Genomic DNA, 72089 nt, shown 5'->3' with positions numbered 1-72089 from the left:
TTTTTTTTTTTTTTTTTTTTTATACCAGTAATCAGGTTCAGGGTGTGGAAACTCATGGTAGCTCCAGATTTTCCTGTACAACTGCTCTGTCATAATTAGGCTCGTGATATCTGGTTTGGACTCTCTACTTCTTATCTTACCTACTAGATCAGATATGATGCAAATTTTTTAGTGATTCATACTGCAGTTAAACCTGTAAAATACATTTCTGAAATAACTAGATCAGTTAAGAGAAGGGTATGTCCAGGAAGAAAAAAAATGCCTCTTTCATTGCTGGCATGCACCCACTCAAAAGTGTACATTATTGACAGAAAAAAAAAAAATATATATATATGTAAATTGAAAAAGGGAAAAAAGTCACCAGGCTGAGAGAATAGGGATTTGCGTGAGACAGATTAAAGCAGTGTGGGTAGTGTGGGACCAGCCTTTAGTGAACTGAACCCAGGACCTCTGGGGTACATGTGCTGTGAAGCACACAACGAGCAGAGCTTTGCCTTGAGACTCCATGGGCAGTCATTGCAGACATTCAGATGGGAGGTGCTTACTATAGTTTAATTTTGACTTCAGAAATTAAAATTTAGCTTTTTCATGTTAGTAATTTTCATGAAGACTGTGACTACAATACATATGGCCTGGCTTTCAAGTTAGTCTGTGGACTCTGTTTTATCAGTCTACGTGTCTGTCTGTATAATCTAAACACGGAGACTATTTAGTAATTTGCCTTCTGACATTCTTTGTGGCTTTGGGAACTTCACTTGGCTTTATCTTCCTCATAAAGAAGCTTATTCATCTGTAAAATGAGGATAATAATATTTCCCTACCTAAAGAGTGCTGGGAGGCTTATTTTGCTAATGTTTGCGAAGTGTTTTGAGGTTCTTATATTGAAAGCACTATAAAAATGCAAAGTATAACTTAATCCCCTGGGCCCGCTATTATTTAAATATGTCAGTTACTGTTTTGCACTATTTATCTTTTTCTATTATGTTATTTTTAATAGATTACTATTATTGCTGCTTTACTACTTATGTGAATGTGACATAGAAATTAATCTTTCTTTACTGAGTCTTATTTACACTTAGCAACATGAGGGTGGTGAATAGGATTTACCTGGCAACTGAATGGTAACATCATTGACATCATTGCAATCAATCTCAAGGCAATAGAATCTGATAATGTAATATTAACAAATCTTATCACTGCATATCTTATGTCCAAATTGGTTATATTGCTTACAGCCTTTAACGCAATGGAAAATTATTAGGAAATATACAAATGTTCTGCACATATAAATGTGATTTGCTAAAAGCCTCAACCAAAGCAGAATAAAAGTTCTTCCTTTTAAACTCTAATTGGAAGTTAACCTTTAGCTCACAAATCCCAGTAAAGGAAATGGCTTTTCTAATCTTATTTGCTCTTTATGGTTTTACAACATTATGTTGTTATTTCTGAATTATTATTATTATTATTTTTTTTTATAGTTGACATTAAGAATACCAACATGACACAGAAGATGAGTGATAATTTAAACATTTAGGAATTGTCCTAAAAGGCAGACCAATGGTCTGCTTAGTCCAATATCCTGTTACTAACAATAGCCACCATAAGATCCTTTCAAAGGTTTGTATCACTAATATTTTCCATATTTTTTAATGTCAGAAAGGATCATTATAACCATTGCATAACTTGTATTGTATGAATACCTTTTGGAAATCTGCAAATATGTGATAATAACAACGTCTTGGAAAAAGGCTAAACTTTGCTACTAGATGTTGTGATTTTTAAAAAGGGAAAAAAAAAAAAAAAAAAAAAAAAGGATTTACTTATTTACTTTTAATATTCTGAGTTTTTAACCATTGTAAGTGGTTTTTAATCATTGTAATTGAATATCACTGTATTAATGACAGAAAGGAGAACCTATTAGACAGTGCTGTCTTTTCCACTTTTTTGAACATTTTTCTATGTTAACTCTTACATTTCAATGCTGATAACTTGCTACTCTTTATTCTATCTGCTTGTTCCAATATTTTTGTTGACACCACAATCTTTGAGAGTGCCTCATTATTACTATCTGGAAGAGTAAGTAGGCCTTTTACATGCACACATCCTTTGGAGTAAAAGGAGAGCAGTGCCAAGAATTCACTTAGGTTCTTTCTTATATATATTTTCATCCTTAATTGCTCCTTAGCTCTCTCACAGTTTCATGGTTTATTCTTTAAATATATATATATTTAGGTTACCTCTTCTGATTTGTTCTTTAAGTCCTTTTGCTCTTTAAATTGTGTCATAAATTTTATGCCATGCTTTGGTTGCTCTTGTTTAGATGTCTCTCTTGGAGTATCGCTGGGACTGCTTTTCTATTTTCCAAAGGTTATTTGGTTATTTCTTGGATTCATATATCTTCTTGCTCTCTTTATATAAATATATATACATACACATATTTTCTCATTTGTCAGTTTCAGGATTACCATGTTTTGTTCTGCTTTCAATCCAATTGTGTTGTTCATTATGTTGATGGGTTTCCTCTGTACTTAAGTATTTGAATTCCACAATTATTTAGGAGTGCATAAAGACTTAAATCAGAAAAAAAAAAAAAAAAAAAAAAACCACTAAAATTTATATTTAAATCTAATTGACTTAATGCATGTTAGTGATTTGCTGAATTAGTCCTAAGTGCAAGCAGTAGGAGAGTACTAAATGGGAACAATAACATTTCTGTTACAACACTTTCTCAGAGATGGAGGAATTGACTTTTGTGGGATATTGCTTAGTTATCTTAGTGATCTTCTTTTCCTCTCTTACATTTTTATATACTCTGCCTTTAAGTTGTGATTAATACACCTCTGAAACAGTGTCAGATCAGATACTAGGCTATGAGCCACTGATTTCATCCATGATGGTAAGTTTGACATTCCCATATCTCTAATGAAAGAAAAGAATAACATGTACGTGTAAAAACAAACAAACAAACAAACAAAAAACACATGCAAGTTTATCTAAACTAGTATAGATGCTGCTTTCCAGTAACACATTTGCTTCTCAAATCTTTTAATTCTTTACAATTCATTATAATTCAGATGTTTTCAACTAATTTCTCAAACAATTCCATATATAGTTCTTTGCTTGCTTCTTACAATAATACCACTGACAGAAGTGGGATAGTAAGACTATCTTGCTATTCATAGCTTGCTTAAGATTGTGCATGAAGCAATCTGTGAAGCAGAGCAAGGTCTTGATGTCTTTGTGAAGGGAGCCATGGCACTTGTCACTCAATGACAATCTGTCAGTCATTTTTCAGTTTCTGATTTTGCCACAGGTTAGTTGAACAAATTATTTTATCTTCCTGGCCCTTTTCTTCCTTGATCTCCTCTCTTTATCATTTGCACTGTACTTCTGTGGATTAGTTCCTATGACTCTCACTCCATAATAGAACTTTACCCAGCTTAATTTGGTGTAAACAAAGGTCAGCATTTAAGTAAGCAGGTTAATCCAGCTACACATAACATGGAGCTGATGATATTCTTCTGAAGATGAAAAGAATTAGTCTTGTTATGTGGATATTTTCTTCATAAAGTTTACTCAGGGAAATTAGGGCAGTTTATAAAAACAGAAGATTTGACCCTCTAAGTGCTATTTTTACCATCTACATGAAGGCAAGGAGACAATATGAAGGTCTAATCATGAAGATTCTCAGCAATGCTATTATGGAACACTGATAGACCCATTAATTATTAAGATAATCATAATATAATTACACACAGAAGAACCCATGTACATTAAGTCAGTACCATGTATTATCATTATTGCTTTTTAATAAAACCAAGACCTGAGGACACTTAACAACACCAAAAGCACACACCTGCTAAAATATATATATTACATGAATAATGACAAATAAAACAATACTGTTTGATGGGGGAAAAAAGTGAATTTGAAGTGCTAGCACTGTGTTGTTAGTATTGTGAGAAATATCATCTATCCTTTCCAGTATAAAGTGAGATAAAACATCATCTTCTTCCTCCATAACCCTTTTGTATTTTCTTCTAAGGACCCACAGTCGTGTTATTGAAAATGTACTAATTTATTGATTTCTGGGAGGGATGACTCTGGGAACAAGCATTGTAGAAGAACTAGGTTTAAAGAACAGGAAAGATAACATGTCATTTACAATGAAAGATAATAATTTGAGATATATTAGCCTGATAAGTGACTCCCATCTTTATTTTGCTTCCTGATTTTGCTACTTTCTATTTGATTCCAGGTAAATCTGTTCATTTCCCTCTAGTTTCTGCATTCATAACATAGGAGATAGAATATTATATCAAAGCTGGCAGACTTCCCTTACTAGACAAGCTGATAAAAATCTACATCTTGTCAAGAAATGTAAGATGTATCTGAAAGTAAAGGCATGGGCAACAAATTTCAAGAAGGCAGTGGTGAGAGTTTACTGGAGGTTTTGCAGTTCACAATTTGAACTGATGAACAAGAAAAGTCCCAGAGGAACCCTGAAACTTCAACGACAGCACCACATGCAACCTTGTCCTTTCCTCAGCCTTCTACTGCACTTCTACTGCTAATCAAATGACACAGTCCTTACTTAGGAAACTACTTGAGGATCATGCATTACCATTTGGCTACTCCTCTGATATAAGACTATCCTTGGCATTCATTCATTAGTATTGTAAGTTCTGTGAGATGTTCAACTACTATTTCTACAAGGAAACTCAATGTTAATCTAATTTCGACTTTTTTTTTTTTTTTCTAAAATAAACAAAAAAAAAAAGTTATCCAGTAGCCCAGTAGCACCCACATTTTTTTCTTTCTTTCTTTTTTTTTTTCTTGATTTGGAAGATCAAATTGTCTGAAGGTTTACACAACTATTGTCTATAAGCATTTGCACTCAGGGAGACAAAATTTGAGATGATGGCTACAGCTTGACATCAGAATCAACTGCAGTGCAATATTCAATAAATATAGATTCTTTTTTCATCGGCTATGTCAAATAAAACATCATGAAAGGAAAATCAAAGATCACCATCACATGACTGTATGATGGTAATACACCTTGAGAAAGGTCAAATGAAGCATATTTTTTAAACTGTTATTTCACTTTAGATCTTTCTATTCTCTTTTCTACTGAAACATTGTGACATAGAAAGCACACTTGTATTTGCACAGGAACTGCTTCTGTACTGAATCTCGTTTGTATACCTTTAATTTATTTTCTTATTATGTTTCTTCCATTGGCTATATGGTTTTTATTTTTTTATTTTATTTTATTTTATTTTATTTTATTTTATTTTATTTTATTTTATTTTATTTTATTTTATTTATTTTATTATTTTATTTTATTTTATTTTTTATTTTGTTTTGTTTGGAAATCACAAGCACAAATAATAGAATTAAGGAAGCTAATGCTTATGCTTGCATAACCATCCACTCTTCTATAATATTCACAGGCCAGACCTAGAGACACTAACCAAGAATTTCCACACAGCAAGACTGATTTGCAAATGTCATAGATCAGAATCCATTGGAAACAATAGGTTTAGTAAAGATTTCATAGGAAGTGACTATTGACTTAATTTGAAATCCTTTTCTTTTAAAAGATATCAGGAATGGTATAATTGGAAAAGCAGCTTTCAGCAGAGTGGAACACAAATGAGGCTCCTCATTCCTTCCTGTCCACTCACACTGATCCGACTGCTGTGACAGAGTGGTGTGTCTCTATATTGGACTAACTTTTTGCACTGAAGACAAAATCTCTACACAGAGAAACCTCATTGAAGGTCAGCATGAAAAAAAGAAAATCTAAGACAGCATGAAAACATATAGCTTTTGACTGCCTCTCGCTTGCTCGTCCACCTCTGTAGAAAAATATTCTTTCTATACAGATGCTGATGAGGAGTATGGGAAGAACTAGGAAGGATCTGATCGAGACAGAAGTTGCTGTCTGTAGGAGTACAAGTAAGGAAGACAAATTTAAGACTAGGGTGCTGTGCTGCGTAGGGAGACACTGATACATCACAAGAACTTGCTGGAGGATTCACATGGCCTGAAAAGTGAGGGTTTCCTGTTATAACAGTAAGGGTAAAATAAGAAATAAAGAACTTTTGTTTTCAAAAATCTCTAAGTCTTGGGTGTTCTAAGACTGAAGGCAGTCTCTAAGTAATTTGTAAATGTCAATATCTTTTCTACGATTCCTTTCAATTTTTATCTCATGTTGTCACAAACAAACAAACAACAAACAAACAAACAAAAAATGGCAATAACCTTGAGTTCTGAAAGAATGCTTTGGAGCTTGGAAAGTGTTCAGCAACAAATCATGGGTTTTCAGGTATTCCTGTAGAATTGTGTTTTCTGTTTCAGACAAGGAAACAAGAGTGTTCCACAACGAAGCAGACTGTTAGGCTGAATGAGAAGGCTAAGCAGATGTGTTACATCTGTAACAGCCTATAAATATAGATGTGGCCCAAATTTACCAGTCTGAGAAGGAATTGGGGAGTTGGGATTGTTCAGCCTGGAGAAGAGAAGGCTCCAGGGAGAACTTATAGGGGCTTTCTAGTACATAAATGTGTGTGTGTGTGGAGGGGGGGGAGGGGGGAAGGGCAACAAGAAAGCAGGACAGGGACTCTTTAACAGGGAATGTAGTGACAGGACAAGGAATTTTATAGCTTTCAACTATAAAATGTTAGATTTAAAGTATTAGGAAGAAATTCCTTATTATGTGGGTGGTGAGGTGCTGGCACAGGTTGCCCAGAGAAGCTGTGGATTTCCCTGGAAACGTTCAAGGCCAGGTTGAATAGGAAGTGTGAATTAGAAGGTTTTTTTTTTGTTTGTTTTTTTTTTTTTGTTTGTTTGTTTTTTTTTTGTTTGTTTGTTTGTTTTGTTTTGTTTTGTTTTTTTGAATCATAGAATGGTTCAGGTTGGAAGGGACCTTAAAGATCAACAGCTAATTCCAACCCTCCTGCTGCTGGCAGGAATAATATGCCAACATTATGAGCATTATTTGCTCATAAAATACCTTATTCTATTACTGTACCTCATCTTTGTACCTCATCTGATGCAGTAGGTGCAGGAATACCCCAGGTAGGTCTGTACCTCATCTTTCTTATTGGTTCCAAGAAACCAAGCATAATTTCTTTATCTGACCTTTTGAATAAGTTAGAGAAAAAAGTTACAGCTAAACATAACAGCAAAGTGAGAATTCACTGAATTACTCAGAAGAGATAAAACTGAATTATTTTTTGTGATTTTAATTCTCACAGCAACACTCCCATCAGCCTAATCATAGTTCACGATATTAGGAATTGTCTCTCAATCACCCATTCTTTATCTTACTTTGGGTTTTGGATAACATTTGTTATGTGTGTTTAAGTATAATGATGTATAACTATAAATCCCAGACTGAAGTGATATATAATCTCCTAAATCTCCCAGTGCTTTGAAAATATTTTCACATCGACCATTTATCCAGGGTTAACAATATATTCTGTTTGCCTTTGTAGTAAAGGGTATAACTTACATATGTACTCAGATACAAAGTTAAATATATATATATGTATTCCTGGGAAATCTTTCTATTACAGATCATCATTTTCAGATGGAGTTATACTACAGTTTGTATCTAATTGGACTTAATTCCAGTACTTTCAGACTCCTTCACAAAACCCTGTATTTTATATATATATATATATATATATATATATATATATATAAAGAAAAAAAAAAAAAAAAAAAAAAGAGAGAAAAAGTTTGGAGCAAGAGATCCATCTTATTTGATGCATCCAGTGCTTCTCACAATGTACTTTGCAGAAGAATACTTTATCTCTCAAGTTTAACCATCACATATTGAGCCATTTCAACCACAATGTTGCTTAATACAGGAAGACGCTATCCATTTTTGATGCATATTTGAGTACTTCATTATACCCTTCAGTATGTTCTCCCTAGGTGGCCTATCCACATTACACATTACTGATGCAGTAGGTGCAGGAATACCCCAGGTAGGTCTGTGCAAGCATGCACTGGTGTAACTGTGTTTTGGCAGGAGTATACAGGGTGGACTGAGTGTCTCAGCTCTGTGCTAGTTCAGGAATCCCTGCACTCCACAGTCAACACTGTCACAGATCTTCCATGTCTCCATCCTCTCATTGTATATAGCTGTTGTAGTACATGGCTTCAATTACCCATATTTTCTTTCTCTGGGTTATCCCACCTCTCTGTTATCTCTGTTAATTGAGCTCTGACTGCACACTTATTCTGCAAATGGTGAACTGAAAGCCAGAAAGTGGAAACGAATTACCTGAGGGCACACAGGAATTCTATGGCAGAGTCATGGAGACACTGAAGGACATTAATTATTTAACTTATCTGCTATGCAATTGGATATGCATGTACAGAAGCAAGTGGAGTGCAGAGCAGTGGAAATATGTCCCAGTTAATCCATTAACACGGACAGTGCAATGTGTTCTCACCAGCTCATTTTCCAGTTTGGCTGCAGTTTGCTGGCCCTGTGGGGTGCCCAAGCTCATACACCTTTGTTTAATCAGGATTGATTAGCTGGGCCCACAGCCACACGAAGGAGTTAGGCTATGATGGTAGCCCAGTTGCCTCAAGAGCAACCACTTCAAGTGCCTCTCAGCTGCACTTGCCCACAGTTCCAGTTTCAGTGTTCACATGGACAGAGGAGCTTGGCTATCTCTGCATCTACCTTTAGGAAGATGTTCCTTGCATCCTTTCTTTCTTGGCTGTGATTTTTGTATTAATGTGACATTGGGAGGTGCATATAGGGCTCCAATAACCTTATTAACTTCAGTCTCTGTGTGGCTGCTTTCCATCAGGACTATCTCCTGTTAAGTACACATTAGTACAGAAGGGCAAGCACATCGCTTGCTGTATTCTCAAATCTGACTAAGGGAAAATATTTATGGCCATATTTATAATCACAGATGTAGTATAATTACAGTTATACATTAACATTGTATTTTCCAAGCAGCATTAAGAGAAATAAAGATAATAAAAATATTAGCTCTCTTAAAACTGAAGCTATGGGATTATCCTTATGTATCGTTTCTTAGAAATCAGGAGTTATATGCAGTCCCCTGGCTGCATATAACTCTTATGGTCTGGCATTTCTCTGGCAACGGATGACAATTTAACTCCAAACAGCCTGAGACCAATGTCTAGCGGAAAGAAGAACATCTATTTTGTCATAGCAGTGCTTGTAGGGTCATCTGTGGTAGCCATGATTTCAGGGGCCCTTGCAGAGCAAATGCCTTTAAATACGGACCAGACCCTTGTAACCCCTTCTTCAGTCTCAGCTGAGAACAGCTCCACTCAGGTAAGTGAAATCATGGTGACGTAGCCTCTATGTCACAGCTCAAACCTTGACATAGTTGCTTCCTGCTGCCAGACTAGGACAACAAGGGATGGGCTCCAGCAGCAGCATGAGAAGCTACCTGACTGCTGCCCACAGAGAACAGCAAAACCTCATCAGGGAAACCAGAAATGCACAAGCAAATGAAAAGATTTCAAACCTGCTCAGACAACTGCCTTTATTCTTACTACATCCTACAACCTGCACTTGTTAATCATACAAATTAATACAAATACTTTCAAAGAAAGTTTCTTTTGCTGAACCTTTATCTAATGTGCTTTTTCATAAGGGAACTTGTGCCCTCACTTTCCGTAGTTTCATACTATTCAATCATGTCTGTGTTTTGTGATAAAGATAGACAAATAAAGCAATCATTTGGTTTTCTTAGCTCTCCCTTACTAAATAGCTTGCACTCGTGCTTATCTTCACAAACACTTTTTTGGCACTTGCTTTTTGTGGCTGTTGCCTGAGGTGAAGAAGAAACTGGCTGCCTCTCAGAGTACCATCATTTAATCTTTCTTGGAAAGGTTCTGCCACCCCCTAATCTGATGTCTCTACCTAAAGGCTCTTCTAAAATTATCATTGAACAGGAAATAAAAGGAGGTGCATCTGACATAGTTACAGAAATAACCAAATTAAAATCACACCTTAATTTTCTTTTGCCCACACTAAACAACAGCATTGATAAAAGATACCCTTTCCTTGCTTGCAGTGTAATGTGGTATGAGGGGCAGTTCTACAACAAGTTATGTGCTGCAACAACTGAAACAAACAAACAAAAAAATAATAAAGATTTAGAGTGCAGAAAAAGACTCATGGGGAAAAAAGGAGGGAATCAGAGAATTAGCATCCAGGTGAGGATTCAAGTTCCTCGATTTTACAGTGGGCTATGAATTCTGAAAGGTAGTTTAGCTTATATTCAGAGCCAGTTTTACAATCAACAGAAATATTGAAGCCATTAAACGGAGATGATTGGTTTGACACAATAGAGATCTAGACAGGGGTTAATTTGCCTCTGAAGCGTGACAGAATTGTACTATTATTCCCATTTTATGCCACTTTTTAAGAGGTATAGTTTATGATATCCAGGTCACTGGATTTGGCTTGAGCTCATCTCCAGCTTGTAGATGATTGTGAAGGGACCTGTTAAAAAGAGTTATTTGGTTAACCACATCCTCACAAGCTCTTTCTAAAAGCAAATCTTGAACGGCTCTTGCAACCAGCAGTCAGACTATCCTTTCCTACTTCTTGTCAGCTAGCTATAAAACACCAGATGGTGTCCTTCCAAAAATAAATTCATTATAGTTTCATTCTGGGTTTTCTTAAACAATTTAGGGACAGAACTTCAGCTAATGCAAATCAACCCAGTGCTGCTGAAGTCAATGCAGCTATGACATTTTATGACATTTTATACCATCTGAGTATTATGAACTAATATTTTAAACTTTTTGGAAGGAATATCATATACTTTCTCCCCACATTTAGTGAATTTAATTGCACACTTTATGCTAGTCTCCTCACCCAGAATTCATGGCTGGTGCTCCTCAGTGCACAGCAATTCATAGGCCATGTCAGGCTGTGTATTGTATTAGACTAATTCACTCCGTTAAGACTCCTGTAAACATTATCATTTAATGTCTTTGTTTATCACCATCTGAGACTCTAGGACACCCATTAGCTTCCTCTGGTCACATACAGGACTATTCAAGGAAGAATATTTTAAGAACCACTGACATCTGAATAACCCTGTGATAGTTATGGTTCTGTGTGTGTTTAGTTTTACCTGATTTCAACCATCATATGAGAACAGAAGTCTTCAGTTGTACCCATAACCTAGATAGATAAATAATTTTAATAGTAAAACATCTTAAAAGAAGCCTTAAGTATTCTTCAGATAAATCAAGTAAGACTCCTTTCAGAATTGTTATTATGCCTTAGCTATTAGTCATTATTTAGTCAAGCTGTGCATACTTATATCTTTTATATATCACTCCTCCCAGCTTCACAATAATTTTTTTTCTTTTTCTCCAGGCTTTCTTCAGCCTATCTGGGTCTTCCTGACAGCATCATGCCCAGTGAGTATGAGTTTGTTTGCAGATGGAAAGCTCCAAAGTTACAAACAACTACAGAGCTACAAATCACAAAACAGGGAGTCTCTGCCACCCTATTCCAAATGTGTACAATAAAACAGTTTAACACACATTACTGGTAAGCAATGCCAGGTGCACAATATGTAGGTAATAATAGCCCAAGAGGGAAAAGGCAATCATCAAATCTGCCTTTAATATTCTTCATGTGTCTTCACAAGAATGCTTTTATCCAATTTTCATACCACAAAAAAAAAAACTTCACTAACTGTTGTTCCCCTGTATTCCTTGTCTTCCAATGTTGGGGATCATCCATGTGAAAGAGGATGATCACACTCTATTTAGCACTCCCCAAATTAACTAACTTTCTTTCTGCAAACAGATGGGGGTTGACCTGGGATTTGGAATTCAGTTGCTTCTCGAGTAAAAACAGTCCTTTGACAAGTCTCCCAAGAAGAGACATAGGAAGGGGCCAGGTGCTTTCAGGAAAACAGTAGCACTTATTTGTCAAAGCTAGTTCACCAAGGTATGCAAGGAGAAGATCACCAATTTTATTCCACATCTTTTCAAGATGTGTATGGCTCTGTTCTTTGATGACACATACCATGTCAGACACATTCATCCCTGGCCCCTGCATCCCCAACCCCTCCCCAGGAGGTTCATGCTCAGCAGCCATCTCCTGGTAGCTGCCCACAAGCTCAGGCTCAGCAGACAGGAAGTGGAGGTGGTACTGTGAGGGTCAGGGGCTGTGGGTTAGTTGTGTGTGTGATCCACACCATGTAACATGGGGGCTGTGCCAAAATACAGCCTTTCATTCTCTCACCACCATTAACTTACTGCAATCCTGGGTGCTAGTTATTGACTTCTTTTTTTAAGCTTTGCTATGCAATATAAAATTGTGTTCCTCTCCTGGTACTCTCTGATCTCCAACTCCACATTTCTTTTCATTTGAGCACTCCAAACACAGTGTTAAACAACAGCTACCTCAGTTGTCTATGTCTTTAAATCTCTGCTTTCTATGCTGTCTATGATTTCCTGTTTCACACTTAGGACAAAACTTTATTGAAGATGCCTCTATTAAGCAGACTTATTGAGCTTCGGTCACTTGGTGAAGAACCGTCGTTTGCCTCAAATTAGGTGTCCCATCAATTTGTCCAATTTTCATTTATTCTAAAACCTTGTTCTGATATTTGGTGAAAAAAAAGGGCTTCTTGCAGCAAGCAGCAGGATGGGAAGGCCTGAGGAGTTAATAAACATATAACAGTAAAGCACCATCTTTTAAAATGTCATATCATGATTTTTTTGTAAGAAGTGTCACAAAAATGCATCTAATGATCTTGATTCTTTCTGCGTATCTGCATCTCAGCCACTGCTGGATAAAGGATTTTATTAACTATTTTTTTATTGAAAGCATAGTGGGCTTTTTTGTTTTGTTTTGATTTTGACTTTGTTTTTCTCAGAAAGAATAATTCCAAGGAGAGCGTTACAAGCTGTGTAGGCTCCATTGTTTTTTTCATGCACAGAGGCACATTACAGATCAAAAGCAAGTGAAAATGCTGGGTTTGTTTTAGGTTTCATTTTGCAGTCAGGACAGTGAATACATCTGAGTGTGTCACCAGCCTAGAATATATCATTTTATGGTTCTCAGAGGTTATTTATAATTGAATTATAGGATGTTTCATGATTATTTGGAATGATATTTACAGAAGGCAATACTAAGCTCTGCAGTTCACTTGTAACCAGGAACATGAAGGGAACACCCTATAATTCATGTTTAAGTACCCTCTAGAAATCATATAATTATATTGTATGACAGCATTGCAAAAGGAACAAAAATAAAAATTTTAAATTATTTGTATTATGGTCTTTAATCAAGCTTTTATACATATAATCTGGCATACAGTAACAAAGAATAGGCAGGTTACAATGAATAGATTTTTTTTGTTTTAGATTTGATCTTCAGTCAGTGGTGGTTCCATACAGCAGAGAAGTTCTCCAATGTATATTACAGACAGACTTTGAAACAAGAAATGGAAAAGGTTCACTTTCTCCCCCAATATTTCCAGGCAGAAATGAAAAGGCAAAATATCTCGTAAGCTCTTAGATGATTCAAAATGGAGTAGTAGACAAATCAAGGAATACCTCTGCTTTGTCTGAGGGAAACCATTCCTCGAGCTTTGCAATTTATCTAAAACCAACCAAAGCCACAACATCTAAGCTGCTTCAGATGGCCATGCCTCCTGTGGAGACCAAGGACCAAGGTACACATAGGAGGGTGGGTACACTGAAAAACTGTCCTGGGACTGACACCAGGGAGAAAGCTGCTCAGAGACACATTGTCCAGGTTTTAAAATGGTGATATATTTTCAGATTTAAAGGTAATCATAAATTCAACAACAACATTAAACTTCCATTTCTGTTGTTTTCCCTACACACTGTGAAAAGGCTTCAGAATGAGAAAAAAAAAAAAAAAAAAAAAAAAAAAGAGTCAGCAATTTCTTTCACAAACCATTGCACAAAATAAATATGTAACAGAAAATGAGTATAGATGTCTCTCTTACTTTCCTTAATAGGACTAAACACTAAGTTTTATATATTCCGGTCAAGTAACAAAAATGCAATCCTAAATGTTCCTAAACAATATAAATAACTAAAACCACAAATGATGGCATTTTTTTTTCTTTTTTACTTCCTTGTATGTTATTTGTTTTTGCCTTGTCCTTTGTCTATCTGGACAATAAAAAGTCTGGAGCAGGAACAATATATTGTTGTATATTTGTAAAATACACAGCAGAAAAGGGTCCTAATCTTGACTAAATCCTCACAAGTAGAAGATTGGACTAAATAAATAATAACGATAATGAATTAATTAAATGTAGAAGAATTATTTTTTTATTTACTGTAGCTGAAAATTTGATGCATTCAGACAAGTGACTCACATGGTAGTAAAATCAGTGTTTTACAATAGGAAACAAGACCAATGAGATCACAGAGATACACAATAAGGAAATAAAGAATGAAAAAAAAAAAAAAAAATAGAACGTCCTGTGAGTTGTCACACACAGGAGAGGAAATATCACAGTCTTGGGGTTGGAAAAAAAAAAAAGATGTTATTTGTCTTTCAAGTCTGGGGCTATTATCAGAGACAATTTGTAGACTGTGTGCAAATGAATCGAGATTACAGATTACGGAAATATTATTATTATTAATACAATAATAATTGTATTAATACTACATATATATAAATACTACAGCTTTTTTAGTAGAAAAAAGCTGTGAAGGATTAGGTGTCCATTGTGTGATAAATGGTAGAGGTCTGATTTGTCCAGCTTTATTTCAGATAGCTTCACTTTCCCTGTTTATAGGAGTTATTAATACCAAGATTAATTTGTTCTTTTCTAAGAAGTTCTTCATCTTGCATATCTTAGTAAATCCAGTACATGTGGCAATGGTGACAGCTGAACAAATAAGAATTTATGGTTTTAGAAGGACAAAATAAGAATTTATGGCTCCACTTCTACCTGAAGCAAAAGCTGGTGGAGGGGTTCCAGACTGTTCAACGCCTGTTGAAGGGCAGTCTGTTATGTTTTACAGATAAAATTTTTAATACCAGATTTAGCCATTTCTGCCTCATGACATTCAAATTATTTATTTATTTATTTATTTATATGAGAAATTTTCTGCATGCATCAGAAAATATTCCTAGCAGGAGGGAAAACAGGGCAGCTTACTCAGGAAATAAAAGTTTGGTGCTCACTGCTTCAGTGGGCAGTATTTCTTAGGAAGAAAGTGTGGAACTTTAATGAGATACCTTTTGGTATCAGGAGGCACTTGCAATGAACTGACATCTCACAGGTAGCAAAGAAAGTATTTCGTATGCTCAGCCCACCTGGCAGTGGCATGCCACCTGCGTTGTATTCCACTACCTGACACAGGGCATGCACCCGTCATGTAACCTGAAATGTGGGCTTTGGGGAAAAACACTCTAGGTCCCATACCTCACTGTTTAATAACAGGAAGCTTTAATGGTTCATGAGGTGTATTTCTTTCCTTATAAAAAAGATATGTACTTCCTGTATACCAGCGAATACTGATGTAATATAAACCTAACCTAACCTAACAATGCTGGGAAAATATAATTAATACAAGTCAGCTAGCCAAAATCACACTGAATAGCCTTAGAGTTTCTATTTTAACCTTCAAAATTATGTGGAAACTAAATAAAATAAAATAAAATAAAATAAAATAAAATAAAATAAAATAAAATAAAATAAAATAAAATAAAATAAAATAAAATAAAATAAAATAAAAGGTAATGTATTTCTAAATTACCTGGAAATATTGTTTTAATTTTGCAGTGAAACGCTGTCATGCTCTGACTTTCTCCTCTGAAAAAAAATGAAGAAGAAATAGAAGAAAGACAAAGTAGAGGCTTTATTATACTTTCAAAAATATATAATAATAATAATAATAATAATTTTTAAAAAATCACTGTCATTTCTGATTTTCCTGGAAAATTTCAAAAGAAAAAACATAATATTTTAGAAGTGTCAACAAAATATTCACTTTCTTCAACAAAGATGAATGTATTGCTAAAGAAAATAGTGTCCTGCAGAGAGTTTAAAGATGTTGTTTTTTATTGTCTGTGCTGTTGATTCATAGGACGTTGGGTTCTATTCTTTGTGAAATGTAAGGCATACAGGAAGGTTAACCCCACAGCAGAGTATACAAAATGTTTCTGATAATTTTCTTTGCAATTTCTTATCTGTGGTTTGTTCATGGTGCAGATGTGCAACATGGAAGTGTGAAGCTGCCCTGCCACATGACCTGAATCATCCCTTGTCACAAATCTGAGAGCAGCGTTGCACAGGGGAATAAATAATACATGAGCCATCACTTTTGCAATCTTTCATGCCAGGAAAAGTCATATCTGTGCCTGGCAGATGGGGCAGAGGAGCAGAGAGGCTACGTGGGTGACAGAGGGCAGTGTGGGGAGTTAGGGTCAGAGACAGCTGTGTGACTCCCATGCTTAGTACATGAGATGACATGTCTGCCAAGAGTGAATTAGCATCTAGCCAAAAGACACCCAAGAGAAGGTTAAATTGTCCCTTGAAAGACTTAGCTTCAGAGCACACCACTCCAGCAACCCCAAGATGAGCCAATGTCTTCCTCATTAGGAGGCAATTCCATTTCTAGCTTTTATGCAAAACTGTACCCACGACACCTTGAATCCAGGCTGAATTGGAAAGTCTGAGGCTGAGAAAATGAATCAGGAGGAGGGAGTAATTAGAGTTGAGATGTCATACTAAATCACAGGCTCTGGTTAGTCAAGCAGCTTGCTTCTGACAGCACCAGTTGGATGCAGTGAATAGTGGACAGTGGTAGAGTTTAATATTTTAGCACCTGCTTTATTTTGCATGCAAGAGACCAGCTACACATTCACATTTAAATAAGTCTGCTGTTGTAGGCAGCTTTTTCAGGGGGAGGACTGCCTACTGCCTGTTAGCTCGCAAATAGCCACTTAAAACCTCTGTAAAGCCAAAGGGTAGATTGCAAATAGCACTGGCAGAGGAATGAAAAACTGCATAAAACTCATGTGTTTGCAAAAAATTACTGATGTTTCTATATTTGGTTTGGCTTTGAGGCTCTGTAGGGGTAAGGTCACTCTTGATGTACAGATTATGTGCAAATAATTAAAAATGAGGAATTAGAGGGAAACATGCAGTTTAGTTTGAATCAAGCCTGTAACCTGGTGTAAGGTTGTCACCTGAATGCTTTATGCTTTAATGCTTTCTAGCTGGTGGGCATCTCAACACAAAATTTTATGGTAGAATTCCTTTGTGTATATGTGCATATAATTTCAATATCTATGTATTTGATGTGTATGTGTATATGCATGCAGTAACTTAAAAGAACAATGGCATACAAAACGGCAAAGCCTATTCATCATCAAGAAACAGAAACAAATATAGAAAGATTATTTATTTAGTTGTAACATATCTGGAAAAGAAGAAAATGGCCATTTACTTGCAAAATTTTCCTGTGTGCTGGAAAACAATTTGGTTTTCGTAAAACTTAATGGATAAATAAAAAATAATAATAATAAATTAAAAAATATATTTAAAAGAATTTTAAATTTCAACTGTGTTTTCACTGCTCTTCAAACTTCTATCAAACAATTTACAGGAGTGTATATTTTATGATTACATTTAAGTGTCTTTTTTTAAAGCTGTGAAATGGGATGTTGTCTGAGCCTTGATTTAATCTAAGAACATGCAGCTAACTAACTTCATTGGTAATAATGATTGAACATTAAATTATTCATTATTATTGTTATTATCAATATACCTAATTATCTAATAAGTGTTGAACATTGATACTTTCAGTATGGGATATTACCTTACTGAATCAATACTATAGACTATGTTGTGGCAATTGATCCAACTAACTCTTCAATGTTCCTTGCTCCTATTAAATAAATAAATAAATAAATAAAAAATAAAATAAAATAAGAAAATATTTCATTCTGGCACAAGAATGTATAGAGAAAATGTCAAGACTATGATTAAAACCCATAACAGAAATGCAATTTGTGAATCTGCTTTATCCCACAGGGCAGATTTTGATCTCAGTTGTATTGAGATGTTGTCTTCAAAATCAATGTACCAGACCAGCCGGTAGGAGCTAAAGGACATTTCTCATCAGGCTGTGCAAAGAAAATCTATTCAAAGTGGACTGAGTTAAGCCCCCAGGGGCTTTGGGTCAGGAAGACAGTCCTATATCCCATGTGGGCAAAGCATTAGAGATTCCTGTACACAGTAATATCTTTCCTACTCCGAAAGGAACCCTACACTAACCTTGCTTACCATGGACATCATGCTTGCTCTGTGGAGGCCTGCAAGCTGGTGAAGTGGCTCAGCATCAAGCTGCTCCCCTTCCTACCTCCCTGCCTGGTTTAAGAGTTTTTCCCTTCTTATCGCTCTTTATAAGTACATTAAAGGAGGCTGTAGAGAGGTGGGGGTTGGTCTATTCTCCCATGTGCCTGGTGACAGGATGAGGGGGAACAGGCTAAAGTTGCGCCAGGGGTGTTTTAGGTTGGATATTAGGAAGACCTGAATTACTGAGAGGATTGTGAGGCATTGGAATGGGCTGCCCAGGGAAGTGGTGGAGTCACCATCCCTGGAGGTCTTTAAAAGATGTTTAGATGTTGAACTTAGCGATATGGTTTAGTGGAGGACTTGTTAGTGTTAGGTCAGAGGTTGGACTCGATGATCTTGAGGTCTCTTTCAACCTAGACAGTTCTGTGATTCTGTGATTCTGATTTTTTCCCTTCCTTTCAAGTGCAGCCCTTGAGTTTTACTAGTTCAGACAAGAGTACAGATTGTAAGGAGTAAAATGTTAAATGATATTCAGTAGGCCTAAATATAGTTTTTGTTTGTTTGTTTGTTTTTTAATATTTTTAGTTTCTTTTCACTACGCCTGGCATGTATGTACATGTGCAAGAATATCAGTGATGCACTATGATGATAAAATTATTATGAAATCATTGTATTTATCATCTTTTGTCTTCATCACCCAGTGTAGATTGTCCTCACAAAGTACTTAGCAGTTAATTTAGAACCCTGGTGGACCTGGCTGTTGAGTCTGATGGGTTCTATTTACGTGAGTATGATGACTAAAAGCCCTAGCCTTCAGCCAGGATACCTGTGAGCTACAAAAAGGTTTGTGAGCTTTTTCAATATTCTATTTTATTTTTTCCATTTAAAAATAAAAGTAAAAATATACTAATGTACTAATGTAAACCATACCTTCAGGCACCCTGAAAACAGCCTCTTAGTACTCTTTACCATGGACTCCAGAGAACCTCTCTACAAAACTCTAGGCAAACAAAAGCAAATAGAAAAAGTCAAAAATATATAGAAAAGATGCCAGGGTTTCCTGGGAAACAGAAATTCTGTTTCATGCAAAATTTTAATATAAAGAATGGGCATTCTGAGATTGTAATAGGAAGTACATGTATTAACAATCCCCAACAAGAAATATTAAAAAAGATAATGATAATCAAGAAGTAAATTAATTATGTACTGTTATTTGATCTTTAACCAAGTTTTTTATCTTACTAACATTTTAATGTGTGATATAGCATATATGTAGCAAAATTCATAATTTAATAACAGCATTATGGTGCTTCTCTTTTAAAATAGTATTAGTAGTTTGTAGTAGTACTGCTAAAGTTGTACTTCAGTATTTACATTTTTCTACCAATCACCCATCAAAACCAACATTATTCTACAATGCCTTTTTGTTTCAAGCTCGCTCAGTTGTGTTTTCTGTTTTTCTTTTTCTGATAGAAAACTAAAATTTTATAGGATATCATGATGTTCCATTTGAGTGCTTTTACCTTTTTTTTTTTTTTTTTTATAATAGGCAGATCTGCATACTGATTAAGTAATTGAACTTCTCCAAAGGTTTGACTGTGAAGTCTGATTCTTAGACAGTTTATAGTTTACAGACCTTCACAGGTTCTGCACAGGGGCTGGAGATGTTACCAAGAGCCATTCATTATGCAGTATTAATCCCTCAAAATCACCAAACACTGCAGCATCATTCCTCAGTGTCACTGCATAACTTCTCTGCCACTGGACTGTTGATTACAATGATACCTCCAGCCTGTACTTAGAAGGAAGAGAATTATTGTATGTCATCTGAGTGTCTAGGAAACAAGTGAAAGCTTTGTGCCTCCTTTCTGCCAGATGGACATTATTGCTTATTTGTTAAGCAATAGCAATTTTGTAATCAGTACTTTTAAACCAGCACTTTTGTCCAGCATCCATTGGTCTCATTTCCATTCAGCTTAATTTCTGAGTTCTTGATAGTTCTCAACAGACTTCCTTGTTCCTGTGATGTCCACCTTGGCATAAAGATTTTAGCAAAAGTGGGCATTTTTAATCCTTCTACTTAAATAAACATTGGTGAGGCTGGCTTCTGCACCAAGCAGCAGTGACTGGTTAACCTTCTGCATTACTCGTGGAACTAGCACAGCATGCTTATCCTCCAGGCACTAAGCTCCAGCGTCCTTTCTTGTCTTTCCTAACCTCATAGGCTATTGTGTTAATATGCAGACCGTTACTACTTTTCTGATGAGACAGACTGCCAAGGATCAATATGTCTCTGCATTTGTCAGCCCCGCATACCCCAGAGTTAAGTTCTCAGCTCTGCTGCTAGTGCTCGTGCCCTGCTGTGTAATCGCAGGGAATTGTCGATTCTTTATACAGCACGTCCGTACACCACGCGTGGTGTGGCGCTTTGCAGAACAAGTAGAAAAGATCCAAATGTCGTATTTGTTTGGCTCCCACTGCTTGAGTAATAGTAGGTGCAGCCAGAATACCAGAGGACAGCTTGCTTACAGGGTCACTGCAGCTCAACAGCTAACCATTGGTGTTGTCAGGCAGACTTGGGAATGATGCCCAAATGCTATCAACTAGAGGACATTGCATTTTAATGAAAGACCAAAAAAAAAAAAAAAAGATAAAAAAAAAAAGATAAAAAAAAAAGTTAAACTTAGTCAAACGTAATAAATAGACAAAGCAATCTAAAGTCACTTCTCTCTCTCTCTTTTTTAACTCGGATTGTCATGTTAAAAAAAAAAAAAAGGCAACAAAGAATAGCAACAATAATTTGTATTATAATAATGAATTTCTTCTTTCCTTTATAGCTGAGTACCTGTAGACGGCATCCATTTAATATGTTCTGACTGAGTGATTTGGATGAGCCTGGCTGTAGGTTTTCCAGGTGTATTGATTGAGGCTGGCCACAAAGCATTTTATAGAATAAAAAATGAATTTATCTTTGCATGTTTTCTTTCTGCCCTCCATGTCTGAAGATAGCATTGTACAGAGATTTGGGGAGATTATCAGATGCATTTTATGCAGCCTCCAGCAGTACTAATAGACTATGGCATATCAGACAGGTTCAGGGCTCCAGCTCAGGTGTCTCAGGTGTTTTGTTAACCAGTGAGGTTGCAAGATCACATCCATTATGCAATCTCATTATTTTAAATGTGTTAACACAAGTCTGGGTCATGGCATGCAGAAGTGACAGTGGTTGATGGCAGCAATGCATATTCTGGATCTCCACACATGGCAAAGACTTGGAGCTGAGGGAATCACACACTTTGGATCTCTCTGCCTGTTGATGAAGAACTACTTTCCCACATTTCCAGAAGGAAATGTTCTGGTAAAATCTAGAAGGCAGAATAATGTTGCTGAGAAAAATGAGTGTATGGGAGAAGCCAAACAGTGACTGGGTCTTCATAAATAATTTTCTGATCTGTTTCACTATTTAAAATGACCATCTAAAATGCAGAGCCTTGAGGATGTTTAGTCAGGGAATCAAAGACAACTTCTGTTGATTTTTATTTTTTTTTTTTTTTTGGAAGAGGTGGTGAATTTTAAATACATCTTGAATAGATAGCCTCACAGCCTTGTTCAGCTTGTCTTCCTGACAGCTTGCACAGAACCTACTGAATTGATCAAATCTCTACCTTTTGTTTCTGTAAACAGGTAGGATGCTCCAACATTAGGAATGTCCCAGCTATCAGGTGGTGCCTCCAGCCCCATGTCTGTGAGCTCCTACGGAAGAGTCTGAGAACTGGTATGTGTAAAGGAGGCCTTCTCATATATATATATACATATATATATATGTATATACATATATATATATATATGTATATATATATATATACACATATATATATATATACACACATATATATATATGTATATATACATATATATATATATATATATATGTATATATATATAAAGGCCTTCTCATATATATATGAGAAGGCCTTTCAGTCTGAGCTAACTCTTTACAACAAGGAGGTCAGTGGTTACCAAAATATATGAGTGTATATATACACTCATATAGACCTCCTTGTTGTAAAGAATTAGCTCAGACTGAAAGACAGAAATGACAGGCAGGGTAAGGTGACAGCTCCACTTGCACAGCAGAGGAAGGACTTCAGGCCCACACAGAACAATTGCATTGTTCAAACATCATTGTCCAGGAGCTGATAAGCCACAGCCATGAGACATCATGCTCCATGCCATAGAGCTGTGTGGAGCTAAGCAGTTTGGGAAGCCCAGCACTGCTTGTCCAGGGACTTCAATTGAGTGGTTTGCCTTGGAGATAGTATCCCTGGAAACCTTCATCTTTCAAAAAGTCTCTCGGATGAGCTGATGTGTCAGATCGGCTTTTGATGGTCACCTACCATAGGTTTAACAACAGTCTGATTAAACTTCTGAGAAATGTTTCAGTTATTTTTTTGGAAAAATCTCAGGTAGTTATTTCACAAAAGCAATGAGAAAATCAGGTCCCTTTCAAAATCCTTCAGATTCAAAGCACTTAAAACCTATAAAAGTTCTTTTATTGTCCTAATGGTTTTTTTCTCCTCTAATTTAGCTATCAATTTAGTGCATGTGTCCATAAACAAATCTCTTTTTCCTCCTACCCTGCTTGCCTCCAAAATGAGACTACACCTGTTAGTGTCAATCAGCAACACAGATCTACCCAGATTTTCACTGCTCTGGTACATTGACTCTACTATAAATGAAGTTTTTCCATTGTTTGCAGAAATTCTTGAAAGAATGGCTTCAGTTTTCTAGTTAATTATTCTTTTATTAATGGTCTTTCAGATAGTTTCCTAAAGAGACTATGAATCTTGTATTGAAAGTAATGGGCAGCTACTCACAGGAGTAACCCCATTACATTCAGCTGCACTATGCTTTGTCATTTGGAGTAAGGTGTTACAGCTCTGACCCTTACTGATTTACCACTCTTCATAACTTGTTTTTGCATTTTAGATTACCTCGCAGTTTCCCTTCCTTAATTTTTTTTTTTCCACTGAGGACAAATTCAGTGTCTGAAGGTGAACAAATGTCCTTCCATATAAGACAATACTAGCAAAGAGGAGTGTTACAGACAGGGCTTACAAAAGGAATCAGAAATACAAGTACTTGGGCAAAAAGTGATGCTGGGGGCAGAGGAACTGTCTTAGATGACAGAGACAGCACATGCAGGAATTTAGCATACTCACTTAATGGAACTGCAAACACTGTGAAATACTGACAGCGGCACATGGAAATAATGAATCAATCTGTTGCATCTGTAACAAATTAAGAATCATTATAATATGGCCTTTTTCTCTAGTGATCAGGATTACTGAATACCCCACAGGAAAGAGGCTAATAAATAGATTCAAGTGCCAGAACATTATACATCTTTATCGGGCACTGGTTCTCAAGCTCTTTTCTTCAGTAAACCCAAATCCAGACAGACTCTCTCTCCTGTGAGAATCTGACACAGCCAGGATTCCTTTGTAGGGGCTTTCAAGGCAGTGCAGAAAGAAAAAGCGAATGCTTGGATGCCACAAATAGTTTCTGGCAAGGGCAGACATTCTACTTCTATCTCCTTTCTACAATTAGAAAAATAGTTCCCCTATATTTTTTTTCTGCCTTGTATATATTTTGCCTTCCTCTTGCTCCTCTTCCTTGAAAAAACAAATAAATAAACAACAGCAAGAACAACTAGATGCTTTAAATCTCTTTGGATACCTGTTCTTTACCCTATGGTACAAATAACTTTGCAGAAGTTAGTTTTACTAACTGGTACACTACATCCAGATTATACATACCTTGGGAGTGGAAGGGATTCCTTTATTCTCTTTCCTCCTGACAGTCTGCAAAGTGGCATATATTCTATTTGCTTTATTTCATCCTTTCCTTTCCTTTCCTTTCCTTTCCTTTCCTTTCCTTTCCTTTCCTTTCCTTTCCTTTCCTTTCCTTTCCTTTCCTTTCCTTTCCTTTCCTTTCCTTTCCTTTCCTTTCCTTTCCTTTCCTTTCCTTTCCTTTCCTTTCCTTTCCTTTCCTTTCCTTTCCTTTCCTTTCCTTTTTTTTTTTTTTTTTTTTTTTTTTTAAATTGAGTTCTGAGATGGGGATGGAGCAATTCCTTCTAAGCTGAGGAAAAAGGCTCCAACATCTCTTTCTTTGTCACACCTGTTACTGTGCCTTCTCCAATGTGATGGTTTAGATCCCAAGGGAAGTAGTCTAGGATCATTGCTAAGATAAAGAGAAGGCGGCTATGTAACGCAGTCTTAAAGCTGCCTCTCACGTCTTAGTGATGTTTGAGGTAAAATGTTTCAGTGCCTCCATGAGGCCAGTTCTCCCCCCTGTGCTAGGCTGGAGGCAGCCCTGGATGGAGACCAGTGTGAGGAGGGATTGCTGGGAGCTGTGCCAGGAAAAGACTAAACTGAGCATCATTTGTTGTAGGCGCTCATGGGATGCCTCTGCTGTGTCGACACCGTGTGCAGTAAATAGCATTGTTTCTCTAACATTTATCTCTCTTGGAACTGCGAGTAAATGTATGGCCTAATTAGTGCAGCAGCTTAAAACACTAAACCCTCCAGAATCTCTGGTGCCTTTATCTGTTTGGTAAATAATTTATTAATCACACTGATGTATCCTCCTTGACAGCAACAGAGCCAGATAAGTGATGGTTCAAAATCAATTTGTCATGGTCCAATGTACACTCAGTGACCTACTTGGTCTGTTATATAGGTCAAACTTGTACATGATACTCTGATAGCAGAGGCACTTCTTAAAACAACAACAACAACAAAACTCATGGCAGGATTCAGACTGTGGGACCCTGTGTTGGCTGGCACCAAAAACTCAGCTTTCAGAGAGGGGCAAGGCCAGGAGCAAGGGAGTTGTTCTGGGCTCTAAGTGATGCTGGCTCAGAAATGCCCTGCACAGTCTGTGCAGCAGCAGCATTCCGGAGGTAGATCCAAACTGTGTAACCTACTTTGATGACCCTGTTATTATCACACTGCCCTTTGCCATTGATAACATCATTAGAATTCCTCTGTTATTTGCCTGCTTGTCCTGCTTCCATCTCCTGCTCTGTCCTACTTGCAGCATCTTCTAGAGATGAGGTGGAAATCCATTCCTTCCTCCTCTTTGTATCCTTGCTGTAGAGTACATATGAGTTTCACAGTTTGAAGCCTTCTGCTTCTTGCAAGGCTTCTTTGAAGACTTCTGTGGCAGAGTTAAGGAACTGGGTTATTTTAAACTGCAGGGTCACAGAAATTAAAACCTGTGACAGAGCTTTGTGGCACCCATTTTATTGGTGTTCCCTTAGTGGCCTGATGGAGGTCATGGTTGTTGTTTGTTGACTGAATTTGTTGCAGGTGTCTTTCTGTTTCATTAATGAGTACATTGGGAGGTTCTGCCACATAGTCCTGGACAAGTAAGCAGCGTGTGAAGTGTCAGGTTGAACACCCAGTGCTAACTCTCCTATGAATTTCGAGCCACCTTGTGATGATCTGTATACCGTCTCATTCACCTGCCATCAGAAGATAACTTTTCCTCAAATCATATTGGTAACCAGTGTTTTAGGATCTTATGGATCTTATTCCTCTGAGCATTTTCATCAAACCAGTGCTCTGCTGCCTGGGCTACCTGTGAGCTTCCCTCCTCTCTTCCCAGTGTAAAAAGTAAGTTTATTTTATTTTATTTTATTTTATTTTATTTTATTTTATTTTATTTTATTTTACTTTATTTTATTGTAAGTTTTGGACTTTTTACATAATAGCTTAGAATTTTCATGTACTGTCAAGAAGTATTTCATAGCCAGTGGAATATAGTGTTGTAGAATGAACATTTTGCTAACCCTGGACACTAAGCATATGACCATAACTGGATGGTATTGTGATGACCCAGTAACTTGAATAACCCAAGTAAGCCATTGAAGTTTTATATTTTACTGTTTTTTTGTTGTTGTTGTTTTTATTTTTTATTTTATTGACAATATTAAGAGGAAAGAGATTTCCTCTTCAATTATATGCATATTTCTTTTAGGAGTTTTTTCCTTGCTCCTCTTGCCACTGCTGCACTGCAGGGTTGCAACCTTCATTGTCTAGCACTAGCTTTCAGTCCTTCCATGTGTCCCTGGGTATGTTTAAGGAAAGGATGGACATGGTGCTTAGGGACACAGTTTAGTGGGTGATATTGGTTGTAGAGGGATGGTTGGACCAGATGATCTTGGAGGTCTTCTCCAACCCTAATGATTCTATGATTCTTCAAGGTTAGAAAAGTACACAAGCATGGATGTCAGCTGCATACAAGAGATTTGCATGCACGTAAGAGGTTTCACCACTAAAGGAAGTGCCCAACAGAAATAAGGCCTAAACTTCTAGGAAAGTTTTCACCTGTAAGTTTTGCACCTGTGACTGAGAGGAGCTAACACTTTTGAAAACAGTAGTGGTAAATAAAGACTGATCTTTTAATCCTTCTTTGTGTTAGTGTTCAGGAAGAGAACAGATGGGAATGGGAAGTGAGAGTGAAACATTTACAATTATACTCAGTATTGTTAGTGACTCCTAATGTTTCACAGTATCAGCTTTCTGAATTTAAGTTTAAAAGTTGTGCATATATATATATATATATATATCTTTTACACAAACATCTGTGTAATGTTCAGTGAAACATTCGCTTCAGTTCCTAGGAATATCCTGGGGCTGGGGGGACAGGTATATCACATCTAAAACCATAACAAAATAAAACAACAAAGACCAACCAGTGATTCTGCTCTTTACAACTAAAATTAAATTCTGCAGTTTCCTTTTTGAACTCTTGGCTCAAAGTCAAGGTGGAATTCCTTTCTTGAATCAAACCTAGAAGAGCAGTATCTTCTCATCTGAAACAAGTCCAAGGGCTGACCCTACTGACTGGATATCCCTAATACGGAAAACACATCTCATTTGTAATGCTGACCATCCCAGGCCTAGAGCATCCATTCTGCACTTGTAGGCTCCCCTCAAACACTGACCTTGCACACAGGCTGGACAAATTGATTAAAACCTGAAAAATAAAAATAAAAATAAAATTAGACAAATTCACTGTCTTTTGGTGTTTGCTATTTCTGCAGATTTATAAGACCCTGGGGTGAATATGTGGTGTTGGTTCTTATTTCATCCAGAAATCATTCCTCCATTCCTCCAACCAGAAAAACAAGCAGGCTGCCAGAGGTGGTACCACCAGCACATTGGAAACTAAAGGGACAGGAGTAAATATTGTATACCTTTAAGGATGAGATAGCCCTGACAAACACAGGGCAGATTTCTCCCCTTTTTTTTCTTGCCATCTCTCCAGATGCACAGTAAATTCCAGAAACCAAGAAGGACCACTGGAGTCATGGCATGAGCTTCTTGTATGGCCTCAGCAAATCAATAAAATCCCACTCACCCTGCCAGTAGTCTTGCACCATCTCCTCCTGTGGATTCCCCTGAAGGGCACCTGTACTGTAGGATTTTGTACGAATCACACAATATACCCTGGAAACAGCATAAAAAAAAATAATCCTAAAACCAACAAAAACAAGTAAGCAAACAACCCCCCAGCAGGCTATTTTTTCTGCTTAAGAATTGTTTGTGTTTTGTCAGCCTTTAATAATGTAATTGAAGAGTGATACAAGATACAGGCCCAGCATAACAAAAAAAAAAAAAAAAAAACTAAAAAGGATATTTGTTGGAATACTTTAATAAGATGGCTTTTAATGATTTCCAGGAGGTGTCAGCAGTTCTTTAAACCAAGGCAGGAGTTGCAACAAATGGCTTCTTTTGCTGAGAATTCAAAAGATATTCTTTAAAGGCTGCAAACTGCCAGTGAGCTTCAATAGAACAAGTGTTCTCAAGGTGTATTTATGTTGTCTCTGTAGCACTCCAAAGGATTTCTGCCAGCACATCCCATTACAATGAGTAATGCTTCCTTTAAACGCGAATGAAGAAGACTTAGATCTTGGTTAATTAAATAATCTTCTCTTTTTTTAATTATTTACAATAGCAGACTGACACAAGCCTTATAGTTTCCCACCATGAACCTCAGGACATTATTGTGTTTACCTTGATAAAGGCCGAAGGGTCAAAACATTTGTGTTATCTATCTGTTCGTTAATGAAAGGGCAGGGAATGTGTAATTAAGCACAGATTAATACTTCCACAAGATTCATTAAAAGAAAACAAAAATAAAAGCTGCTTCTTATGTGGTGGGATATGCTGGCAGCCAATTCTTGGCACAGCACATTGACAATGGTGGAACAGCACCAGGTGAGCTCTTATCTCCCCATTTTTATTTATCACCCTTGGAGGCTGGCAGTTCTCCATGTGGAACTCTTTTTATGGGAGATTTATTTGTGGTGTGTAAGTAGCATGCTGTTATCATGAATGTCCATCTATCAAAAATGCCAAAGCATCCCCTATGACAGAAGAAGGACATTTTTGCTGAATGCAACGAGAATGCAAACACTCTGAAAAGAACAAGCAGGAAGCATTATAGTCTCAAAATCAGTTATGTCAGGCAGGGAATCGTGACAAGAGACCCAAAATGCAGACCAAGGCCAACTTCTAAGAGCCTACCTAAGTGCCAGTCTCCTTGGTGTCTGAACTCCACAGACAAGAATGAACATCTCTGCGTCACTGCCAAAGAATCAGCCATTCTCTTCTTCATCCTTCATCCAGTCCTTGATTATGTGCTTTTTTGTTGTTGTTTGTTTGTTTGTTGTTTGTTTTTGTTTAATATTGTTTTGGAGTTCAAGACCTGTAGAATGGAATGCAAAAAAATATTGGTGCATTTTTTCCCTTTCTAGTATCCTCTCTGCCCGGTCTTCCCTTGAGATTGGAAAACCTCAAGGTATGCAATATGGACTTTGTTGTATTATCAGGTTAGTTCCTCTTTACAAAGTTACCAGTGTTTTTATCCTCATTTCTAAAGAAGTATGGCTGTATAGCCAGGATGTATATATGTATATACATCTATATGTATATATATATATATATATACATATGTGCGTATATATATATATATATACATATGTGTGTATATATATATATATATATACATATGTGTGTGTATATATATATACACATGTATATACTCCCTTATTTAGGGCTGGTTCATTCCAGATTTTGTCCTAAGCTCTGGCACCTACATCTCAAATACAAACAAAAATAAAGGGAAAGAATCAGTATTTTAGTACCTAGATCAGTAAGCAGAATATTGCAATGGGTTACAGTGAATGTGCATGACAACTAACACTTCTCAGAGCACTTGCTGAATGACTCCTTATGCAAACAGAAACCAAATTGCACCTTTATCTCACCAAAATGCACCTTTATCTTGATATACAGAGATGAAAACAACTGGTTGCCTCTTTTGAGTTTGTCTGGAGCTTAAATGCTTAACAATTCAGAAAACGGAGTGAGTGTGTCATAAGCTGGACATTCAGAATTAGAGACTCTTATTGAAAGTGTGATTTTATCTTCTCTGTGTCTCCACTTACCCCTCTTTAAAGTGGGAAGAATGTTATTCACCTATCATGTAGATGTTCTGAGGCCTAATTAGTTAATGTGTGTAAATTGCTTTTGAGATGAACAGTGCTAAGTATTATTATTAATATATTAAAATATGGCCAGCAGCCAACCTCTGCCTGTAGCTTCAAGGTAATGACAATGCTGATCGACTGCACTATTTTATCGCTACTGATTTTAAAGAACAAATAATATCTGTGGATTTACCCAGGAACAAGTACAAACAAATAACATAAATTTAGTAGGAATATTAATAAATAGAGAGGCAGATGATATTTCCTTTTCCTGCAATTTTTAATGTTCCCAAGATTATCATGGCTTAAATAGCCAGTGAGAAATTGTTACCAAGAAAAAAGGGTAAACTCACAGCTAGGTGTTTGGGTATTCCTTATTCCTTAGTCTATTTGACAAGTGTGTTCATTTGTCACTGTGAAGGAAACTGCACAACTTACTGTATGGAGCAGAATGTTTCTTCTTTGTACTGTTTTAGCAAGTAAAATTTCACTCTCTGACCGTTAAAGAAGAATAAATACAAAGGTAGACCTCTGAGTACATCAGTCAAGGAGGAGAGTACAGGTTGTGCAAGCTATGTGACCACCATTATGACCCTACCTTTATTATTCTAACTCCTGTATTTCAGGAGTTAGAATAAAAGAGGTTTGCTGAAGTCTTCAGGTATGATATACTCAAGGTTTATCACACAGATATGAACGAAGGTCATTCTTAATTGATTTTTTTATTATTATTATTTTTAATCAGGACTAGTCCATATTTTGATTTGCCAGTCCAATCCAGACCTAGCCATGTTCAACACTACCTGTATAATCTAAGAGGAAATACAGTGGTGTGTCTTTTCATTTGTGCAGTCAGTTTTGTAAATGGTATCTCAAGATCTGTCACAGTTTGTTCTACCACACATATTGCCATCCTCCAAGATTTTTCTTTTCTGGTGGACTTACTGCATTCATGAAGCTTATAGCTTGGTTTAGTTTGGACTTCAGGTTTGGACTCTTCATGGATAAGATACAATCTTATTTGATTCACACACACCCCAAAAAAAACCAACCAACCAACCAAACAAACAAAAAAACTCTTTAGAACTCTGTTAAACAGTAAAACTAGATGCTTGTTTTTTTTTGTTTTTTTTTTGTTTGTTTGTTTGTTTGTTTTTCATCAAATTGTTCATTTTCAGAATCTATTCAAAGTACAGGCTCCTCTCCATCTATTTTCAGTAATAAAACTCAAAGTTCAAGTCCATACATATCTAATAGGACTTTAACAAAAATATTTGATCTTTCATCTTCTTTTCTTTTTTCTTTCTTTCCTGCCCTCTTTCCTTTTACTTTTTTTTTTTTTTTAAGCTGCAGAATGTATTATTTCAAGAATAACTTGGGGTTTCTGATGCACACTATGTTCTAAAACTAAATGTTATCCATGGCAAATCTTTTGGATGTCATGATTTTTTCTTGTCTGAGAGCAAATTGCCAAATTAATCTTGGTTTCTTTAGCCCCTGGGTCACCTCTAGTGACAATCTGAAGTGAAAAGAATAAATTGATACGTAGTGAAATATCCTTCTGAGATTATGAAAAACTATGTCATCAATAGCATATTTCTACCAAAATACAATACTAAAATGGATTTAACCTTCAATATCCTCTGTAGTCATCAAACTATTTAGGTCAACTGGACCATTACTGTTGTAAACACTTGAGTTTTCATAAATTCTTGCTGTGCATGAACAGGCTTTGTCCACTGGATCTACTAACCTCATCAGAACCACAGCAGGCTGCAGTACACAGCTGGACTCTGATTTTACCAAGCATACAGTGATGTATACCTGTTTTTCCATGGGGACCTGTGGTGGTTTTACCGTGCTGGGCAGCTAAACCCCACAACCGCTCTCTCACTCCCCCTCCTTTAGATGAGGAGGGGGAGAAGTAAAGCAAAGAACAACTCACGGGTTGAGATAAGGATAATTTAATTAAAGGGAAATAATTATAATAATTAAATAAAGACTACCATGAACTAAACAATTTAACTAAGGGGAAATAAAAGGGAAAGGGGAAAAAGGGAGGAAAACAAACAAACAAAATAAATGAAAGCTATATGGAAGTGCAGAGGAAAGAAATTACTCTCTACTTCCCACAAATGAGCGATGATTGACCACGTCCTTGCAAGCAAGGCCTCAACGCACGCAGCCAGTGTTCGAGAGGAGGACCGACGTCTTCTCAACGAGAGCCCACCCCTCCCCTCTTCTTCCTGTTTCCACCTTTTATTGCTGAGTGTGATATCACATGGTATGGAATATCCCTTTGATTGGTTTAGGTCAGCTGCCCTAGTGATGTTTCTCTCCTCACTTTTTGCCCACCCCCTAGGAGGGTTAGAGAAAGCCCCAATGCTGTGCCACTGCTGCTCAGCAGTAGACACAACACTGGTGTGATAACACTGCTGTTCCAGCTACAAGTACAGAGTACGGCACTGAATGGGCTGCTGCCGGGAAAGTTAACATTCCAGCCAGACCCAGTACAGGACCAAATGAGAAAGTATGTGTCTATCTATATGTACATCTCTATAAAGAGATGTACAAAAACATTCAGTCTTAGCTTAGAAACAAAAATATTGTGAATGTTCCTGGAGACTTTTTACACATTGTTTTGATTAATATTTTTGAAAGCAGTACAATTTGTATATAAAATATTGCTGTAAGTTTGTAATGAGTATCATTAAAGTATTATTTTTCTGTTTTGATTGTATTCCACTTAATATTCAGTACAACTAAAATCTTTGAATGAAATAAATATCATCCTGAACTGTATCGGTGTTAGATGCTTTATTCATACAGGGATCATTAAGTCCAACTCCTAGTCACAGTTTACTAATTAAATATTTCTTCTATATTTTTGCAAAGTGTAGAATGTTGTTCACCAAGGTTTAGTGTCTGGCTTGGGGAAGCCCAATGAAACTTTTAAATGCTCAACTCTCAGGACCACAACAATGTAGCAGGGCATCCTTGCATGCAGTGCTAAACCAAGGGAACCAGAAGTGCTTCTGAAGATCTGAAGGAGGCAATCTGGTTTTCTTGGTTTAAATTCTTCCTCCTTCCATTGATTAAAATAGTAGCCATCTTTATCTACCCTAAAGAGAAACTACAGGAAGTGCTAATTTTCTCAATTAACACTCATCTTTTTGCTAGCTGCTTTTCCATAACGTCTGAGTGGTTTTGTACACCAAAAGAAAAACATCTCCAAACCTCTGATAAAAGCTGGGCCACTTTTCTAGTAGATGTACAAAAACAGTGTGCCCAAAAGGACTGTGGGCAAGGGGGAGCCTGATCCTCACCGAGAGCTCCCAGTTTCAGAGCTATGTGCACCTTTGCTACCTATCTCTAGGAAAGCTTTTTTTTCTTCCTGAAGACCATATAACATAAAATGCATGAATATTCCAACAACAACAAAAAAAGAACATAGTTTCAGATGAGTGTCCTAGCAACTAAATTAAAGTAACATTTCCTCTTTCCCCTTTTCTGAAGGAGCAAGAACTCTTGCACTTCTATTTCCACAAGAGCTTAGATTCTGGTGTAAAGGTATTTTAATCAGAATATGTCATGATTTGTGGTTAGGACATTCGCCAAATAATATGCTAAATCATATGCCAAATCCCATCAAAGATGAATAACAAAACTTTTAAAATATTTATAAACTTTTTTTTTTTTCTGGGCAAATGTTCTGACACCTGGATTATGACACAAAAGCCAAATAACACCATAATTACTATGATATTAAATAAAGTTTACCATAATCATAATGATATCTAAGTTTTTGCATTTCTCTGAATTATTTTTGAGGAATCAAGTATCTCTATGCTTAATTCTGATCATATGAGGGCTCCAACTAAGAGATAAACATAGATTTCCTTAGAGTATATACAGTTGTATAAAATAAAGTACCTACAGAAGTCTTCTGGCACCTAATAAATTTAGGTATTCCTTATAGGGTTAGAAATTTCAGGCCTGAAAAATAGAGCAACCAAAGCACTGCCTGAAATTTCTGTTTTTAGGTACCAGAAAAGGAATGATTTTAAGTAAGATTGCAGCAGTCTGTAAACTTTCAATATACACTATGGATCATATTCTCTTTAGAGATGCTTTCCTTAAAAATACATTTAAACTATTGATTGTGTTTTCTTCCATTCTGGAGTAATGCAAAGGACCATAATGGACCATGTCATCCTGTCTCTTTAAAGAAAAAAATGCAAAGGCCTACAACTTCACCGCTTGGTTCACAAAAGCTTCGTAATGAAGCTACTTAAAAAAGTAAGAGAAAAAAAATGAATGAAAATGGCCAATGTAGCGTAAATGTGCAAACTTTTAAAAGGTAAAAAAAAAAATAACCAAGAAAGAAAGAAAAAAAAAACCATAGCAATATGTAATATTAAAAATAGTAAAGGTACAAATACTAGAGTTTAAAGTTTACCTTTGGCTGAGTTAAGCTTGAATGTGAAGAATTAGATCTAAAGAGAAATGTAGACAGTGATTCATAATTTGTGGGAGACCACTGTCTCAGCAGGTTCCTTTTATTCTAATTAATCACTTTCATAAAGAGGTGACATAATTCCTGAGTTGGGTCATTGAAATTGTCCTTACAAACAATGAAGTATTCTTAATAGATTGGGAAGATCTTTTTCTAAGCCATAATGATGAAATCATTTGCTTGAATAGATTTAGCTACGTGGTGCCGGTTTCCATTATAATCCAAGTAAACTAGCCATTAAAATTAAGAACATACCTGTGGTGATTTCAAGACAAAACAGAATGAAACATGCCTCAGGTAATTTCCATAATGGAAATAACACTAATATATCTTCCTTTATGCCAAACACAGATTTTATTCTAAAGTACTAAAAAAAAAGTTAATAATAATAATAATAATAATAATAATAATAATAATAATAATAATATACTCTGGTTTTAAATATCTGAGAATTCATATTGGTATCTCCAAATTTTCCTTGATACAGTCTGAAACAGAAGTATGCTATCTGAAATTTGAAAGATACAATAACACAAATACTGTCCCTGTTTTTACTGTAGATTTATCAAATAAATTGAATTGTGAACCAATAGTACTATTATTCATGAATGTACAAGGAAACTGGTTGTCCTATGTTTGGATCTGGACAGAATAAACAAACTGGGAGCATAAGAGGTCTCTCTAGGTTATACAGAGTAAGTGGTTTTCCTGTTGTTTTTGTGTAGGAATGAAAGAATGCTGAGAGATAAGACTTTTTTTTTTTTAAGAGCATTTCAGATATATAATTAATATCAATCATAGAACAAATTGAGTCAAAAGGCAATGATTATTTATAAAATAGATTTAAAAACAGATTTTAAAAAAAATGTTGTTCTCTAGATGATTGGTAAGGAAAACATGAAACAATAAAAGTTCTTACATATTTCTGTCTTTTTAAAGGCTTAAATAATTTTGAGTAACTTAGCCAACTCCACTGCTCTGAAAATTTCTCAGGGCATATGCCCTTGAGGCATATGTTACAGACATGCCTTATTTGCCTTAGACAACCAAATTCAGGGTATATCTTTCCAATTCTTCGCAGTTCTTCCAGGCCTTAGATGAAGACAGGCCAACATTCTGTAAGGTAGGATATTTGCTGCAGGGTTGTCAGGAGCTCTCCCTAAGGGGAGAGCATGAGTCTGTGTACAAAAGATGAAGTCTTGCTGCAACATGATGAAAAGGAGAAATCAACACCTTCATGCAGATCCATCTGGGAAACTGAAATTTTAGGGTTTTCCTCTTCCCCTGACACAATCCTTGCAAAAACGAAACAAAACAAAACCACCACCACCAACAGAAATGGTTACCGTGAATGGTTACCACATTCAATTGTTCAGTATTTTATGCTGTAAAATCATATAATAATACAAAAAAGGATCTCTGGAAGTCATCTGATCCAAAGCTCTGCTCAAAGTAAGCTGTAGAAATTACCTTGACTTTCACCTTACAGTTTCAGTTTCAAGAGATCAGCATTATTATGCCTCTAAAATTTCAAAAACTCTCAAGCATTCCTTAAAATTAAGGTTATTCTTATATCATAAGTAATATTAACAATCCAAAAGTTCAGTTAAGTATATCCATGTGTTCAAGACTTCCCTGAAACTTCTCTACCCATGAAAATAAAGTTTCTTTTTAAAATAAATAAATAAATAAAAATCAAATGCATCATATTAAACATTGCTCTGAATAATATTGTTGTACTATATAAATTGAACATATTTAGAAAACATTAAATAATTATTGACTTTTATTACTAACATAGCAATGCTTCATTGTGAAGCTTGCTTCTCCTATCTCTTAATCTTATTTGAATCTTAATCTCAATCTCTTAATCATATTAGTTTTTCTTCCTGTATATGACAATCCTTTATCTGACTCAATGCCCAGATTTGTCAATTTGTCATCAGGTTCATATTAATTGTTTGTGCTTGTGTTACTTTTTTTTCTAAAAATATGTAGATGTTCATCCAAGGTTCTGTCCCTGAATGAGACTATTCCTTAACCGTTGCTTCAGGAGAGCAATCAGATATAATTTTTATATAAATTAGAAATATTTGCTGTTTCTCATTTATAGATTTTTTGAGGGTCCCTGCAGTTTCTGTGCTGTTTCTGCAAAATATACTGTAACTCGCTTCTGCTGAGCAAAATGAAAGGAGGTATTTGCCCAGATGTTCTTCCCAGCTGCAACTTTGTTGGCTGTGATGGGGACTGTCCCCCCAGATGCTTGTCATTTTTTCTGCTATGATTTATTAACTCTTCTAACACACTTTCCCCGCTATTCAAGGGAACCCTCCTAAAGCCTTTTAGCAAATATCAGTAAGTCATATTTTGCTTAAATGGCCTAAATAGCTCTTAGCAAGCTTGGTTCATCTCAGAAGAGATGGGCTAGTAAAACAGGTTAGGGGATTAACCATAGAAGCAGCTTCTCTGCTTGTTCTGCTGCAGATAGTTGCTGCTGGGGAGTGGGGCTGAGCAGCATGAGGGTGGTGACGTCTACAGCCAAGACAGGGAAAATTCCTTAGGCATGGAGACTACACTGATGGCTGCAAACCATGAAGTATACCACAAAGTCTACATTGTAGGTTTGATGGGAGAATTAATTGCTAGCCATGGACAACTATGGTGTGGTTTTACTCTTTTCCCCATCCATCATTTGAATAGCAGAAATTTAATATCTAAGGTTTGCTTTCAAAACTCCAGTTTAATTCGGTTCTTATCCTTCAGCCTAGTTTTTCACTTACGACTTCAGGTTCCTCTTGTATCTCACTGGATTTTATATCTTTATCCATTTACAGTATTTAAAGGGAGAGATGTTCTGTGATGTGTTATGATATTTATCTTTCTTTGTGCAGACAGTGATAATTCATGACTGGCACAGCCAGAAGTGACTTATTAGGGCTTTCTTCACTAGAGAAGAAAAAGGTTGTAAAGTAACCCAGTACATCTTGTGCTTTATGATTACAGCTATATTGTACAATGCACTTTCTTTTTTTCCCTTGCAGTTTACCAAATATATATCTTTAGTCTACCTGGACCTTTCAAACAATATCTGCTGCTATAAACTTGGTACAGTCAGGTTCCAACCCTGCTTGGGCTTCAAAAGTCACATTATAATGCTCTTTAAAATATGTGGCTAGACTGGGAGCTCTTCAGAGTCCCTGGTAACCTCATTCCAAAAAGCAAAAATGCAGTACAAGGTGTATTGCTTATTTTACTGCTTTCCCTGGACTGACTCTCTCTTTCTCCCTCTCTCTCTTTGAAAATTCATTTAGGAAAAAATGAAAATCTTCAGGCCAGGACAATAAGCTGTGGGGCACCTGCAGTCAGACACTTTGGACACATTCACATCTCAACATGCAGTTTGCCAAGGAGTCTGCGTGTGGGTAGTACACATTTATGTTCAGTAAAGCTGAGTTACTGCCTGTGTATATACATTGATGAAAGCCACACTCTGGCACATCTCAGCTACATTAGATGAACCAAATTTCACATACATCCTGTCAGGAATAACTAATGGGGAATGCCGGGGAACCTCCTTCACTTTGAGAATGTGTGACAACAAAATGCCCCCGGAATCGTTCCCAGCTTGCAGCAGGGAGGTGGGCTCCCCAGCTCTGTGGCTGCCAACTCCAGGCTGCCAGGCTCAGCGTGTATCCTAGGCCACCCCTCCAGGCTAGCTACACATGATGTTTCATATAAAGCTTGTGACACAGTCACACGTTTGATTCCAAAGCATTTCTGTGAAAAAGGCTGCAGAACACTTCAGCACACTGTGCAATGCAGCTAAGGTTCACTCCATTTGTACTTTGTCAAACAAAGAAATGTTATTCAGGATTTCACGATTTGCTGAAAGAGTACGTTGTTTCAAGCTGATAATTCAGTGACTGAAGATCTTTTGTCAGCTGGAAGTTACATTTTCTTTTCACTCAGATTATGAATTCCTTAAGATATTCACATCAAGATATTATACTGTATTACACTCTTGTTTAAAAAAACAAACAAAACAAAACAAAACAAAAAAAAACTATGTCATTACCTTTCTTACATAAAGGGGTGACTTAAACAAAAGATTCATAATAACCTGTTCTTCAAGCACTTCTTCCAGTAGATTATTCTCTACAAAATCATCTCTCTGGTCTTGCAATGTTACCAAGCATATCAAATAGTATCACAGTTACTCATCATGATTCAGTAAATGATATTAGAGGACAAAGGGGAGTCATTCAGACATGGGTGTGTCCATATGAGAGAAGATAAAAGTTCTTTTTGACTTGTACTCTCAAAGCATTTTGGAGCTGTACAAATACTGACCAAAGTCCTTGCCAAATGAGTTTATCCTGTAAGAAAAGTTCCTTCTTTATCTGAGAGGTGCCAGCTAGCACTGTTGTAATTGTCACTGCTCTGGGATCATCAGAGTAGATTTTGAAGAAAGATGAATACAGCCCTACAACACACTTTTCTAATCATTCCAAAGATTCATTGTGAAAGGCCTCAAGTAAGGGAGGTTCAAGTATCAATATTGCACTTGGTCATTTTGGCTTATACATAGCCATGAAGTCGGTCAGGATTCAGTAGTATAACTGAGTGGACAAAACTAAGTTAGTAGACATTTTAAAATATATATATATATTTTCCAGACTCATATATATGATATATATATATGTATATGTTCTGTCTTCCATGATTATCTGTTTGATAGTCTATGTTTCTGAGACATTTAGATGATCACTATAAGAGATGCTGAGCAAACTTACTGTATTGAACCCGGTATTCACCCATTTCTCTTTCATTTTTGCTGTTTCTAGAGTCTGGCATCCTCCTGAAATCAGATTAATTTCCAGTCAATATCCACTAAAATATCCATTTATACCGTCTTTTGTATTATAATAATTACCAGACAAAATTTCTCTGTGCATATATGGGACACATTGATCACACCACTACTGCAGTTTTCAGTGCCTCCATCGAGAAATATATCATCTTTGAAGTTGGATAGTTGGATCCCACTGGAATCAATGACAAGACTCCCTCCCATTTCACAGGCTTTGGAGCAGACCCTAAATCAGTTTCTCTTTTTTTTTTTTTTTTTTTTTAAGACAGAGTGACTTGCATATTCTTACAGAGCAGAATGTTTTACTTATTACATTGTGCAGCAGTCATCTAGACATCTAGACAAATTGCATACAAAGATACTGTCTTTGGAAGGTTTGCAATTTGCAGACCTATCTCTCCATCCTGGGTACTTTATCTTTGGGTTTCTGAACAGCAAAATCAAAGCTTTGTGATCTATAACTACATGGAGATGGGCTTCACAAATGTAAACATAAAAGTGCCCACTGCATCCACAAACTACAGCAAGCGCTTTATCTTCTTGCAAGTATTTCTTCTCCATCTCAATTAATCTGTGACTGGCATATGAAATAATATTTTTGCTCTGTACTGCCTGGCTTCCCTCCCAGAGCTGCTTCTACTCTCAGAGGGTAGGATTTTGCTACAATTAGTCCTTCCACCTTTCCGTTTCTTGTTCAACACACTGCATAATTGACAACAAAATACAATTTTTTTTCAAAGGACCTCTTAGATGACCAGTTCTTGAAGGTCAGGCCATAAAATCTATGCATAATACCAAAAGTGGCTCGCAAGAGAGCAGATATGTTGGGTTATCAGTGGAGCATCTAAACTGTACTGTGTTCCTGGTGGGAAAAGATCCACTAAAGAGCCATAGCTCCTGCCAGAGGAGAAACAGAGAGTTTGTATGTGAACTGGTACCAGAACCATGGTTTCTTAGGGAATCATGGTTTGTTTTCAGCCTCTCAATTAGCTGACAATTTTCCTAAGATTTTTTTTTTTTTTTTTTTTTGTATTTTGCAGAATATCAGTCACACTGAGAAACTGAAATTTTTAAATTTCTGGTTTCTAATGGAGTTTAACTAGGACACTGGGCCTTCTCAAAGTACTTGCGCTGATAGGAGAGGAGTGTAAAAAAATTTAGAATCAGAATTTGAAAGAAGATCATGAAATGCCATTTCTAAGAGCAGGCCTCAGGAAACTCTTCAGTGTAATTCACTCTTTTGCAGACAGGTAGAATAAAGTTTATGAATTTATTTCCCTTTGATAAGCTGGACTCTGGGACTTAAATTTCTCTGTGTGTTTACTCTGTTGGAGTAAAATGTAGTTGAATGAGATATCACTTTCAGGAATAAAGTCACCTTCAGAGTGTTGCTATTGTTCCTCTAGATTCATGCCACTGACTCTTCCAAAAAAAAGGGTTTTTATTCCAGACTCAGTCAGTTGTTTTTAATCTCATCTCCAAAACGATATTAGTGCACTTGGTGTGGTAAAGAATAAGAGGCCTGTGACGAGAACTTCATAAACCCATTGAGTTTTTGGAGATCACCTAATACGGCTCTAGGGGGTCTTTCAGATCTCATACAGCTGCTCAGAACCATCTTTTTATCAGTTCTGTGCACACCCAGAAGTCAACCTGTTGTGCTGAAGTCTTCTTCACTCCAGAGATATTTCCATACCTCCAATACTTCCTTTCCCGACCTGGTCATTTGTACCTATACATGGATCTGCAGCTTCTCTGTCTGGACAACAGCTTATTAATTTGGGGCACATTTAGCTCTTTTCAATTTTGCTTTAGCTGTTCTGCGCAAAATCTACAACATTTTTGCTGAACTTAACATTTTGGCATCCTTCTGAGACTGACAGACCTAGAGGGCCTGAAGCACAGAAATAAGCTCTTTTCTCAGGAAACTGCTTTGGTTGAGCTAGACATGATTAAGTGGTCAACATCCGAAGGAATTCTTGAGATGCCAAACAGTGTGGGTGATTTCCCACTGAAATTCCCAAATACATTTAGGTTGGCACAATTAAAACGTAAGCTCACTCCAGGGAACTAGTGACTTGGCACTGGGAATTTATTTCCCATATCTAAATCTTAGGCATGATAATCCGTATTGTGGAAATGCCTAAAACATTTGCAAAAATGCAGCTTCAACTTCTCTATATATTGGTTACCTGAGATCTATCATGGCAGAACTTGGTACTTTTTACTATACATTACTCAATATTACTCAGAATACATGTTCAAATTAAAAAAATATTAGTCATAATAATAATAATAATAATAATAATAAAGTCTTAGGTAACATATGAGTTATAGGAAGCTTGATTAAGCTCCATAAAAAGAAAACAAGTCACAACATGAAGCTATTGAAATTCTTACCTTCTGCCAGTGGAAAAGCATCAGAAATGGTGAACTGGAGGACTACGGCCTCAAGGTAACAGAGTACACAATACTCCTCAGATTTGCAAATGATTTTGCTGCCTTTGTTGCAGGTCTCAGAACATAATTATTCGAAAGCTGAATGTGAAAAGTAAGGGCATGTAAACTGAATATGAATATTCAAAGAGACTAACTGATGTTTAGTACAAATATAGAAAGAAGGATGAGAAGCTGTTAAATTAAGCTGTGTCTGCCTGTCAGACAAATGTGTGTAATTCCAAACAAAATACTGTCAGGTCAGATCCTCAGCTGGGGAAAACTGGTTTAACTCTCCCTAATTCAGCAGAATTTCGCTGAGTACCTGGCCCCGGCCTGCCAGTTTTCTCTTGGAAATTTATGCTCATATTTTTATAGCTTTTACTGCATAAATAATAATAAAAAACCCTGCCCATTTAGAAAATAGTTTCCTGTCAGAGAGATGTCAAAGATCATTAAGACCTTTCTAAGGACAGCAGTGTATTAAGGGATAAGGACAAAAAAAAAAATAAAAAAAATAAAAAAGGAGCATAAAATTGAACCCTGATTTGAAGTCCATCTTAAGTAATATGTATAACAAAAACTGAGGGAGTATATCAGTATATCAGTAGGCATTTCTCTGCTCCATGTGTCAAAACTTAAATTTGACACCAAATATTTTATTATCACAGGTAAATGCTACCATTTTATCTTGAGGAATATTTTTTACTTTCAGACAAACTCCTTAAATTCAGATTATCTCTATTTTAAGAATACGCATTTCTCTTTATTTGAAGCCTTTAAGAAAAGATTATGTTCACAACTGCTTCTCAAGAAATATCCCCGTCAATTCCAAGATGTGTTTACCTAACAGTCTTGGGTCCTCCTGAGGTGTTTTTCTCTGCACATTGTTAAATAGGAACTAGGCCTTAAGAGAAATGTTTTAATATCCCCTCGTTCCTTACAGAGGTTCCCTCTCTCTCTTTTTTTTTCCCTTTTTTTTTTTTTTTCTCTCCTTTTCTTTTGAGGAACATGTTAACAGTTAATAAACTGAATTTTCAGTAATAAACCTGGAAACCGTGAAAAAGTATATTATCTCATATACTATAAAATGTACAACCCAATAAAACTGCATATTTCCCAAGAACTTTGGAATTGAGGCAATATAGAATTGAACAGATTTTTTTTTTCAAATAATTGTTAATCAAACCTCGTTCATGAAGAAGACATCTGGCTAGTCTAATATATGTATAACTGATTTGCTTCTTTTTCCCATTTTAGCTACTCAATAAATATTAAGGCAAAGCACTTTTGCTTCAGAAAGATTTAAACTTTCCTTCATTTAAATGCAAATAGAAAACAAGAAGCAGTTCTTAAGGCATGAGAGGATAAAATGATATAGATATGTCCCAAGATGTATATAATAACAATCAATTAGAGTGTATGCATTTAGTAAAAACATAATCTGTTTACTAGGATTACTTACCAAAATTACATATGAAATGCTTTTCTATCAGAAGACAGAAGTTTGTTAAAACAGAAAGAAATTCAAACTTTTCAAAATATGTAAGGTTTTCAAAGACGTTGTCATTTGAAAATATTTTGTTTTGAGCTTACTCAAATGCAGCATTTCAGCAGGGTTTAGAAAGTCCAAACCAAACAAGTTTTGCGGGGCTTATGTTACCTCTACATCCAATACCATAGTTGTCTAAAAGTAAGAAGGTTCTTCCCTGTACTGTGTGGCCTTCCTCAGCCTTCACATGCACTTTGGGAGTTTCCAGAGACCAAGATATTCTATATTATATTGCTCCCAGGTTGGGAGGTTACAAACCAGGTCAGGACTGAACCACAAAATGATACTGAATTCCTCTGCAAAATCCATTGACCTTGTGAAGGAAGTCACCTATTTGATATGTTTGCACGTTGTTTACATCTTATAGCTCTTTTAGACAAAGATGCTGGGGTCAGGTGAACCTCTGATTTGGGCTGTCCATGGGGAGCAATTAAGGATGAGCAAGGGAGAGAACCTGCCAAACTGAAAGGGGTTGCAGAGAAGGTAGAGGGTCACAGCTAGATGCAGCAACCCATGACAGCAGAGTCCATGAGGCCTCTGTGATGAGACAGGTAGACAGCAACAAAACAGAAAAAGGAGACCTCTTCAGAGGACACTGCTTAGGTTTAGCTGCAATTCGGAAAACCTTCAAGTTATCTGAAACCCCAACAAGAGAAGCTGCAGTGTGCAAAGGAGATTTAAGTAGATGATCCTTCTTCTGAATATACTGACTTTGAGCTTTCTGTGTTTGCCAAAATGGTATTCTCATTTATATTCTAATGTAGTGTATGGTGTGATTATTAAAACAATGTTATTTTCTTTGGGAAGCTCAGTATAAGGAAAAATTTATGCAGGCCCACCTTTATGCACCTTTATAACCTTTATGTCATTTCAAGGCGTCACCATTAGCTTTCTGTCAGTTTTAAAGCTAACCTTGACTAAAAATGGAAAAAAAATCTTTTTTTAATCAAAATGTAAAAATTTCATCTCTGTTTAAAGTTTATCACTTCAGTTTATAGTTTTGTTTTTGTTTTTTGTAATTTGAAGACAAGATATTGTGGTGGTTTTACCGTGCTGGGCAGCTAAACCCCACAACTGCTCTCTCATTCCCCCTCCTTTAGATGAGGAGGGGGAGAAGTAAAGCAAAGAACAACTCACGGGTTGAGATAAGGATAATTTAATTAAAGGGAAATAATAACAATTAAATAAAGACTACCATGAACTAAACAATTTAACTAAGGGGAAATAAAAAAAGGAAAGGGGAAAAGGGAAAAATAAAAAGAAGGGAGGAAAACAAACAAACAAAATAAATGAAGGCTATATGGAAGTGCAGAGGAAAGAAATTACTCTCTACTTCCCACAAATGAGTGATGATTGACCATGTCCTTGAAGCAAGGCCTCAACGCACGCAGCCGGTGTTCGAGAGGAGGACCGACATTTTCTCAACGAGAGCCTATCCCTCCCCTCTTCTTCCTGTTTCCACCTTTTATTGCTGAGTGTGACATCACATGGTATGGAATATCCCTTTGATTGGTTTAGGTCAGCTGCCCTAGTGATGTTTCTCTCCTCACTTTTTGCCCACCCCCTAGGAGGGTTAGAGAAAGGCCCAATGCTGTGCCACTGCTGCTCAGCAGTAGACACAACACTGGTGTGATAACACTGCTGTTCCAGCTACAAGTACAGAGTACGGCACTGAATGGGCTGCTGCCGGGAAAGTTAACATTCCAGCCAGACCCAGTACAGATATAAATTCTATTTTTCTTCTGGATTTGTTTAAGGAGGACAGATTAAAAAAGCATTGTCTGCTCGTCTGTGTGGTGTTCTTACTTTCTTAATATGATGGCCAATTCCAAGTAATTTGGCATCAGACTAGAGTGTTTAAAAATAGCTACTATCCCCAAGTTTCATAAAAACTGATAACCCTGATAACTAAGAAGAATAATGACATGCTATTACCTAGTTTCAGATTGGAGGGAAATGCTAAACTCTTGTCTTAGTAGATAGTTTCCAGGCAGAAGAGTAATTTGCTTATGCCTGGGAAAAAAAAATAAAAATGTTTTTCATCGATTATGAGAGACAAGCAAGATGATACTTATATTTAGGAATTTGGGGAATCTAGTTTTTTTTCAACTTGGTGCTCATGGACTACTTATTTCATTGATCAACTCTGGTCAGTAATTAATTCAGAACTGTTTTAAAAAGATAAAAAGATCCACACCCATTCAAAAAAAAAGTTAGAAAATAGAAAATTGTTTTGTTCTGGTAAGACTCTCACAGAAGGTTCAAGCTATTGTTAAAGTTTAATTTAACTAAGTCATGTTCTTACAACATGTACACACAGGAACTTGGAGGAGTATTAAGGATGTCTAACTGAATAAAGTCTAAACTAACATGCCTTAATCCAGACTGATTTGCAAGTATAGGCAAGTCTAGCAGTGAGGAAAAAGACTAAAGATGGACATGAATAAATAGAATATGACATTGCCTGTACAATAGACAACTATAAATAATAATACCAGTCAAAGGCCAAAACAACTATGTGGTTGAGATTATGTCAGATGACACAAGTTTACTGAGAAAAATTGAACTACTGCTTGAAGCCTCATTTTTGGTGTGGGTTCACTTTAAAAACACTTTGTCCTCCACCTGCCCACCGGAGCAGCCCAGTTGCACCCTGCATAGTGGGAGTTTGCGGGGATGTTTGGTGACTGTGGAACCACATGATTTTCACCACTTGCTAAAAAAGCCATTCATTATCCTCACAAAAATCTGTTTGTTTGCTTCTCTAAATGGCTGCTAAATGTAGATTCACTAGCCTGGGCTTGTGTTGTTACAGTAGGATTCTCTTTAACTTTCCAGTGAGTAGTGCAAACTAAGAACTCTTAGATTAATTCTCTTTATATATCAGGGTTTTAACAGTTAACACCATATTTGGACACCATATTCAAATGTCTTCATAGTGACTCTCAACTTATGAGAGTCTTAATATTTCTCAAAGAAGTTTGAGAGTCAGCTACATAGGATCTGTTTGTTGAACACTTCTTTGAAAAATGATACAGGTAAAGTACATGAATCCCTTCATGTTTAGTCTTGAGTTGTTTAATAGAGGAAAAAAAAATCTCTCTGGAGTTTTCTCTTCTTCTGCAGCTTTTAAGCAGTTAAATAGCTGATGTTTGTGCTAATTAAGCCACTGATCAGTCTATCTATTTACCAGTAAAGCCTAGACCACAGACAGGCTATTACTTCTTTAAAACAATCCAATATTCTTTGAAACCATGTACTAACTAAGTTGCTAATAGGAAGCTATACATACTTCATAAGCAGATTATTATTAATGTGAGCACATAAATCTGACTTTATTAGCAACTTTATACTAATAGCATTTGTTGTTCAGTTTATTGAACACCCAGTAGCACTACAGAAAAGGCTGAAGTGAAGGTGTTTATTGGTATGTATCAACTACATTTGTAGGATGGATGTTTTTTTCATCCTGTTTGGTTTCAAAAGTTAAATACCCATGTGGAAAAAAAATAAAAAATTACTTGAAAATGATTTCATTCTAAGTGCTCTAGTTTTCAAGTATAAGAACATTTACCAGCAGTGCATAAACATACCAATGCGGAGTGGAGTGGTTTCCAGATAGAGCTTATTTTGTAATATCCCCAGTAGCAAGATGTAAGGCATCCAACAGGTAAGGTGTTTTTATTTTTTCTTGCTCCCCCCCCACACCCCATCCTTTCCTTCCAATGTTATGGCTTAGCTAGACTGAGTTATAAAAAGAAAAATACTTGTTTTGTCTCCTCTATAGCTATTTGAGCACTACAGTTAGGGTACAGGAACAGCAGTTGCATTGTCCTCCTCATGTTTTGACTTTGGAAATAAAGCAAGTCAGGAAGAAAGGAATGAGAAGTAACTTGTATTTTTCTGTTTTCTGAGACCTCAGCTCACAGTCCTTCTTTTTTCATTCCATTCCAGTAAAATATGTTTTAATGCCAGCCCAAAGCAATGGATGACAATGAAACTGAAAAAGTTTGTTACAAATGTAATAATAATCTTTGGGTTTTATTTATTCTGTTGATGTTTTCTGTTTAGCCAAGGAATACAAACTTATTTAAAAAATGAAAGCAGAAATTTTCACTTATTGATCTAAAGATTAAAGAGAAAAACATTAATATTGCGATAAAGAACCTCAAGAGCTGGCCATGATGCACAATAAATCTCCATATCATTTACCCTTTGGCATGAAATGTTTCTGTTTGGTTTTTGCCCAAAGGTGGCTTTCTATTTTTTAAAACATACATTTTTTTAGACATCTGTTGGTGTAACATAAGAATCAACGACATTGTTTAAATATTTTTCAGGTATTGAAGCATTAATACCTCATTAAAAAGTGCCCACAACCTCTTGGGCATGAATAAGTTGAGGTAAAGTTTTCCTGAGCTCCCACCATCAATAGACAGGAGCTGACTATAAAAGTTCCCAGCAGTTTTTTTTCACTGTTCATGCATAAAAAATCTACAGATAAAAAAACACTCCACCAGTTTGGATAGGTGCATCCAAAAATGCAGAGCAAGGATTCACAGACTGCCAGGTGTCAACCCGTGCTAAGAAGGTCTCTGTAAGCTGATAATCATTGGGAATGACAGGTTCTGGCTGTGAGCAGGGATATATGTTACTTTGAAGATAGTTTCATATTACTACTGGCACATGTTCCACAGTTTGCTAACTTTATTCCAAATAAAAATAATAAATAAATACATATATATGTATATATATAGGGAGTATGATAAAATAAAATTTTGATTATTGAGGACTGTTTTAGCTCCTCACCAGCAGGGTTGTCAATGAGGTTTGTTTGGCAATAAAAAGACTTTATTTATTTATTTATTTGTTTATTTATTCAGGAGTCTTCTCTACCAATTCCTTACTGCCTTCTGCAGACAGAAACTTGCTGAGATACAATTACTACCCTTGGATGAGAAACTAGAGCAAACTTGGATGAGAAAGCTTGAAAAAGTGAAGGGAATGAGGGCTGAAGTAACTTGGCCTGGAGAGCAGTGCTGCCAGGAACAGGGAGGAGACTTGAGAAGCCTCTGCATCTATCCTTTCACATCATCCTGCTGACTATGACGAAGCCAAGCAGTTATGCCCACAGTCAACCCCATGACACTGTGACCCGGATTGAGCCTATGTATCACTGCTTGTCTCTGCCAAAGTTACGGGGAAAGTGATATCCTAAATTATTTCAGTAAGTGATATGAGCCTTCCAACTGGAATATGGGAAATCTCTTGTTATGTGGGATGTCTGGTTGTCCTAATAATAGCATGGAAGGCCTGTGCTCATAAAAGCTAACTTCTCAGTAAGAGAACTACTTAAAGAGGTAAAGCATATTGCATGGCACAGCAGCCATGCAATACATGATTGATTTCCTGGTGACTTCCAGAACTTTTTTTCCTATAGCACATGTTCTTTCATGCAGTTTCAGTGCAGGATGTTGTAGGATATCTATCCCAAGAGAGAAGGAAAAATTTCAGAGGCAGGATCATTATCAGTTTCATTTCTTTTCACTGTTATCACAACAAGCTTAATTTTGGCCTTGCTCCCCCTTAGATGAAAAGTAAGTACATGTTTGTGTATTTGGATAGGAGTCTATGTACAAATCGCTTTTAAAAATTAAAACAGGTCATTCCCTCACACAGAGATTTCTTCTTATGGAAAGGATGAGAATATGACAAATACTAGTTCCTTTGCCTACTTCTCTTCTGGACAGCACTCAGATTTTCCTTTCATAAGCACTGTGTTGAGAGGTTGCATGGACTTCTTCATGTCATCACCCCTGAGCCAAACAATCCTTTCCAGATCAGTTTACCTGGGAAGCCCTCAGGCAGATCCCATAGCCATCTTGCTTCATAGGGAATAAGAAGGGGACATGGCCGGTCCTCAGACAGGGCACAGCAGGTCACACTGAGTGGGTGGGAAGGGGGAGCTAAATCCTGTCTGGGAACATGCAGCTGAGAGGTTTCTTTGCTTGGGGGCCCTTTGACGTGGTACACTCCCGAGACCCTGGGAGACAATTACAGCTATGGGAAACAGAGGGGTGGTGAGGAAGGGCTCTGAGGTCAATATCATGCACACATACAGGGAAAACAGGCTGAGGGAGGTACTGTTATTGTAATTTTCCTGCAAAAGCAATGCACATCTTGCTCAAATGCATGGGATTCCTCTTCAAACTAATAGATACTTTTGGCTCTAATCCATAACCAAAATAATGGGAAAACATAAACACCTCCCCAGTCACATTCTGTGAGCAAAATTTCCCTGTTTGCAAGTACCAAAATGGCATAGAAAAGGGGGAAAACTTATTAGAGGGAAAGGAAAGAACATCAACTTGGGAAAATGTATATGCATACAGATACTTTAATAATTAATAAAGCATTGCCAATGATCCTATGGGAGTGTATTTTGCTTCTTACTCATATATATTATTTAAATAACAATATATAATCTTTGCTTAGATAGGGAACATTTTCCTCTGGGAAATTATCTCCTTTCTGTTGTTGTTGGCAGTGGCATGTTTTAATTTTTGCAAGACAGAGACATATATGTGCTGCAACATGTGAGTGACATATACTGAATACGCCTACAGCTTCATCTGTCTGTCCTCTGTTCACACAACCACTGTAGGCACACCTCCTCTTCTCTTACGTTTCAGCCCACCATTCAGTATTTCAAGACCGATCATGTTAGACTTTGCACAACTTTCATTTTGATCGGGGTCATCTACTTCACAGGAAGAGGTGGGAGATTTCCGTCATGTTTCAGGCAGGGCATATGCTCTGCTGGCCTACAGCCAGGCTGGGCAGCATCTTTCAGGATCAAGCCCTTAATTTATCAAGCATGAAAATATTCTTAAAAAAATTTCCTGCACAAAATCTTTCACCTCCCTGTAGGCAGGGCTACTCAGTTTATGTGATCTGAAGAGTTCAGAGCCCTGAGGTGATGCAGCAGCAGGATCAGACAGCTTGGCTGCCTGAGCTTTCTGACACCTCTTCCGTGGCAGGAGATGTCAGCCCAAATCTGCAAGGGCTATGGGGTGGCTCAGTTGTGCAATGATGGAAGTGGAGCACAGACATTAGAGATGCATTGTGAAAATGAACGTAGTCTTACAGACCAGACTAAATGGAGAGGAAAAAAAAAAAAAAAGAAAGAAAAAAAAAGGAAAACAAAATAAGGTATTGTTGTGAGGTATTAATGGTCACAGCATCATCGTTTACTGTTTGTTGATGTTCTCATTTCCAATTAGCTATGTGGTATGTATTCCCCATCTTGTTGAGAGAGAAAGAATGTGTGTGAGCGTGGCAGAGAGAAAAAACATGCAAGGGGAGCTCTAAGTGCTTGGCCTTAAGGGACTCATAATTTGCTCCCCCTATCAGGTCAGCACCTATGTCAAGCATTCGACTCACAACAGACAAAGGAGATTGTTACAAACACTAACATGGATCCTGTTTCATAACTGCCCTGGCCTCATAAAATGGAGTCCTAGGCACATCTTTTGAAAATTCAGTAAGATTCTCATTAGTATTCTCACTAGCTTGCTCTAAATAGCTGCAGTTGTTTCCCGCTTTCAGTGTTACTGAAACAGCCGCTGGAAATATTCAAATCATGATGGTGACCTTGTTAAAATGGAACATCACCCCTACCAGTGCTGTAATCTGTAAGAAAGAATGACTTCCTGTAGTGATACTAGAAATTATTATTATTATTATTTTTTTCTGGTCAATTGTTCTTTACTGTTTCCCATAGGACTATTTTGGGTGTGCCTTTCCTCATACTATACAAAATATCAAGATGGGAGCGATACAAAAGTTCACCAAATCTCTGTAAACCTTAAGTGAATTGTAATGAGTGCATACTTTGGACCCCTGAAAATGTGTATGTTCCTCTGAACAAACAAGATCATTCCTTATGCTCTACAAAACCTTATTCAGCAATGAAATACTTGGGTGACAATCTAGTTACCAAGCTGGTCAGGAAATTGGAATAAGAAGTTATTTCAGCTGTCTCCTAGACTTAAATTTAACAGAGTTGTGAATTACACATATATAGAATAATCAGGGTTGAGTGATTCTGAATAATGAATTCAAGTCCAAATCTTGCATGGTTCTGAAAATTCAACTCCAATATTTAAAAAAGTCTGTTTTCTTATATGAGTATAAAGAGGGCTGGAAAGGGCATTAATTTCACTTTCTTTAAATGGGAATTATTTTAATTTCTGTCATGGGAAAAGGAGGAAAAAGTTATTTCCATCTTGCTGTGGAGGCTTTAAACAGATGACATGTCACACAGATCTAATTTAGGTGGGGGAAGCCCAAGGGGTAAAGACCTGAACGCTGCAAAATGAATCCCAAATAAATAATAGATTAGAAAATACAATAGAACTGCAAACTCAGTCTAACTGATCTCAGCACAAAACTGCTGCTTGCAATACAGAAATATACTTTCCCCTCTTTTCTGTTTCTTAATATCTTGTTCTGCATTTTATTGTTGTGATCAGTCTATACTCTTTTTTAAAATTAATGAACTATAAAATTATTCTCCTATTGAGCCACATTGATGTTCCCATAGACAGTGCCTAGTGTGCTACCACTTAAATAAACTACATGTCGGCCATTGAGATTTTAGCTTCTTTTTATAATTGAGGTTGTTTAATTCTTATTCACACATTATAATGATTTAATATCTTCCTGACCAAAAAGCAAAACAAAAACAATTGAGTTGATTTGTAGATACTGTATTACTTTCATATAAGTTCAAAATATTACTTCAGGTGTTTTTGTATTTTTATCATGCTACCACATTAATTTTAAACAATGAAGATAAATTTAATTTTATTTTCTTGTCAATGTATTTTTAGCTTACATTCCCATTTCTCAGATAAGACAGCTAAAATATAAAATAAAAAAGGAAACATTTTTGATTATGGTTGGCTAATGTATTATCATAAAATACATCTGAATAATTTCATGAAATTTAATAAAGTCATAGATCCTTCAAAACCTTTTATCAGCAGAAGTATACTGTCTCTGTATAACAGTAGAGCTTTATTCTGAATACCTTCTGTCTTCATTCCTTTTACAAGTTCTTTGATCTAGTAAGATATTTTTAAGGGTATATTTTTGGGTGGAAACAGTAAAGAGGTTTGGAACAGTTGTACCTAGGTCCAACACTTTGAATGTTAATGTTAAAATATGACTTATTTGTTCTCTCTCTATATATATACACACACATATATAAAGCCTTTATCAATATTATACTAAATTACTGTAATGTTATGCACATCATAATGCACAAGCACTATTTCAAAGAGCTTCTAATATGAAAAAACAAAATGAAATTTGCGGCATGATGGATACTCACATAGTGTTTGCATAGATGCAAACACTGATCAGCACAATATTAGATACATACTAATATCTAACAGATGCCAAACGGTTATTTGAGATATTTCTTAAGATACACAGAACTCTACCATTTCATTTAAAGTTACAGAAAGTACATAATTTGCACTGGAAAGAAAAGAAAATGAAAGGTATCCTGGCTAATTAGATGTGTCTTCTATGTGCACGTATACAGAAATATTTAGGTAAGCAATTATTGTTTCGTGACTGAAGGACTTCACTAGCTTTTGGTTTCTATTTCTGCTTGTTCTACTGGTTTACTCAGCTACCTGAGCTAGTCACTTCATCTTTCTTTCTCACATTCCCAGTGATAAATAAAAGATAAGACATTTCCTTTACCAAAATAACTTCCTTACAAAGTTTTGAATAGATGAGTGCTTGTAAGCCTAGGTATTGTTATGATGTAGCAAGTGGAAGATCTTTACTTATTTTTCCTCACTGTTGCTGCTGACCAGTCAAGACACAAAACTTAAGGGGTGAGGTTTGCCATGAGTATGTCATGTCACACCTGACAGGGTTCTTAAAAATCCAGCATAGAGGGCAAGCCCTTAATTACATCATATTGTTCTTTTTTATTATTTATTTATTTCACTGGGCAAAACAGGCACCTTTAACTTTAACCTCCCACATTCATGTCAATCCCATGCATACACAAGAGTAAACTACTCCAAAGTCAAGAAATGACAAACTCAAGTTGTTCAGTCAAGGTTAAGTATGCTCCACATTGTGATATAAACCTTAATAATATGACCATGTACTATTTTTAGCTTCTGTAGGCAGAAGTCTTGAATGGAATATTAAAATTAAACACGTTTTGTGTGTGTGTGTGTTTTCATATTCTTTTCCTGCCTTTCTCTTGTCCCCTTATCCAAAGTGTATTTGATTGCTTCCAGTGTGACTACATTAAAATTAAACAGTAATAATCAATTATCCAATCAAGCAACTCCTGCCACAATTCACAAATTCTTCTAAGGTAGATAATTATTTAGCAGCTGAAAATGCTTAAACATTTTGAATTATTAACACATATGACCTTGCTTTCTACAAGTTGTTTTTCTGCTATCTGTTAGAAGCATTTTGCAGTGGCATCAGAAACTCCATCTTCAGTTATACTGGTCTTAGATATGCATTTTGCAAGAGGGGGACCTCAGAAAAAAAAGAAACACACACACATAAATACACTCTGAATTTAGCTGATAATAAACAAGAAGATTTCATCTCTTAATTTTCTAATTAATTAAAGACTGGTGGCAGGAGAATTCCCAAAATGAAAAAAAAAGATCTTGTGGTGTGAAAGGTATCATCAATTAATACATAGAACCCACAGCTGGGGCCATTAACTACCCTGTTGTTTCCTTCCTCTCCAAAGGACTGACTCTTCAGCTGATGTAAATTGGTTGAGATTTAACATACCTTTTTTTTAGGTTGAGGAAGTAGTCCAAGTATCTTTGTTACTGTACTGTCCTCACTACTCATTTACACTAAGTAGTGTATAGCTTTCAATAGATACATGTTATACATCCTGGTAAAATGATATAACTTCTGCTGTCATTTTATCATTCCCATGTATTACACCAATTAGAGAAAAAATTTAGAAGGAAGTAGAAAGTCTATTTCTAGTCATATCTTCTTTGTTTCTACTCATCATGAACTTTTCAGCTTCCTCCAGAAGCCTCTGTCATTTTATTCGGTGTATCAGTTCCTATATTCTTTGTTCTGCAGTTTCACCAGCTGCTTGTGATATCTCCCTGGGAATTTCATTCTCCTTGTCCATATCTGCATATATTTAAAACTGTGAGCCTTCCAGCCCCCTGCTATTCTGCTTACTGCTTTTAATTCTTTCTTTCTTTCTTTCTTTCTTTCTTTCTTTCTTTCTTTCTTTCTTTCTTTCTTTCTTTCTTTCTTTCTTTCTTTCTTTCTTTCTTTCTTTCTTTCTCTTAATTTCTTAATTTCTTTCTTTCTTTCTTTCTCTTAATTTCTTAATTTCTTTCTTTCTTAATTTCTTAATTTCATTCTTTCTTAATTTCTTTTTATTTAGTTATATAACTTCAGAATCTTAGAAACTAAGTCATCTAAGAGGTATGGGGAATATTTACATTCTCTTGCCCTGAGTTTCAAGTTAGGCCTATCTGTAGGTAATATCTGGAAACTCAAGAGATATCCCAGACCCTATGCAGGTGTTGAGGATCAACCTAGGCTAGGGATATCTCTGCTGGAATTTCTCCTACAAACTAGTGGGTTGGATCTTGGTGTAGAATAGACTAACTTCCTTATTATCTGTCTTTCTTCCGGGATCATTTTTACAACACCCACAGTGTAGCTGCACTCCCACCATTATCTGAGCCAGCAAATTTGAAGCCATTTGGTGAAGTCTAACTGAGTTGTAGTCATTATAGAGGCTATAGTTTATATACATCCTGAAGGGCCCTCTAGGGGGAAATCAAGAATTCTGTAGGCAGAATATAAGAAATCTCTAGGTGTGGATGCTTGTGTTGTGAAGAAAAGAGCAGCAGTGCAAATCCAGGGAGCATGAGCTTCTGAAAGTATCCTGAGGACACAAACTGTCAGGCTAAAGTCAGGATCATTTTGCCTGATCTCCTGAGTCTCTAATTCTTGTGTTCCAGGCTACTTGATGACCGAGTCACTCAAAAGGAATGATGTCTGTTCATTTAAGTCTTTAAATGAGGGTCAGCTGGGGAAGTTGTATTTTTGGGGCAAGTGTTCTTACTACTTCTACAACTTAGGCAACACTTCTGCCAGTGGAGTATTTAGAGAAATGGTATGTAATCCCTGCCATGATACTGAATCACAGTGTCTCAAAGACAGATAGCTGCAACTATCAGATAAGCTCTAGGTCCAAACAGGAAATGTTTTCTGAAATGTTTTATTTCTTCATCACTTCCAGAAGGCTAGATGAAGCAACCTACCATTTCAGCAGCTGTGAACCCCCATGGTAGATCTTGACATCCCTGCACACAGTATATAAAGAATGTCTGACATCTAAATCAACATTATGATTTTTGCTCCTGCAGCCTGAGCTTTACAGTATCCAAGCCTAGATTCTAAGTTGCTCAAAGACTAGTTGTAAGAAATTTTCAATTTAGAAAGATCGTCCACGTGGAACAAACAACAAAGAAGAATGGCATGAAGAGGCTAAGACCTCCCATGACTAATAGATCACTACCCAGAGACTGCTTTAAGTTCAAGCTATTTTCTGAGAAGGTCATGTCCCAGGGAGCAGATGTATGTCTTGAATAAAGAAATCTTTATGTAATATGTAGTCTTCAGCGTACTGTATGGATTCTCATGGATATGAGAATAAGACAGGAACTTGTGAAAACTGGCAAAGTATGAATCTCATGGACATTTGATCAGTAGGACACTGAAAAAAAGTAAACCACCCAGCTCTGGAAAGCCAGAGATGACTGAAAGTATCCCAATAGAAAACTATGTGCAAGACTATATTCAGGTGTTTAAATGAAAATTATAGAGTTTCAACATTATTGTTGAAACTGTTGTATATATGTATAAAAGATCTTGGATAATACTATGTCTTACAACAGCAGTTACACCCAATCCAGAGGAAAATGTTTCAGTTGTTAACTGAGTTAAGAGTAAGTTAATAGTAGATGAAAGTTGATATTAATGTACATTAATTCAACATTTGAAGTGCATTGTTGTAGTGCATTTTACTTCAAACACACATATAAACATGTCTGTGTTACTTACAAAATTCCTTTTTGTTGGGTGTTACAGTGGGACTTATAAATTTCTGTATTTTTCTGCTCCATTGACAGAGAGACTTTTAGGCCTCCCCGTAAATTATAAAGTGTATAAACAAAGCAGAGTATTATGCCTAAATTTGTTATAACAAATAAATAGAGTGAAATTGTTAGAACAATAATTTCTAAAGGGTAGTTGTTATGGCATAATAATATATTTCATATAAATTTAACTTCAGCATGAGTTCATCCAACATACCTGCAGGAACCTCACACAGAAACATAGGTCAGCCACAATTTACAGACATTGTAAAGATGAGCCTGAAACAGCTTACTTCCACAAATGGCAGAGAAAATAAAAACAGTGACCATCTCCTCTCATGCTTGAGTGCTGAACATGCTGTTTAAAGGCATAAAGCTAAGTTTCATGAGCTTAATTGTAACATCATAGGTAAATATACTTAAGAGGTTTTTGAGAGCATTTATACATTAAGCTTTTCCTCCAAGTTTCTTCCTTTGGGGACACCTAATACAATCTCTCTTGCTGTGTGCTGAAGTTCTACCTAGTTACTCTGACTTTTCCTTGATTTATAGGACTTCATGCAAACCTTTAAACCTTTTCCAAAGGTAAGCATGGTGTGCAGAATTTCTGAGAAATCTCAAGTAACCTAAAAGCCCAAGTCCCGTTCACTTTCAATACAACTTGAGTGCTTGAGGGCCAGGCTTTTAAAACACTCAGTTACTTAAAGGTGAAAATAGTTGTCTGTTGGGATTTGCTAAAGTGCCATGGTTAGTCTGAGACTGTTCTACTTTATTTATACTGTTTACTTTATTACTTCCTTCTTAAAACGTAATATTTTTCTTCCTTTTTTTTTTTTTTTTTTTTTTTTTTTTTTTCTTTCATCTGATAAATTGTTCGTCTTGTGGTATTATGGTAAACTGGGACTGGCCAGAGCTTCCCCAAGTGACTACTTTCTGTGAAATTCAATCTTTTGCATTTATTATCTGTTATCTGTACAAAAGTTAACTTCTGCTGTTTTGCTGCTTTTCCATAGTTCCCTACTGACAGCTGGGAGACCCAGACTCACAAAGGAAATTAGTCATTGCCACACTGACTACCTAAGTAAGTGCTAAGGGAAGTATGCTTGCAGAGAAGAGGAGGTTCTTCAGTGACTAAGGGGGATTCCTGTGAATCACTGCTATTCAGCAAAACTCCACCTAAGGCAAAACATCACTGCCTGCCTTCTTCCATGGTGATTAAATGCTGGGCACAAAATTTTAGTCTCACTTTTAACTGTGTAAATCCAAAGTAAACCCATTAACTTAAGTTTAGATTTATATCAGTGGGGTCTGATCCAACTTCCATCTGGACATTTTTCACTGATTTTAATGAGAGTTGGATGAGACCTGCAGTCACTTCTATTGCAGCAATCCGGTTACCTTATGTCAGGATTCCTTCTCAAGTGTGTAAACTTTGTAAGGAATGTTTCAGCAATTCGTGACAATAGAGGGCTTGAAGGGTAAACCATGAGTCTCTGATATCTGGGGGCAGAGTCAGAATAACTGCTAACTATTGTGACTATTGCATGGGACACTATGCAAGTCTCTGATATCCAGCCAAGAGATTAAGGAGAAGGGGAAAGCTGAAGGACGACTAAAAGACAACGCTTTCATGGGATGCTGCACAAGTCTCTGACATCTGGCCAAGATGGACAAAGGAAAAGGACAAAGAAAAAGCCTGGGAAGAAGACTATGAGCCTTCAGCATGAGAGACCCCCAGAGGGACCACCAGAGACTGATACGCTTGCGCCAGTGGGAAGGTTCAGGTTCTGGGAACTAATTATAATAACCCTGCTTTTTCTAGAAGTAGTAATGAATATGTATTAGCCTAGGAGCATAAAAACCAGCTGCCTGATGTAACTTGTGTATGTGTTAGAGGAGCCCAGACTCCCCGCGCACCCAGAGCTGTTTACTTGCCTTTTATTGACCCCATAAATAAATCTTACAAAGCTAAATTGACTCAGAATTTATAACAACTTCATTACTGAACATTCATTTGTTCAAATGAAATGAAACACATCAAGCTGATCATTCATTCAGATGTTTCACTTTTCTCCTACACCAACAGGAAGTTGATGTTTTCTTTATGAAAAAAAAAAAATCATTTCTTTTTATGTTTAGTTTCTTGTAATATAGAAAAGAAAAAAAAAAACACACAACAACACATACATATAAACTTTGAAATTAAGCTGAGGCCCTCAGAGTTAGTTTTCATCAAAAATAGTCAGTAAATTTATGCTAACATCCTAGTTGAAAATCAGATTCATAAGTATTTCCATTGATAAAATACTAACTTGGATATTAGGCATGTTTCTATCATCAGCTGGGATGCAAACATTTTACTGGAAAGATCCATGTATTCTCAGAGTCCACTTCCCTGGAATTGAGAAAAATAACTGTAGTAATTCTCTACTTTAGAAGCATCTTCCTCAGGCATATCTACACAATGCAGCACCAAAATAACAGACCTAAAAATATTCACCAGGAGCCTATGAGAAACATCAGTCCTGAAGTTAAAAGACTAAAACCCACAGTTATAATTTGCCACAGAAACAGATGAGGCAGGATTAAGAGCTTTAGCAGTCAAGATATTAGGAGACATTTGTTCTCAGAAAGAGTAGTCAGGCGTTGGAACAGGTTGCCCTGGAACAGGAGGTGGTGGCATCACCATCCCTGGGGGTGTTCAAGGAAAGGTTGGACCTGGTGCTTAGGGATATGGTTTAGAGGGTGACATTGGTAGTAGGCTGATGGTTGGACCAGATGATCTTGGAGGTCTTTTCCAACCTTAATGATTCTGTCATTCTAATGTTTTATTAAAGAAACCTTCCAGGTGATGTCAAGAGGAAAGTCATATCCCTGCTACAATTGAGGCCAAAAGAAAGAAGTAGCCATCCCCACCTATCTGACGTCAAGGGTACTTAACTGGGCAAGAATTTGTTTACATGACAGAATAAAATCCTCCTTTAAGTATCAGCAGATTGACTTTTTATCATTTATACATTTACACTAACAATGAAACCATCAGGGTTGCTCTAGATTTATGCCAGTTTGGGAAACTCATCTTTTCTGCTTTTAGTAAGCGGACTACAAACTACTTGAGCATCAAATACAGAATCCCTGTTAATAAAAGATGTAGCTGTTGACTAGAAACTCTAAATTAAGAATTTATACTAAATTTTTTTTTTTTCCATTTGCTCTAATGATTGTTATGTACTAATAAAAAGGATTGTTGGTTTAAGCAAAGCCCAGTGATAAAGTTTGAGATAGAATAACTTTTTCTGAACAATAAGAAGCTATTATTATTCAAGTCCATCCTGACCTGGTCTTAATAACATCTTGTGGCAAAATTAATTTAACTTAAAAAGTCTAGTTGCCATAACAACTTAGTGCAGTTGTTCATGTGACTTAATGAGATTCCAAAAGAATCATTTCATGAAGAAAAAAAGCCAGGTGAAAGGAGATCCACAAAAAGGTAGTTTTTTGTTTTTGTTTTTTTTTTTTTTGCTTGTTTATTTGTTTTGTTGTTGTTGTTTTCTTCCCTGATTAATGTATTTCAACATTAAGAGCTAGTCAATGAAAATGTTTCCTGTTAAAGCAGAAATATTGATATATTCAGAATTACAGTACTCTAACTTTTTCTATTATATAATCCTTGGAGCCTTCACTCTGCAGCAAACAATGAGTTAGTTTGGAATATCTGCATACTGTGCATCAGCCTCATAAGCAGTTGTATTTTGCTTTGTCCCCATTACCCCTCCCGTAAAGGTACGGATGTCCATGGTGAACTGTTCCATAGTACTACCTATATTGTTGTGTGGACAACTGCTATCAAGGAGGAACCACACAACAGTTTAGTATTGAAACTGCATTTTATGGTTATAACCATCATCAGTTTACCTCTTGTTTATTAACTGCAAATATTAATAATTGTGTGTAGACAGATAAATAGATAGATCTACTCATGGTGGCAGAACAGAATGGGTGCATAGAGGAAAGAGGATGTGGAAAAGAGGAACATCCTGCTTTGCCCAGCTGGCGAGGAGAGCTGACAAAAGCACAGGCCCTCTGCTTGCCTGGGTGCAAGGAACGGACATTGAGCTGACACTGGCAGACATCGCCCAGGAGAGGACTGCTCCTGTGACCTCAGTTTGTACTGAACTTCACGAAAGACCCCAAATTTCTCTAGGTAGAAATGTTTTCTTTCATTATTTGCAAAGGAATCAAAATTCTTTCAGCAGCTCAAAAATTAATAATAAAAATCAAAGTAAACACAGTACTAGTCTTCCGTGCACATACTTATACACAGCCATTATGGTAAAGAACTGTTCTAATACATTTATGATAACCATAGAAGTATCATGACAGACAAGCTATGTCATTTTTATGAGGCAGTTAGGAAAATCTCCCCTTTTTGTTCGTAACAATGGAGCATGAGCTTACTTACATGGCTGCCTACCAAGTGTGGTCAGTTCTTGCTCCCAGGATGTGTCGTAGGTAATTATACTCTCTATGCTGTACTGAGAGATCACTGAAGTTATGTGTAGGTTGTATATCACAAGGTCATTAAGAGCTAGTATTGTTCTGACCTTTTGCCATCATATCAACAATTAGATTAAAAGTGAATAGAAAGCTATAGCATTTTGACATCATTCTGATTTGTACAGGAAGAAAACAATTTTGTAAATCTCATCACTATTACTTCTACATGGTATCCAAAGCTAACAGAACAAGTTGGAGGAAAGGAATAATAAAGTCAAATTAGTTTTTTTTATGTCTGTGAATTATATCTGAATGTTCTACAATTAGTTTTAATATGCTTATTCTTTAAAAGAAATTTGTAAATAATTTATAGTCTACTGAATGTTCAAATAACAGTTATGGTTATTTCATATTCAAAATCTGAAGTATGTGGTTGGCATTGGTTGAACTTGTAAATCACATGATCCAGTTTTAATATAAATCAATGAAAATGTTTGGGGATGCAAATATTTATGGTTGTTAAAGCCAAATTTGTTGATCATTCATATTCTCAACAATTCATTCAAAACCACACTTTCTGCAAACCTGACTGCTAAGAAATATGACTGGGGATATACTGGAGTTTCATGCAAAGTAAATCTAAAGTAAATTAATTCCATATTCAGTTGAATTCTCTTAGGCAAACAATTTCAACACTGCCAACCTAGGCATAAGTGCCTTTTCTATCAAAACTGGAATAATTTCTGAACTGTTTTCTGAGCAGAAAAAAAAAAAAAAAAAAAAAAAGGCAAAAACTTGGCATTGTAGAGATAATAAAGAGCTCAAGTGAAGGAAGAAATTCACATTGGGCTCATCAATAGTTTTGTTTATAGCTGTAGAAATACTTTATGGTTATTATATCTCTTTTTCTTACCACACTATTCTACTAAATAAAAGTTAATTTAATCAGTCCAATAATATTATCCAAATGTCATTCATCTCCCAGTTTTGATTTATGTTTCTTTTTAATTTCAAATAGCTTTCTCAGTAATCTAGTTTTCTGGGAATTTATTGGGCTTTTATCTCTGGCCTATAACCTTTCCAAATTATTACTCTAATTCTGTACTTATTGGCACATACCACATTCTGACTTTGCATTTTCTCTTTTATGTTCTTTTATTCTAACTTTTATTAATCTTCTGCTTGTCTCATACGCTTTTCTGCTATAACAGCTGGGAATTTAAGCAATTCTTCATGCTTTGAAATTTGGCACTGATAGCATGCCAACCAGGACAAAGATTTTTCAGATGTCTTTGTTGCTGTGGTTTTTTTTGTTTTATTTTGTTTTGTTTTTTCTCCTTCAGTAAAGATTTGCATCATTTGGCATCTTTATGTACTGGCTGTATACAACTGCTTGTGCTATTGCTTCCTAATTTTTCATGAATATGTAACAGAAATCATTACAATAAGGAAATAAGATGAATAGTAAGTACTCAGTGAGTCTGTGTTTGCTTTTAGCCACATTCTGATGCTTTTACCCTTGTTGAGTAAGTAGTCAATGAGAAACAACGTAGCCTCTTAATAACATGGGAAACAGCATGCAGGTGTAAAGAATCAGTTGTCAGAGATAAGACCCAGGTGAAAGACTTAAATAACAGCTGACATCATCATGTTAAGATGATGGGAAGTGATGGAAGATTTTAGATAGTCTTGTGCAAAGGTGGTGCCTCTGGTGCAAAGAATGCTATCTATTCTCCTTTGAGTTGATTCTTACAGTTAAAGAAACATTAGGGTTTTTGCTTATTCCTTTCAGATTGCCTGGAAATTTTGGTTGATTTTGTGGAAATTTGGCCAATTCAAATGGTTATTAGATAAAGTAGTAATGGTAGTCTGGAGATATGCCTAACTCTGTGATAGAAGGAGTAACACGTTTTGTGTCTGTGGAGATTTTTCATTATTATTATTTTTTATTTTTCTCCCATGTTCATAAACACTTGAACAATGAAATTTTCAAGTCTGGTGTTCCTACTTAGTGATGCTTGTGTCTCATGCTGCTGTGCTGCATCTAAGCTTGGCTGCATGATGTTGTAGATGCAGAAATTACTGTAGGTAGCTTTGAATCCTTATTATGTAACCTAGGGAACTGTACCTTATACCTTTTGATGTTAAAAGAGTTGTTTTAAAGTAATGTAAAAGCCAAAGTCTGACTTCTGGCAGCTTTCAAGAAAAACTTCTATTTGTCCTGAGTGATCTGGAGATGCTTAAAAGAAGCACTTTGAGTCATATTATAACTACAAGCAAGTATTCTATAATTATATAGAGAGTACATTACTTAACACAAACTTAAATGTAGCTAGGCTTCTTTCATCTGTTGTACCTGGTGTATTGAAAAATCAATATTATTTTCGAGGGTTACTTACTTGTGTCTTAGTTCAGTGGCTGAAATGATCTCCAATAAATTATTTGCTTGTCCTTATTCATCCTGCTTAGTAACCCGGTGCTGCAAGTGTGACTGCATGATCAGGCTGCAAGGCAAAGTGACTAAGTCCTCTTCTGCTCATTTTGGAATTGAGAGTTCAAGCCACTGTAACTGAATACCTACTGTGGACCTGAAACTTTGTTGCAGAAACTGCAAACAAGCATCCGCTGAATGTTTTCTGGTTTGAACACTTTCTGTTCTCCTACCATTTCTGGTCAGGCTGTATTAGCCAAATTCTGCAGAAAAAAATCACTCTAAAGCACTGATATGCAATTGTTTTTGTATGTAAGCCATGTCCATAGCATGAGGAATACTGTTTAAGTTTTGAGGATGTATAGAATGGTTACATGGATATTGATGTAATGGATATTGAGTGATAACATTTGGCTTCTGCTATGCATTAAACCAATGCTTTCTAATATATATAGAAATATATATTAGAAATATATATATGCTTATATATAAATGCTTTCTAATATATATATATATTAGAAAGCATTGGTTTAAGTATAATATATATATTATAATATACTTAGTATATATTAAGTATATTTTTATATATATATATATATATATATATAAATATACTTAATATATACTAAGTATATATATATATACTAAGTGTATATATATATATATATATACTATATATATACTAAGTGTATATATATATATATATATATATATATACACTTAAATCTATGCATAACCTCCCATATCCCTCAGTTAAACTAACTTACGTGTCTTTTTCTCCTAGCCCTTTGGGGGTAGATCTCAGAGGGTAGTAGAGCATCTCCCCTGAGGTACTCTGCTTCTCACTGTGATAGGGGCACACCTCTGCCTGCCCTCTGCTTCCCTGGGCAGCAGGTGGGTCAGAGAAAAAACTGTTCAGCTCTCTGCACCTCAGTGAGGGACTGGCAGAGCTGGGTCAAGCAGGGAAAAGGGACAGATGAGTTAGTAGAGTGGGATGGGAAGAATGCAGAGCCAAGGTGTTAGTGGGAGACAGAAATGAAGAGAAGGCCATGGTTAGGCTCCTTGTGGAAGTAAGTTGAGGAGCAGGGTGCCAGATCCTAAACACTTCAGTCATTTCTGCAAATATTGTTTAACGGTAAAATAAAAGCTTTTATTTCTGGTTCAACTGGTTATACTTGTGGGCTGTGGAGCCTAGATAACAGGGTATGAGACACAGTGGCAGAGTTTGGTTTTGACATGTAGTGTTTTGGGTTTGGTATGTGCATCTTCAACCTCAGTCCTGATATCACAGAAGCTTCTCATGGAAACTACAGGAAATGAGAGCCAGCTCTGCTCAGCTTCTCTGAGGTTTTACTAATTTAATGGAACTTCTCTGTTGCTACCTTCATCAGAAATATATAAAACACTGATGAGGAATATCACAAAGCTGAAGTTCTTCTTAAAGAAGAACCTCTTAAGTTCCCATAATTTTCTCCCCCAAGGTGGAAAAGGGTTGGAGATCATACAATTATTTCAACTAGCAGTATGCCTGTTCCTGTGATCTTGTGCCCTAGCTGATGCCTTTGAAGAAGAATGCAAGAAACAGGCTTATAAACAATGAGAAAAGCTTAAGCAATAGCTGCCTGTTCTTAGATAGTAGGCAGATGTGAACCATCAGTCTTTCTTTTTCTTACTAGAGATTATGATGGGATTGGAGGAGTGGTGTTACTGGGATTTGTTAAGACAAATTTTCAACATAGTTGAACAGTACGAGTTGGCAAGTATGAAGCTCATCCCCTTAATTTCCCAACCTGACAATCTCTGATGTCATGCCAGTCGAAACAGATTTCTGCAACGTCAATTACGTGTGATGTTTAAGCTGAGGCTTCTGAATATGTACGATACTTGTCTAGTTAAAGATTTTTATTGCATTTAAAGATATACCTTTACCTATGAAAATGTGCGATCTCCTTGAACAGGATTGTACAAGGAAATTATGATTCAAATTACACTACTCTGCGTGACAACTCTTTTTCCTGACTGAAAGTCAGGACTGAAGCCTGAACCTAGAAATAACTTGGAACGCACTGTTAGTCATGACTAAGATCTTTTTAAATCCCATTTAACAATTGCAAGTTCTGATTTATTTATTTATATTTTTTTTTATCTGAGTTCTTGGTTTACTTTGGAAGCAAATAGAAATTAACTTGGTAAAAAATCCTGTAGTATGCTGGCTGAACACGGAGCAGTCTATGTTAGTGCTGGCACCTGAAGTATTGATGAGAAAAATCTTTAACTAAAAGATCTGTAACTGAAGCTTCTACCTTATTACATCCTAAAATATTTAAGTCTGTGAAAATGTGTTGGGCCAACATTCAAAGTCTAGTTTTACTTTTGTACCAGGCTGCAGAACAGCTTGATCCAATGCAATTTGCAGCTTAAACATTGTAGTTTGTTTGAGATCAGTTCATAGTAACATGAAGTCTTGGTGTGGTGAGTAGACAGGCTTTTAAATATTTCTCCGGCTGGTCTTTCTTTCCAGGCCTTAGACCTTCTTGCCAACAGTGCTGCTAGGCTTATGATAATACTCTGTGGCCCAAGTCCAACAACGGATTTAAATTTTTTCCAGGCCTATGACAACACTGTGGCTTCATATTGCAATCTTTTATTTTGGGAACGAGAAGGCTAAATTCTTTAGGCTAGTTTACTAGAGCTTTGCTGACTCAACTCTAGTTAAAGATTTAGCCTTTAAACCAAGCAATCATATATCACCTTGATGTTTATCTCCACGTTTTCATGTTTCTCCTTGTTTTTCTGTTGCCTTCAGGTCTCTTCTTGACAAGGAGATACAGTTATGTTCCTAACATAAGGTACATAGAAAGTATAGGTTTCATTGATGTGTTTACTAAAGCGGTTTCTTTGCCCTGAAGTTCAGTGCAGCATTCATATGCTACCCATTTTGAAACAAAATTATTTGGCATCTTTAACCTGTTGTTCTGTGTTGTACTACAGTGCAAACATTACTGAGCACTTTCTTCTGACTCTTTTTATCCACTGTGCAGTGTCACTTCCAACCTACTGGGTTGCTTCTCAGCTCTTGAACTGTACATGGAGATTCCTAATTCTTCAAGAGAAGAAATACTGGATGCATGTGTGTGCTCTGACAATGTCTTCTGAACAAAGGCAAAGGGCCTCCCTAAAGCCTTGGTCTCCATGTCCTGAGGAGCACTGGCTGAAATGCATTTGAACTCATGGTGGGGCATGTGTTTGTGCTCTTGAGAGGAAATGAACTTTGCTTTGAAGTGATGTTACTGGTGCCAAGTACAACATCAACAGAGCAATGTAAAAAGCCTTACTGATATCTCTTTCTAGTCCTGGATGATCATCTGAGAAGGGGATTCCTCTCTGCAGTCAAGAACCATATGAGCTAACAAATATCATGTTATGGAAGAACTTTGCTCACAGTCATAGTTGACTTTCTGTTATGAAACCTGATTATATTATTCAATTTTCTTGGAGAAAGGCCTCAGTCTCACTGAATTCTCTTTTTGACTTTTCCTACTCTCTGTTCAGAAATTTTTTGTTATTGTATGCATTAAACATCACATGTTGCAAAATAAGCATGTATATTAAATTAAAAATAAATAAATCAATAAAATGGGTACGGTAGTGTACTCCAAACTCGAGGGTGAGTTTTCTTCAGGTAAAAGGCTCAACTTGGCTTATCTAGATATTTCAGAGGTATGCATAGACATTTTACAACACTCAAAAAGAAACAAACAAACAAACAAAAGTAAACTACCCAGTCCAGACCTTTGCTTTAGCATATACATTTGAAAAGAAATAGGCTCTCTCAGGGGCTCCCAGACCACTTCCTTTTTTCCCCTATCTCTTGGACCAGCTGCAGAAACATTGTCCTGGCCAAGAGAAATGCTGAACATCTTCCTGGTTTGCTAGTTGTATTTATGAGCAGCTCCTCCCTTGTTACCTGAAGACATGCTTGAAGCAAAGTAACAACCACCATTACAAGAACAGCCTGAAGAGCTACAGTGCTGAAGAGCATGCAGTGATGAAAAGATGTTCCTTTCACCTACCTATGTTCTTGAAACCAGCCCAGCCAGCTAAATTGCAACGTTTGCTGTATTCTCACTTGCCTGTTTGTTATCTGCCTGGTAGCTCTGGTGTCATTTTTCCTTTGAACTTATTTTGCATATCAAGTGTTTTATTGAAACTTAGCAAGATTAGATCTATTCTGCCTTTTTTTTTTTTTTTTTTTCCTTCTATGAAATCAGTTATTTTATCTCAAGTTTGTGGCTAGTGACTAGTGTCATCCTGCTTTGTTTTCCTTTTGCAGTTACAAGTTCTTGTTCCTTGCTTCAGCTCTGATACATCTGTCTGAAAGGCTGTCTGACTCGGTTCATTAAACTCAGAAAGGTGCTTCTCCCTCACCCAACTTTTCGCTCCTTAAAAAGAATTCTGTGCCAGGTAAGTGAGTTGTTTGGCTAAATATCAGAGGGTTTCCAGTGTTAGCATAAGGCACAGTGGTGACAAGCTCTCCTTATGCTGGTGCCTGTTAGAAAGCTATCAGGTCAGTTCTTTGTAAACCCGTATTGTTGTTTACTCTGCTGTTGGTTTGTCTTGGTCTGTAACTTTTCAAAATGTTTTGCAGAGTTGTCTAATTCATTTTTCCTTGTTTTGGGCTATCTGCATCTAATTTACATTTGACTAGGTACATGTTTAGTATTTCTTGCACTATGTAATAATAACTAACCAATATAGTACTTGTCCAGTAGCATGTAGTACTCATGGAATTTAGGAAAGAAATAATCCTTATTTCACCTGGAGTATACTGAGCTCTGAATTTTTATTTTCAGTTTACATGTGGTAACTCTGACTTTATCTGAACACCCTGCTTTTGTTTATATTCTTTACAGCATTGCTGTAGACACAAGCAGGAAAATCATGAGAATTACCAGGAAATGCTAAAGAGCATCGTAGTTCAACAGGGTTTGATGCATTTAAAATGACACCTTTTTAATCTGAACAAGAAAAAAAGTTCTGTTGGGAAAACTAATTAATAAAGAAGGTTGTGAAGATGACCAACAGGATAAATGCATCTTGTTTTAAATACTCACCCTTTGAACAAAGTGGATGGATTTAGCATGCTTGCATAGACATGGCACAAATTCAGAGCAACCATCTCCCTGAAGAAATTTCCTGGTAATGGGGAAGTTGCTACCACAATGACATTATGCCATCATCTGAGGAGGATTATGAACTTCCATCTAGTTTGAAAAGGGTCCAATAGAAATTGTGGGAATACTCCACCATCTGGGATTAAAAGATCATAGGCTTGGGTTGGAAGGGACCTTAAAGATCAGCTAACTCCAAGCCCCTGCCATAGGCAGGGATGCAACATAATGGCCAACATACTTTGCATACTCCACCCTGGCCCGGCCTTGAAGATGTACAGGGTCTGGCTGGCATGAAGTTAACTTTCCCTACAGCAGTGCTTTGTGCTCCTAGCTAGGGTAGTGTTAATACTGCACCAATGTTTTGGCTATTGCTGAACAGTGATTGCACAGCATTAAGACTCTCTCTCCAATTTCCAACCTCCCCTCTCTACTCTCCCCAACCTCCCCCAAAAAAAAAAGGCTAGCAGTGGGCAAGAGGTGGTGAGCGGACAGCTGACCTATACTGACAAAGGGATATTCCACACCATAGGGCATCATGCTCAGCAAAAAAAGCTGGGGAGGGGGGAAAGCGGAAGGTGAAAGATGTTAATATGAAGGTGTTTGTCTTTCAAAGCAGCAACTACTATGAGTATTGAGGCCCTGCTTCTTAGCAAGCTTGCTAGTGGGAAGTAGAGACGAGAAGCTTGCTTTTCTTGATCATTCTTTCATTGATCTGCTTCTGTCTTAAACCCAAAATTTTTTCCCAATCTAAAATTTTTCTTCTATTTTATTATCTACTCTCACTGAGGAAGAGGGTGAGAGCAGCAGTGTGATGCCTAGCTAACTACGGGTGTTAAACGTCAACAAAAGGACATTAACACTAGAAATATTTACAGGTCAATCAGTCTCACCTCTGTGCCTGGCTAGATCATGGAACAGATCTTCCTGAAAACTATGCTAAGGCATGTGGAAAATAAGGAGGTGACTGAGGACAGTCAACATGGCTTCACTGAAGGCAGACCATGCCTGACAAAGCTGGTGGTCTTCTACAACAGTTACAGCATTGGTGGACAAGCAAAGAGGAACTGACATCTTCTACTGTATTGGGTTTATGTGGCAAGGTTTTGGTACTGGGGAGGTGTAGGGGTGGCCTCTGTGACAAGAGTCCAGCAGCTGCCCCATGTTAGATAAGGCATGGTTTCAAACAGCTCCACAAGGGGCCTGCAGGTGGTCAGAGCCAAGTCAGTGAGAGATGTTTGTGCTTCTGTGAGAGTAGATTTAAGAAAAGGGGGAAAAACAAAACAAAAATTACTGCACAACAGCAGCTGGGATGGTGAGGAGGGAAAAACAGCCCTGCAGACACCCAAGGTGAGTGCAGAAGGAGGGCAGGAGATGCCCCAAGCATGCAGCAGCAGCTCCCCTGTGGCCTGTGGAGAAGCCCCTAGTGGAGCAGGCTGTCCCCCTGCAGCCCATGGGTCCCACATGGAGCAGATCTCCACGCTGCCCTCATTCCCCATTCCCCTGCGCAGCTTGGGGGGAGGACATAGAACAGGGCAGATGAGAGTAAAAAGGTGGTTTTATTTTGCCTTTAGTTTCTAACTGTTCTGATTTGCTAGTGATAGGCAGTAAGTTACATTCATCTCCCTATGCTGAGTCTGTTTTGCTTAAGACAGTAATTGTTGAGTGATCTCCCTGTCCTTATCTCAACCCTTGAGCCCTTTTCATTGTATTTTCTTCCCCTTTCTCTTTGAGGATGGGTAGTGAGATAGCAGTTGTGGTGGAGGCTGGCTGCCCACCACATCAGTTAGTGGTGGGCACAGAGTTAAAACACAGAGTTAAACCACATCTACCTGGATTTGTGCAAAGCATTTGATGGTGTCCTCTATTAGATCATAGTCTCTAAATTGGAAAGACATACATTTGGTGGATGGACCACTCTGTGGTTAAGGAATTGGCTGGTTGATTGTACTCAGTGAACTGTGGCCAATGGCTCAGTGTCCAGGTAGGGATCAGCAATATGCCTCATGGCTGAATGAAAATGGAGACAGAGAGCTTGTTACATTAACAAGAAGTACACTGCAGCTGTCAATGAACGTTTTAACTAAGTCAGTATGAAGTACATAAAATCAGGTTATGTTTGGTATATTTAGATACATCTTGGGCCCCTCTACTAGGATCTGCATGTGTGGACCTCACTGGAAGTAAATAGCATCATAGGGGGAGAATCCCCTCCCTCACCCTGCTGGCCACACTGCTTTTGATGCAGCCCAGGATATGGTTGGCTTTCTGGGCTGCAAACACACTTTGTCAGCTCATGCTGAGCTTCTCATCCACCAACAACCCCAAATCCTTCTTAAGGCCATTCTTAATTCATTCTCATCATTTGTGCTTGGCATTGCCCCAGCCCAGATGAAGGAATAATGGAATTAGTTCTTCTTTTTCTCTTTTGTTTTCTCTTTTCTCATATTTTCCTGAAGAACAGCAAACAAGGAGAAAGATTCTTGGTGAGAAATCCATTAGACACAAGAGACTTATAAGTTTTATACTTTCATACCCCTTCAGCCAGGATTTGTCTTCAATTCACAAGTAAGAGTGAGGAGCTTCTTTTAGCACCAAGAGAGCTAACGCAGTTCTTCACTCAGGTGATGTCTTAGGAAAATTCTTTTTTTTTTTTTTTTTCTTTTATAGACAAAGCCTGAGAGAAAGTCCTGTAAGTCAGACACTGCTTTTGTTAGACTTCTCCCAAATACTGGCCTAAAAAATGTATAGGGCATGAACCCATTATAAATTAAAACAATTTGGAGAACCACAGTAAGGTGTTTGTTTGTTTGTTTTAAATTCCTATGAAGAATGACCTTTCCTATGAATTCCTATGAAGAATTCCTATGAAGAATGACCTTTTTTTCCCCCTATTTTCTCCACAACTGATCTTAGAAAGGTTATCCCTCAAGGAGTTATAGTGTATATGTATCCTCTTTTACCTTGTGTGGCATGAGAACTTTTCCTTAGCCACAGAAAACATGAAGTTATTCTCTTTTTGTCCATAGCTCTCTCAGCTGTTCTTTCTTCATAGCCCATTCCTTTGTATTTACCTAGATTAATTAATTTAGACTAGAAGCCTCAATATTTACATCAGACCTTGGGCTAATCCTAATTTCACTCTTCAAGTGAATGGGAAGACTATTCCACACAGGGCTCTGCAACCCCATACATGCTAATAATCATTTCAAATACAGCTTCCATCATCTCATTTTAAATACTGATAAACTGCATCCTGTGATGTACTAATATGTATGTGTGTATATATATAGAGATATATTTCTCCCACTACTTGGGTTAAGAAATTGAGATATTGTGTAGTGTGCTAAGGATACTTGGAGAGGAATTGAGGAAAACTGCTTAACTGTATATATATTATTCAAAGTGCAGGTTGAGGATTTTATTTATTTATTTTAATTCTGTTTCCTCATTTGTATTTCATTTACTAAAGGATTCCAATACAAGCTGTTTCTCCTTCTAACTCTTTTG

Source organism: Netta rufina (assembly GCF_964035555.1).
Source record: "Netta rufina genome assembly, chromosome: 2".
NCBI lineage: Eukaryota > Metazoa > Chordata > Aves > Anseriformes > Anatidae > Netta > Netta rufina.
The sequence above is the reverse complement of the archived record's forward strand: the minus strand, read 5'-3'. Positions refer to the sequence as shown.